Below are 54,615 nucleotides of genomic sequence, written 5' to 3'. Positions count from 1 at the left end.
TTCTTCTCGAGTTCCTTCAGCTTCGCTTTATCTGCCTTTTCCTCCACTGTTTGTTTTACCGTTTCCAAATCCTTATTCAAGCTGTCCAAACCCGTGGATAGTCCGCTTGTCGTAGACTCAAGCGTCGTTAGCTTCGCGAAAATTTCATAATGGCGGGTATGACTGGCAGCTTCAAGTCGATCAATTTTTTGAGCAAGAGCTTTCACCATTCGACTTATCTCAGCAATATCTTCCGCCGACATAGTGGTTTGATTAATCTTTTTTCCCTGAACGCAGAACTTTAGCCATTATTAAGAATTAAAGCCATTTTCAAAAATTTCTAGACCGAGCACGGAACGGTACGTCTTCACACGTTTGAAAGCATGCCCAGAACCTCGCCATGTCTTAATACCTGAGTAGACGAGACATCTTTGATAATTTGGCTACTCAAAGTTGAGGAAAAGTGTCATTAACTTAGCTTCAAGTGGTAAACCGCATAAGCCTCTAAAATTCGAGAAGTATTGAAGTCTTCCTGGAGGCTAAAGTGGTGATTTTTCGGCCCTTGTCCCCCCCCCCCCCCCCCGCATCTCCATTCGCTCGAGAAAGTTGAATATCTCGCCTTCCATAAAACATCTGTTCTCGTATGGCTTTTCTTATGTTGATGCTAACTTTGCTAAGCATGAAGTGAGACGTTTAAATGTCATACTTTGCGATACCAAAAGTCAACAAACAATCGTATAAAGTCGCATAAATATCGCGCAAAGCCTTGCTTTCAAGTCCTGATTCAACGCAAAATCGTTCGCATCAATAGCCAATCGGAGTGCAAGAATTCTCTTTGCTATGTGATTCTAAATATTAAAAAGAACATGACTTGGTTTCATTTGTCCAAAGGCAGAGAATCGTTCCTCTCCATTTTGTATTCCTTGTATGCGATTTAATGAATAACACACAATTAACACAATTGGATTCAGCTGTTCGGTATGCATTGAAACGTACATTCACTTACAGCCATTCCAGATTTTCCAGGCTCGCAAACACTCTGTCAGGTAGAGATGTAATAGCGTTTGAAGACAAATACCTGTGAAAATGTTTACCCAATAAGTGAAGTGTTTTTATTCTGGATAAAAACGCATGACTTGCTTTCAATTTTTATAATAAAAGTATAACATCGTTTCTTTCTCTTTATTATTGCTTGTATATAATTAAATTAATTACATACATACAATAAACACAATTGGATGCAACTTAATTTTTCCTGACAGCTAAGAGCACATGTGCACAAAAATCAAACAAAGTCGAACATTCTTGCTAAGTGTCGAAAAATGGATTTCTCTGATATTCTCACCACAGGTAGGCCTTGATATGAAACAAATCACTGTGTACTTTGCTTGCCTAAATATCGATTTGTTTTCGAGAAAATCGATAATACTCGAATACGGCAAAAATTACGGTTTCGGAAATCAAAATTTACGCCGAGTTTGTTTGGATAAGTGTAAGAATAAAAAAATATATAAAAGCGAAGTAAGTTCTAGCAACTCAACACAAGAACCTTCTAACCAGAAGAAGCTATGAGCGAAATCCATTCTTCGACTCTTGCCGTCTTATGTCTGACCGATGGTAACATTGGCTCTTACAACCGTTTGCATTGATACGCGACTTCAGAAATCAAAACACCCGCGGAAACGTTTCCAAGATTTCCGTCAATCAAATTCTGAAGGGGTTTCCGAGAACGTTTCTCGCGAGCGATCACGAAAGTGAACTGGCGATAAATATTTTTTATTCCGCGGCCAAAACTCTTTAAACTGTTTTTAACAGGTGCAAATTAAACCATTTTGTAGCTAAGCTGTCCAAAAGGGCTTTGTGTAAGGAGAGGAAAATTGATTATTTGACTTAATTTTACAATATTCGTTTTCGCTGTTAAAAACAAGGGAAAATTCAATTTAGAAATAATTGTTTTGGTTTGTAAGTTGTGAAATCGTTACTGAAGATAACTGTTAAAATGTAAATGCAACCTCAACAAAGCTGTAATCCACCTGCGTAGTTTTGAAAGTATTTTTTTTATGGCTAGGATTAACTTTATCCAATAGAACTTGTGAACGTTTGTTTATGTTTTCAAAAATAGCGTTTTCTCTTATGATGTAATCTGTATCGCGTCCTAGCTCGCTCTTAAATAGAACTGCACTGTAAAATATTGTTTGGTTGCATTCTTGAAAGTAAAGTCTACTGTTGGAACAAGATCTGTCTCTGGATATTTCAATAACTACAATAGATCCCGGCCTTCCCGTAGCAAGTGGTTCCCCCCAGAATTGGCGTTCTTTCTCAAGTTTCATGAAAGTCTTCCCCAGGCCAAAAAAAAATAACTGTTATCACATTTGTCTCGCTAAACCGTCGGAATAAACACCACAAAAATAAAAGTTACAGAACTTTTAAGTTCAGCGAGCCGTGAACGTATCGCGACATCCGTCTGCCACTGTCTGCTTTGTAAAAAATTAATTTTTCGTAAACCGTTTAGTTTCATTCGATTTCCGAGGCAAAAGCCTTGAAATTGAAGGTTAAGTCTCGAAAAAATCTTAAAATGTCTTTGCTGTGTAAAGGCCCGGCCAAACGCACGCAACCTTTGAACGCAACATATCCCAACATTACCGCACCCAGCATGTTGCAATCGTTTGGCCACCCTGTTGCAACATGTTGCAACATGTTGGATTATGTTGGACCAAGTTTGAGAATGGTCGAATGTTCCTCCAAACATCTCGCAGCAGTTTTGGATGTTGCATGATCTTGTACTCGTTTGGGCACGGTCGTGCAACATTGTTGCGCTGGAGCATGCGCATTAGTTCGATTTGCGCCATCCAACATACCGCAACATATCGCAACAGGGTGGTCAAACGCGTGAGACATGTTGTGCACAACAATGTTGGGATATGTTGCGTTGAAATGTTGCGTCCGTTTAGCCAGCTTCTTCACAACATCTCAAAACATGCCCAACAATGCTGGGATCAGTGTTGCGTTACAAGGTTACGTGCGTTTGGCCGGGCCTTAATAAAGTTGAATTTCACAAAGTTTCTGTAGTCTTCTGTCGGCGTAAAATTTATTGATCGCCGGTTGAACTTCATGATCGCTCGTGCGAAACGTCATTTCAAACTTTGATTGACGGAAACCTTGGAAACGTTTCCGCGGGCGTGTTTTCATCTTTGAAGTCGCGTATCAATGCAAACGGTGGTAACAATTATTGTATCAGGTTGAGCATGATAGCAGGAATTATCTTGGCCGAGGTTTGTGTTATCTGCCGAAGCCGAAGGCTGAAACGGATAAAATAAACAGAGGCCTTCATAATTTCTATCATGCAAAAACCGAATCCGATAATTGTTTTATTAAACATTATTAAGTGCCCAACAAAATGGTAGCTATACCCAGTTAAAGTCACGTTTATAAACAACTTCAATAACAATGATACACGGACTTGAGAACGTTTTAACAAAAAACTCATGAAAGTGGTGTATGAAAAGGTTTAGCACGTATTCAGAAAAAAACATCCGTTATCATTCCGTTACTGTGGTGCATCTGGATGATTCAACCATCGCCTAGCACTCTTTCCTTGACCATCAAGACAAACTCGCAAAGCGGGAAAAGGCGGCACGATTCCTGATGATGCTATTATCTGTACTTTGTTATTTGTAGAAATGACGTCAGCTCTGCATGTATAACTCTATTCTCTGTAGGTGTGTCAGCGTGAATTAGCTGTATGCTCTCACTCAATGCTGCCTAAAATATATAATATTATTATATGACTAGCTCCGTGAGCGGTCAAGATGAAACGAATCCCGTGCTCTGATTGGCTACCCGAGCGGTCAAGATGGAGCCATCTTGACCGCTCGGGATCGCCCGCTGTGTTCCCGCAAGCAAAAAAACTTTTTAGTTCGGTCGACGCTAATACGAAAAGCTTTTCCGTCGTAAACTTGAAAACTAATTAAACAACAAATGTTTACGAGTTTCGTGAAATTTATTTGCCACAACAACCAGCTATAAAAACAAAAATTAAAACGCAAAGCGACTTGAAGACATGATATCGGTTTTGTTCGGCCGAAAATGGAGAGAAGTCAGTGACATACCTGAAGAATAAAGAATTCGGCAAACTTGTCGTTTGTGTAAATCTTGATGGAAATCTTGATGGAAGAAAGCGGTCGGCACGGCGAACCAGGCACTGTAAGCCTTTAAAACATCTTTTCACGGAAGCCTCTAACGCTCACGTCCAATAAGTTCGGGTCGAACATTTCAACCAATGATGTAGGAAAGTTCAAGCTCTTCCCGTGAATTTTTTAAGTCCCCAACGCTTTCAACAATCACAATAATTATTTCAGTATTCAGCATGTGTCACCGGCAGGTTTGCACCACTAAAGCGCCAGAAGCGAGCAAATACTCTGCAAAACGTCCAATAATCAAAAGCTGGCGGCCAGATGGAATGGATATTCTTGTTTTAAGGCTTCAAACTCAACGTTGATTTGCAATTTTAGCCATTTCAATATCCTTTTGAGGGTTAAAAAGAGGTGAATTTCGCTGTTGTCGCGTCGTTTTACTTCGTCTCGATTCATTCAAGAATTTGACAGTCACTCATTAAACTTTTTAACCTATGAAATGATTTTAGCGTGCGCCATTGAATGTGCATGTAACTGGCTCCTTTTCAGTACTCGAAAAAAGTCACATAATAAATCATTTATTGACCAAGCTTGTTCGGTCAAGAAGGCAGGATATTGGCCTCGTTCTTTTTTTGCGTTTTTATGGACCGAGACGAAAAGAACTTGGCCAATATCCTGCCATCTTGACCGAACAAGCTTGGTCAATAACCCATATATATGCTTTGTATACAACTATTCACTTACAGCCGTCTTCTTTACGTACCCTTTTTTGTTTGTCTTTTTACTTACAGATATTTTAGTTTTGTCAGGTTCGCAAACACTCCGTCAGGTAGAAATGTAATAGCGTTTGAAGACAACTTCCTGTGAAAAATATTTAACAATTATTCGTCTTAGGCGAAGTGAACCTCGGCGAGTGTTTTACTTAAAGAATGTGAGAATTCATTCTTTTACCGAAAGATATGAGCATTTGTTGATTCCAGAAACCGCTTTCTGCATTGTGAATATCAGTTAAAAAATGTAAGAAGTCATTCTTTATCGAAAGTTTGGAGCTTTTCACTGCAAAGGAATTTCTATAAAGCTTTCTTTTGTTTTTATCGAGTTTACAGCGCGCAGTAATTGCTTTCTTTTGTTTCGTGTAGATTCTCTTGCACGAACACGGCATTACTGTCAAACTATCCATCCCTACAATAGTATTCCTTCAACAAAATAGAAATCTGTAGCCAGTGTACAGCCGTCCCGCTCCGCTCAAAAAAATCGCGGAGGGGACGTCTGTGTTATGGCGTTTTTAATCGTGTTCCGCTGCGGACGGTTTTCCCGGATTCATTAAACCGGTTGTAATTGCCTTTAATTTATGCGGGCGATAGCTTGTGGCGTTCCAAATTATTTCAGCGTGAGGCGAGCATTCGACCTTTACAGCCTTTTGCATCTCACTTGTTTCTGAAGGGCACACAATATGCAGTGTTATTTAAATCCAGGGCAAGCTGGAAAGAGCCGTAGTTTGGTGAAGACCGTGGTCTAGAAAATTTCTGCGCTGTAGTTTGAAACATTTCGATTTAAAATGTTTAGTTTGGAAGTAAACTTATCCGTGAAGGCGACTGACTACTTGGATTTAATAATTGTGATTCCGGGTCCAGCCGTTAACTAAAACTGTTGCACAATGTATTGTACGAATGACACATTTTAATATCTTTGTCTGGCTTCGCCGAGAACTGTAGTGGCTTTACTTGGAGAACGAAGAAGGTTGGTTAAAGAGATTTTGTGTTGTAAACGTTATGCTTCTTGCATTTTATCGATGTAGCGCTATGTCTTTGCGCTCGATGATGTTTTATCTCCCTTGTTTGTTGTGTTTTATTCGGAACCGCATGATTCAAATCTGGTCATCCGGATATCCGATATAATAATTTATGTGAAATTTAAATCGATAACAGCAGGATAATAGAAAAGGGTCTCAATGGGGTTAGCCGTTAGCCGTAAAACGGCCAAAAATTTAGCCGTTAGGCGTAAAAAATGGAAAATTTTAACCGTTAGCCGTAAAATGCGTTAACCGTAAAAATCGGTCAGTGATTATAAATAACCCAAACTAGTTCACTTCGTCGTCCCAAAAATAGTCCAAAGACCTAAAATACGTTTTTCAATAATTGAAATGGATTTTTAACTATTAAAAACAATGAAAATTAACTTTTAACTTCTGTTAACCGTAATGGAAATAAATTAACCGTTAACCGTAAAAAGGCCAAAATTTTAACCGTTAACCGTAAAAGCTCCCACCCCATTGAGACCCTCATAGAACACGATTAAGATCGCAGGGGACACCCTAAGCTCATCGTTATGCATTTATTTAAAGCGTATGCACGAAGTGCAACGACTGACATCGACAACTTTACGAGATATTCATGACTGGATAATAATATGGGTGCGTGCGCGTGATTTGAAAAAAAAAACCCTGTTTCTTTGATTTATTGACCAATTTAAAACAACACTCAGCTTTATACGTTTATTTAGGTTGTAGGAAGTCTATGAGCTTATTTTCATTCAAATTTGAACATTTCTGCACAATAATATTTGGCATAAACAATCGTGTCGTTTTTAAAAATGCATTTTTCAAACCATAAAAGCGTGGAATATAATTACCATAATTACATTTCTACATTTAAAATTTGATCGTGTTTTGGTCGGGACACCTTCGGAAATCTCAAAGTTTGGACTTTTCCGACAATTTTGTGGCAGAGAATACATTGCGGACACAGAACTTCATGACTTGCCACTGCAGATAGGTAAACTACTAATACTGTAGTGTGTCGTAACAGAGGCGGAATTTTAAAAGAGCGCTTTCAGAAAGAGGAAGAAGGCATTAAATTAAAATTTGCGCATGTAAACCGCCATAACTTGCTGGCAGATTTTAAATTAAAAAAATCCGCTTCTGTTATGACACTCTTTAGATATTGACTGATCAGTTTTTGACAAAATCACAGTGTGCTGTCTCGTACTCGTTCCGCAAACTCTGCCACAAAATCATGTTCTTCCCAATTTGGAACTAACAAGGCTATAACATCGCCGTTAAGTGCAATCTACCAATTAAATAAGACATACATAATCTTTCATCATTTCTTTATGTCTCTGTAAAATTTGAGCTTAATCACACCAGGGCGCTAAAAAGGAAGGGCGGTGAAACGCGCTCAGAGCTCTTGAGCGATGTGTGATGCGGAGGCGGACTGGGGCGAGCGCGCTCCACTGCAGCAAAGTGAAAAACATGGCGGCAAATGCGATCGTGTGGCTGGTGAAAAAAAGTGATTGCTACGCGGAACCAGTAAGAGATTTTCACTAAATTTCTTTGGGCATTAAATAATGATATGCTTCCCAATCAGTAAAAAGTTAGAAAGTGTTTGAATCTGTTACCGCAGAGTTGAATTATGGCAATTAAAATCATCTTGCTCGAACATCTTCGACCTTTTTTTCGAACGCTAGAAATCAAGCACCAATTTCGTAAAAAGTATGGTAGCAGGTGGCTCAATTTTCTAGCAATAAGTAAAGTATGTATTGCTTTTTCATCTGTGTAAATTTCGTTCTGGACTTTTTTGGACTTTTTGAGTTAGAGGGTTTGAAATTTTACACTTTTTTTCGACTGTGCGATCAGGGTGCTATTACTAGCTTTCTAGCAGTTTACTCGTTTCTCTGCGACCATGTTGTAGCTGTCTGTGACCGTGATAACAAGAGAGGTCTTTTTAAAGATTCTGAACTGTGAAATTCACAATTACACCCTGATTAGCTCAGTCATTTGAGTGAAAATTGCAGCTGAAGTCAAATTTGTTTTCATGACTGCATCAGGCAATGCCTTATGATGACTGCTTTACTTAATAATTTTCGCCCAAAAAAAATATCTATCAACCAGTATTTCTTTCTAAGTTGTCCAACAGGCACTAGTTTCTATCCTCAGGTGGTGACAGTTGTAGCCACAAAAGAACTGTCTCATACATTGGCAGAAGAAGATGCACTCAATGTCAGTGCAGTTGCACTCAATGAGTACAAACCATTCAAGACTTCCCTACACTGGATGCTAGCCAAGCAAATGTATGTCTTTACAACACAAACATTAACATCACAAACATCAACATCTCCCTCTTTTTAATTATTAAATGGCATTGTTTAAGACCTTTTTTGTTTTAATAATTTGCCTTTTGCAAAAAAAAAGCAAACCTTTTTTAATTTTTTGCAACAGTTGCTTGACCATGCTTGTTGTATAAAAACAAATTATTCTTAATATTTTCAGTGGAGAAAGAGGATAAAAGTATGTCAGAAAAGCAGCTGGGAATGCCTTAGAGTTCTTTTCATAAAATTATATTTCATTAGTTATGTGTATGGAGATCTAGATCTGGAAGGAAAATTACCAAGAAATTTATGTGTCAAGTGGTCTTCTGCATTAACAAATAGTGACATTTCTTTTTATAAATCAAATATGAAATCAGGGGCAGATCCAGGATTTTTTTAGGAGGGGGTGCTCCACAATTTTGTAAGGAATGGTACTAGAAAGAAGCAGGTCATCTCAGAGGTGAGGAGGTGTACCCCCTGCTCCCTTCCCCTAGATCAATCCTGGAAACAATACATTCCTTGGTACCTCATTGTCAACACATGATCATGATATAAATAAAGCTGACTGAAAGCAAGATATATCAAATAAATCAAAAAAGTAAATAAAGATCATTGGTCACACTATATTGATGGGCTACTTAGTGGTGTGTATAGATAAAGCGATCATAAATAAAAATTTTAGCATGCAGGCTAAAGATGAAACTCTATTTTTTTAGTAAAATAGTAACATATAATGAAAAAATGCCTGTTATTTTTTTTAACCTTATTATATGTGCTGCTCAGTGTATCTGTCAAAATCAAAACTAAAAGGAATATTCCGAGTCATGAGTGATTTAAATGTAATTACAGAAAGCATGTTTCACTTGCCCTGTTACACTAACTCTTTCTGGGAAGTTCATGGATACAAACCCCACACTTTCATCTTTATTTATTTTATTTACTTGACAGATATTTCTTGAGCTGCAGTTTTTAATCTCAATTTACTGAGGTTGTCAGGGTGAAAGTAAGATTTCAGTGATTTTCACAGGTCAGATTTTGGAAAAAGACTCCATCATAATTCATGATCATTCACGGTTAAAGACGACGCAATATGATCGCAGAGAAAAGAGTAAAATTGCTAAAAAGTTATTAATAGCACCCTGATCGCACAGTCGCAAAAAGTATAAACTTTCAAAACCTCTAACTCAAAAAGTTCAAAAAAGTTCAAAATGAAATTTACACAGATGAAAGAGCAATACATACTGTACTTATTGTTTGGAAACTGAGCCATCTCTGACCATATCTTTTACGTAATTGGTGCTTGATTGCTAGCGTCCGAAGAAAAGGTAAAAAGCCTTTCGAGCAAGTTGATTTTATTTGTGATAATGCAACACTGTGTTCACAGAATCGAGCACTTTTAACTTCTGACGGTTGAAGAAACATATCGTTATTCCATTCCCAAAAGAATTTCGTGGAAATCTATTACTGGTTCCGCGTAGCAATCACTTTTCTTCACCAGCCATCAAATCTCACTCGCCGCCATGTTTATCACTTTGCTGCAGTGGAGCGCGCTCGCCCCAGTCCGCCTCCGCATCACACATCGCTCAAGAGCTCTGAGCGCGTTTCGCCGCCCTTCCTTTTTAGCGCCCTGATCACACCCATAACAGCCGAGAAATACGCGTTTTTAAAGATGCAGGTCAAGCAAAATTTCGCTTCATGAATTTATTCATGCTGTAGGTATCCCCCGTGACCTTAAGAAAGCCATAACACAGACGTCCCCTCCGCGATATTTTTGAGCGGAGCCGGATGGCTGTACACAGGCTAGAAATCTGTAGTATTCCTTTCTTTAATCGAACGTTTCTACAGTGGTCGTGTAAGTTTAACTGCTATTTACTCGCGCGTTTTTCCATGCGGTACGGACATTTTTATTTTCCGTTTCACTCATACAGTGAAAGAAAATGTTAAATAACCACTGTTCGTAAGAAAGTCGTAATTGAAACTTTGGACTATACCGGGGTTTTGTTCGTCTGCAACGTAGGCTTACAGTCCAACAACAGCACGAACCTCACAAGAACACAATCTGCAAGATGTTGGAGACAACCTGCCTCCGTTTTCCCGAGACTATGTGATTATCGACTAATAAAGAACAAGACAATTTACTCAACTGAAAAATGCTACTCTCTTGTCAAGCTGGAGGACAGTTAACAAGAGTCAAGGCCTTCGTGAATGTCTTTCTTGCCTCGTTTAGCGCCTTCTTTCCCGCCGAAAGCAGTCAGTGACAATTTTGACAAGTGATCTCGCGGATTTCTCTAGAGGTTATCTTGGGCCAAGTGGAATCCAGGAGCTTGCTTTAAGCTAAATGTAAATATTTATAAGCTGATTCTATTAAACATTATCTTAGACCGGCGAGAAATGAGATTTTAATATGAAAAACAAACGAAACTTCGAGCAATTTGAAGTTTCCGTTTCCACTAGCCATCGTAAAGGGCAGGAAATTTTAATACAAGATCTCGGTGGAATTAGCTATTGTTATGTTCTGTAATGTTCAGGTCAAAATAGGACAAATCTCAAATCAAAAGCTACGAAAGTTTCTCAGCTTATAGAATATTTTATGAAGATTCTGAAAAACGTAAACAGTTTTTTTCATTTAATACAGAAAATGTGTGGAATTCAAGAGTGCCATTTTGATTGCCATTTTAGCAAAAATCCGTTATAACTGAAAGGGGATTTGAACAATAATTATTGTAGCAAGCATTTGATCCAAGACATAAAATACAATAACAGGACTTTCAATTTTAAAGCCTGCCGAGTTTAGTAGCACAAGGATAAATCCTGCAGGAGCTATTCTATCTACAATGAATGCACGTTTGTGTTGCAAGAGTCCAAATTGTTCAAAATAAGCCATATTTTTCAACTTCCTCCCTGATTGATTCTTGCGTGAATTTTTGCCTTGCTGCCATGTTACCCAAGTCAGCAATGTTTAATTCCAGTGGTAAATAACAAAATTTTACTCTATGTAAGGTCTTTCTTCCCTTATAAAGAGAGACCGTTTTCCCACTAAACCAATGGCACCTTTCCTTGGCAACCGATGTCCTGGAGCTCAAGGGTGACAGATTTATTTTATTCGTGTTGCTAATATCAGAAAATTTCTTCGAAATAGAAAGGAACCATGCATTGCTTTAAATAATGAGATACGTTGTAAAGCTTCCACAGATATTTTTGAACTCTGAGTTTAATTTGAAATGGACAAGATTACAATTAGGTGGCCTGTAAGAGGAAGTTGTTTTTTACATGTATAACCACAGACAATGGCTGGTATTTTGATGTCACGTAGCGAAGCTTGCATTGCTCCGTCTTCACGCAAAAATACATTTCAGTACGTATCTACCGCCAAAAAGACTATGGTCCTTAATGAGAGGAAGTTACCTGTAATCTTCCATTTAAACTACAATGTAGCAGAGTAAGACGCATTAAGCAAAAAGTCTATCGATGTAATTAATTATTTCGCAGTTGAAACTGGAGATTCTGAACTGTCAAAATTGCCTTCCAAGGAGAATGTTCTAGTCAACCGCAAAATTACAATTTGAACAGTTTTTTTAGGGTATTTGCGTTGGAGACGAAACTTCAGTTGCTAATATGGGTAATACACTTCGTGTTTTTGTGGGGATGAAGTGCTCCCTACAATTCGCCTTTTTGCCCCATAGCCTCACAGGGTCAGCTTTCCCCATATAGTGCCCCCCACCCAAGTGTTGCTGTTGTTGGTTGTTGAGTTTGTTCCCAAGGGCCCTGGAGATTAGGACCCCAGTTTCTTGGAAACCAGTGCAATTGGCTGTATTTGTTCCCAAGGGTCCTAGAGATTAGGACCCCAGTTTCTTGGGAACCAGGGCGTGTGGTTATGTTCGTTCCCAAGGTTCCTAGAGATTAGGACCCCAGTTTCTTGGGAACCAGGGCATGTGGTGGTGTTTGTTCCCAAGGGTCCTGGAGATTAGGACCCAAGTTGCTTGGGAACCAGGTTGATTATGTTGTTGGGATGAGTATCCCAGTGAGAGGATAAGGACCTCTCTGTAGCCCAGGAACTAAGGCTTCCTGAAAGGAAGCTATGCGATTCTAAATATAAAATAATATGACTTGGTTTTTATTTGTCCAATGGCAGAGAATCGTTCCTCTCTATTTCTGTTCCCTGTTGGCGATATAATGAATAACATACAATTAACACAATTGGATTCAGCTGTTTGGCAGCATTGAAATGTACATTCACTTACAGCAGTTCCAGTTTTTTCAGGTTTGCAAACACTCTGTCAGGTAGAGATGTAATAGCGTTTGTAGACAAATCCCTGTGAACATGTTTACCCAATAAGTGAAACAATACTTGTAAATCAACATTTTTTTTATTTTGGATAAAAGCGCATGGCTTGCTTTCATTTTTTATAATAAAAGTATAACATCGTTTCTTTCTCTTTAGTATTCCTTGTATATGATTAAATTAATTACATACATTGAACACAATTGGATGCAACCTAATTTTTCCTGACAGTTAAGAGCACATGTGCACAAAAATCAAACAAAGTTGAAAATTCTTGGTAAGTGTCGAAAAATGGATTTCGCTCATGTTCTCACCACAGGTAAGCCTTAATATGAAACAAATCACTGTGTACTTTGTTTGGCTAAATATCGATTTTTTTCGAGAAAATCGTGTTTGGATAAGTGTTAGAATAATATAAAAAGAAACATATATAAAAGCGAAGTAAGTTCTAGCAACTCAACAGAAGAACCCTCGACCAGGAAGTCATAAGCGTTGTAATGCAACCATTTAGCAACTTTCTCGAACGGTGGCTTACTGAAGTGAAAATTCTTTAACTGCTACCGTGAAACGAACAGTTGATAGTCATCGAAGTAAATCCTGTCGACCACTTGTTTTACTTTTCTTTTGTCGGCCCACACTAGCAATGTGGTTTGTTTGTTGAAAGAGGGCCAAATATTTCACGGCGTAAAAATCTCTTATGTTTTAACAAGAAATATTGTTTTTTATTCCCTCAATGTTGAAAGAAAGTTTTATTGCTTTCAAAAAACTCTAATGCAGCATTGTTTATTTTATTCGCAACATTTCTTCGTTGTAAACAAGTGTCTTCAAGCAGTTCACTGTCATCTGCCTTGCTTCCTTTTGTTTTCTTGCTTAATTTAAAATCTGTCCATTAAAAGAACAGACAGTCTTTATCTCTGCACACAAACTGAGTAGGGTAGGCCTGGATAAGTCTCGGTTTTGCTCACTTTCAGAGTAACTGGTTCTTCGCAGTTACAAATCAGGTTCTTATTACGCTTAGGGTAACTTTCGTGTAGTTTCCTGTAGACGTTACTCATGTAGTAATAGGCTGAGTCCTCATGCGTAAAGATAGGGCAGTGATTGACTTGGCATTTGATGTAAGTGTCACCATTTATCCTCGACTCAAAAGAGACCAGGTTACATTTGTGAAAGCGACATACATTTAGGTTTAAGCTTTACTCTTGCAGCACCTCTTCTGTTATGGGTTGACTGTTTATCGTCACCAAAGGAGTGACAGTAGGTGATGGTTGGGCTGTCAGGAGGCTATCCAGTGGGTTGGCCATGGCCTTATCTTCTTCGAGTTGTACTGGAGCAGGGAAATAAACAACGGTGGATGGTAGAGGTTGCGGTATCGGTTGAAGTGCTATCGCATCTTTTTTTTTTGGTTTCTTTTTTCTCGGTTTTTTGCTTGGGGCGGAACTGTGTTGTCCATTTCCTGAATGGCGTCCGGTGGTCTCTTTTCACTCATGTTGCTTGGCAAAAATGAAGACGAACTCTACAGTGTTTCAAATTTAATTCTTGGCGTTTCATTTCCGACGCTACTTGCGGAAAGCAAACTCTCTGATTGGTCATCCTTGATGGCGTAACTACTATCGAATCCTATCCATGGCTCATCTATACCTCCAGCTTGGATACTGCCGCTGACACGTGACCAGTTGAAGACTTTTTATCCCTGTGTCAACATGAAAGGCAACAAAATGGTATCCAGTCAGGTAGAAAGGAATACAACGACGAGATCCAAAGAACCAAAAGAACACGAATGCTCCAAGTGCGGGAAGCGTTACGCTTATTTGTTTAGCCAAAAGCGACACGAAAAACGCTGTGGATTGATAGAGAAAACAAAAGCTAAGTTTGAGAAGCCGAATGATGTTTCTTCAAACGTCAACATGGAAAGCAACCAAGCTGGAGACAGCAAGGAAGAAAAGAAAACAGGGGATGATTGAAAACATCAAAATGGAGCAAACGTTACGTTCGGGTATTTAGTAAAAATCACCAAGAAAAACGCCGTGGATCGTTCAAGAAAAGGAAAATTGAGATGAAGGGCGGCACACCACCCAAAGTAAAAAGCTTAAAACGAATGCTCTTAGAAGCAAAGCAAGTTAAGAGACACAGACCAAGAAGCCCGTTGTCCTGGCAAATGATCTTGCGGCTCCCTTGGATGGTGATGTTAAATCCTTTGGAGTGCCAGCAATGCATGGTTCCTTGTCAATCATTCTTTTATTGATATGTTCAAAATAAAATATAAAAGAGGAAAAAACAATTGTTCAGAAGATTAAAATGGGGATGATCGTAAAAGATTGGTTATGGAGGAAGGTTTGGAAGAACGAATCCAATTTTGCAAAGCAGAAAAATACAGTCATGTATGCGATTTGCTTTGTGTAAAATTGATTTTTCTTAAACATCTGTAAACCGTTTAATTTCATTCGGTTTCCGAAAACAAAAGCCTTGAAATTGAAGGTAAAGTCTCGAAAATCTTAAAATATCTTTGCTGTGTAATAAAGATGAATTTCACCAAGTTTCTGTAGTCTTCTGTCGGCGTAAAAGGTATTGATCGCTGGTTGAACTTCATGATTGCTCGTGCAAAAACGTCATTTAAAAAACTAGATTGACGGAATAGTCCGGGAGCTCGGAGCACAGAATGATGTTTTGCGTGTTCAAACCGTTTCATTACTCTGGAAGTGGATTTCAATAGATTAAAATCTCCTCTTTCGCACTAGGTAGTTTGTGGTTTCAAATTGTGGTATACGTTTTGAGTTATAGCTATGTTTTTGTCAGTCGGTACAGGTCAAACAGAGTGTGACATGAGAACGAGGCTGGAATTGCCACTCAAGTTTTTCCATAGAAACTTATTCAATATGAAAATAAATTCCATCCACGCAAAGATATCACATGATATTTGTTCCCGTTTTGTGTGACGTGTCACAGAATCTTTATTCTTTGTTACATAGGAACAGAAACGTTTTGCTCAAGATCACCTGCAAATCGTTTTCTTTTTCAATTTTCTCTTTCCACACTAAAGAAAGGCAATATGTTAAAAATTTATCACTTGTTGGCGTAAAAATCTTGGCGAAAGCCGTTAACGTGGCGCCTTTTTAATAGAGCCTCGCTTTGGCGTTAATAGGAAAAAGAACAGTGATAATAAACTTGGTAAAGAAAAAAAGCAATGTTTGATGAAATTTTCCCCAACAGAAAATATCTTAACGTGCAGGTGTTGTCGGTTTGCCGTTTGTCCGTAATGTTCATCACCGCAGTTTGCCTGTTATTTTTAGTTAAATTACGATGGCAAAAGAGAAAGAGTATTTACGATATCATTTATGTGCGGTATGGTCAAAAGACGTTGAAAACCGTCAGGGATTACGAAAAGGATCTATCCCAATTTAACAAAGTGTCATTGCATGGATATTAGGTTCTTGCAGAAGTGTAGGTTGTTTCACATTTACCCAAAATATCTGTACTTTGTTATCTGTAGAAATGACGTCAGCTCTGCAGGTATATCTCTATTCTCTGTAGATGTGTCAGCGTGAATTAGCTGTATGATCTCACCCAATGGTGCCTACAATGTATTATAATATGCTTTGTATGCGTGTATTCACTCACAGCATTCTCAGTTGTGTCAGGTTCGCAAACACTCCGTCAGGTAGAAATGCAATAGCGTTTGAAGTCAGATTCCTGTGAAAATTTTTTAACAATTATTCGTCTCAGGCGAAGTGAACCTCGGCGAAGTATTTCCCGAGACGAAGTCGCCGAGATTCACTGAGCCTGAGACGCAGCGAAAGGAAAAAGTTCTGACGGTCTCAAGTTTGGTTCAATTTTGACATCTTCGATTGTGTTTGATTGACAAATGTTCTTGTGAGTTCAATTATGTTTCATTATTTACTGAATTAAATCAAATCGATTCTTTCAGGGTTCATATTCTTATATAGTATATACGTAATTTATTTGCTCAATTATTATTTATTATCTTAGAATATACATAGTCTTCAATTAGCTGTAAAGCTTAACGAGTCGTCACGTTAATAAAGTTTTCATTCATTTTTTCATTCATATATCATTTCCCGTATTTGGAACCAGCTGCCATCAGTTGCAAAGAACGCAACCAATGCGTTTTTTAACAGACATTTAAATAAGTTGAATATTAGTGGCTTCGTTCATACAGACATTTTGTAGCTTTTGGAGCTTTTAACAAAACCTTTGAAAAGTATATAACACTGTAAAGCTAATAAAATGTAGAATCAAAAGAAATAATTATTTTAAATATTTCGTGTAATGGTAAGCTCGGGCAAGCCTAAAACTGCAACACTGACGATGTTTGCTAAATTGAATTACCTGCTTTCGTGTTCGCACGTACGATCAAACAAACCGCACAGTGTTAATCAGCGGAAAATGGAAAAGAGTGTGTGAGGCATTTTGGATATTCCTATTGGTTGCTGGGAATATCCATTGTAAACTCGGCGATTAGAATATTTGCCGATCTTCGTCACGTAGGAAGGCATAAAAGGCGGAATATTTAAAAGTATTAAAAAAAAGCCTCACTTTTTATTGAACAAGGAACTTTTTGTCCAAGTTTTGTAAAAGTCCGTCAAATCTACATACCCTATTAATTCACTTAAAGCAGTGGAATCATCGCAAAAATAAAGCCCAGGTTTTCGCCAAGCTTATCACACCTAATCAAAATGGTTGTCAACTCGGTCAAGTGCCGTCGACCAACGAAACACAAGCTTGCGTCTCCCAGAGACTCCTCGCTAAAACAGCCCATTGAATTCACTGTAAACATTATTTCGCACTCAAATCGCGGTCAAATATTGATTTGTGCAGTGGCCCAAGGGGACAAAACATTTCCCAGAAACCGTATATTTGGCCCAAATATTTGGAGTACTAGCAACACGGGGAAACAAAAGAAAAACGAGGCGCTAGCAAGCGAGGGGTGTCCAGAAAACGAAGACCGAAGACCGAAGACCCAAAACCGAAGACCCCCTCGAAAACGAAGACCCCTAGAAAACGAAGACACCCTCGAAAACGAAGACCCCTAGAAAACAAAGACCCCCTAAAAAACGGAGACCATAAAAGAAAGCCATGTTTGACGAAGGAGAGCTCGAACACGTCGCAACTAGCAAGAACTCACGTGATGAATTTTCCCGCCGAATTTTTGTAATCGCAGTTTATTCGATCCCAGGTTCATGACCTTTCGTTCCCAGTTTTCTGTCCAGGCCTGCTCCTTTCTATTCCGCAAGTCTGCCATACACGCGTTTGTTCTAATAACGTTAATTTTAAGGCTGGAGATTAGCCAGGACAGAAAGTTCAAATTCTTTGTGTGGTTTTGAGCCGTTTAATACTCAGGTCGTTAAAAAGTCTTGCGTCCTTTTAGCTTGAGAATCCGCGCCGTCCCCCTTCCCCCTCCCCCCTCCCCTCTTACTTTTCGGGAGACTTCCGGTTGAGGTAAAAAACGTGCTTCTGATATTTAACAATTATTCTATGAGCCCGCGTTGGATACAAGGCGCGAAGCATGTGCGAGTAATGACGACAATATAAGCGGAAATTTTGTTATTACTCGCACATGTGCTGATACACATGGTCATAACTTTTGAAATACTGAAAACGTACATTTGATTTTGCATATTTTAGCAGATAAAGGACTACCCTTCTCGGCTATGTAGAGTAGAGTTATCAGCTAGGTCCGAAATTGAAATATTCGCTTCTAAATCAAGGCCATTCTTCAACCTTTGTTCGGTGCTTATCAGAAGTGGTCATTATATCCTTGATTTTGCATTTCCAGATAAATCGAGGGAAAAGTTCCTACCTTCTTAGAAAACTAGAAATGTTTATGAGCAAATTGATAAAAATTGTCGATGTTCGATGCGAATGAAACTATTGACAGCGGCTCGAAAAATGCCTATTTTTCTAATTTTTCAGACGTTGCGGCGGGCCCGAAAGGGCAAAATATTTAATGGCTCCTAACGTGGCCAGAAAATCATTTTGATTCAAAACAAATCTGTTTTAGTTTTAGCCTCGCTAAAGTCTTTCAGTTGCCATAGTTTCAGGCAAAATGTTTTCTTTGACGTGAATTTAAGTGGGTGTTTTTAAGAAAGACAGCCTCTTAAGAAAACTGGACAAAATGCATATGTTTCCTTACAGTCTGCTTTGTATGTGTTTATTCACTTACAGTGCTAACAGTTTTGCCAGGTTCGCAAACACTCTGTCAGGTAGGAATGTAATAGCGTTATAAGACAATCTCCTGTGAGAGGAACCAGATAAGTGAAACAGTAAACCAAAGATTTTGAACTCTAGATAAAATCGTATAACTTGGTTTACGTCTTAAAAAGAGTGAACTACTTTAAAAAAATCAAGCAAACAAAAAGCAGAACTAAACAGAATGTTTCCTTGCAGTCTGCTTTGTATGTGTTTATTCACTCACAGCCTCCTCAGTTCTTTCAGGTTCACAAACACTCTGTCAGGTAGAAATGTAATAGCGTTTGAAGACAAATTCCTGTGGAAAATATCACCATAAAATTAAAGTGAAAAAGATAACCAAAAATTGTCGCATTCCAGATAAAATCGTATAACTTGGGTTCAGCCTTGATAAAACAAGCCGGACTCTAGAAACGCTTTGAGGTAAGAAACCTTTTTTGAGCGACAATCTGAAGACAAAACACTTCACTTCACTTTTGTTCTTTTTAAATCGAAATTAGAGGCGAATTTGAAAAACTTGCTGCGAAACGAACGCATGAAAATTTTTCGTTTGAATGAAATTGAAGAAGGCTTTATAACCATACTTGAATGCATAAATATATCGACTAGATTTGTCGGCTTTGTAAGAATCTTTTGGTAGTCGGAAAAAAGGACCATGTTAATAGGAAATATGTATGAAATGGTATCTTGGTTTATTTATAAAGAAGCCGCCAAAGAAAAGAATAAACTAAACTTTCACTTTACCGATGTTGCGTGCGTTTGTAAATGCCGTATTCTGTGCTCTTTTTACTGCTATATTCTAAACCAACTATAAGATGGTTTTCCTATGTCCTATAAGAAAATAATGCACTTTTGAGGTCTAGAAAAGCAGCTGAATGCCCTCGCCTAACGGCTCGGGTATCCACTAGCAGCTTTTCTAGACCTCAAGTGTGCATTATTTTCTTATAGAACATGGAAAACCATCTTATAGTAGGTAAATACAATAGGCGGAAATGCTAAGCCCAAGCCCAACAGATATATTTACCGACACAACCGCAAGTATCTGGCATATTGCGATAGCTATTGAGCAACCAACAACAACAAGACCGCAGTTAGCAACTGTATTTTTTTTAGAATTCGCGCGTTGGTCATTGCAATAAAGACCCGGAAACCCCCAATGAGTTGCTGTGTATTTAAAAAAGCAAAACTGGACAGCATGTTTCCTTGCAGTCTGCTTTGTATGTGTTTATTCACTCACAAACTCATCAGTTCTTTCAGGTTTGCAAACACTCTATCAGGTAGAAATGTAATAGCGTTTGAAGACAAATTCCTGTGGAAAATATCACCATAAAAGTAAAAAAGATAACCAAAATTGTCGCATTCCAGGTTAAATCGTATAACTTGGATTCAGCCTTGATAAAAATGATTTGCGTACAATATAAACACAATCATACAGTAACCAAACTGAACACAATATTTCTCTAAAGTTTGCATACTTTGTATATGTTTAGTCACTTACAGTACGAAAAGTTTAGTAAGGTTCTCAAACACTCTGTCAGGTAGAAATGTAATAGCGTTTAAAGACAAATCCCTATGAAAAAACATAACGGGATAATTTAATCTGCACCCAAAAGGAAGACTTTTTCTACTTTTCGTGAACAAAATCGATATTAAAATATATAGATATAGGCAGGCCTGAAAGCGGAGCTCCCCATTTATATGATTCATACTGGAGTATATAATGTTTCCATTCTGGTAAATAAGCGGCGAAAGAACTATACAGTTGCCAATAGATGCAAGACAAATGTAAATCGCTCACGGTTAAACTGTATCTTTTACTACACAACAAAATGTACTAACAGCAAACCGAATTACCTTGAGGCAGAGCAAAATAAGAATTTATTCTCTGCTTTCTGGCAATATAAGAGAGGTTCGTGATCCTCTTAAAGATTTTTTCTTACGAGAAAGACGTCAATATATTTCGTGGTTTGGTATTCTCGTCTTACTTTTCTGGCCGTACGCATCAAATTAACTTTTTAGGGATTAATCGGTGGTCATCTTTTATCTCGTTCCGTGTGCACGGTTTGAACAACATTTATTGCACACTAAATCATGTCTACAAATTATTCAGTGTTATAGCGTTTTAAGACAACTTCCTGTGAAAAGTATCACCAGATAAGTGAAGTAAACCAAAATTGTCTTACTCCAAATAAATACGTAAAACTTGGTTTCCGTCTTAAAAAGAGTGAATTACTTGCAAAAAAAATCAAGCATACAAAAAAAATTGGACACAATGCTGACTTACAGTCTGCTTTGTATGTGTTCATTCACTTACAGCTTCCCCAAGCTTTCCAGGTTCGCATTGAATACTCTGCCAGTTAGAAATGAAGTAGCGTTTGAAGACAAATTCCTTCTGAAAGTATCACCATAAAAGTGAAACAGTAAACCAAAATTGTCGCATTCCAGATAAAATCGTATAACTTGGATTTAGCCTTGATAAAAATGCATACAATAACCACACTGGACACGATGTTTTATCTTAAGTCTGCATACTTTGTATATGATATTTCACTTACAGTTCTAACAGGTTAGTCTGGTTCGCAAACACTCTGTCAGGTAGAAATGTAATAGCGCTTGAAGACAAATTTCTGTAAAAAGATAACGAGATAATTAAAACAGTGCACCCACAAAATTCTTATCCTAGATTAACCTTTGGACGTACGAGGGGTGGAGGTGGATGCCACCCCCCCCCCCCCCCGCCGGAAGTTTTTTTTCTAAACTTTGAAAAGAGGATTTACTCTACAATGCCGAGACTTTCAGTAGCTGTTCATTCTTCCCTTGCCGAAATTTTGATATGTCAACCATGTGACATATCATGATTATTACAAGTAGGTCTGGCCAAAAATCGTCATTTGTAAATTTTTCTTAATTTTTTCCAGGTTTTTGAAACAGAATTGAACTATTTGTTTATTTTTATATTCCATAAGCGTTCTGGTTTGATTTTGCATCAATGTCCGTTATTTTGCGACTTTCTAAGAAAATGATGAAATCCAAGATGGCGGAACCAAGATGGCGGCTCTAATGACGTCACGTGGCGTCATTAGAGCAGCCATTTTTAATGTGGTCTATACATGCTGTGCAGCCAGTTATAAAGCAGTAAGTAGTTTGATAGAAATGCTGGGGTTTGGTAAAGGTGAGAATTTATTTATTCTCACCTTCATCAAACCACTGCATTTTAACTGGCCATGCAGTATCATCAAACAAAAATAAAATACAAACAGCGGCAACAAACATAACACATGGACTACGCATGGTCTGAAAAAAGAATCTAAAATTTACTTGACGTTTCGCATGCTACAGCACGCATCTTCAGAAGTGACGGTTACAAAAAGCGAAAGATTTAAAACTTAAAAATACAAAGCGAGGTCAAATGGGACCATTTCCAGGTCTAAGTCAGTAGACGATGTGACTTACAGTGTAAAATAAAAGAAACACTGTTAATACGGGACTTAAAACCCACCCTCAATGACAACGTTGGCAGTGAAAAGCTGTGGCTTTATTAGCTCTCACCTATTGTTGTCACTGTTGTTAATTATTGTTTAGCTGTTACCAGTTCCTCGCTTTGTATTTTTAAGTTTTAAATCTTTCGCTTTTTGTAACCGTCACTTCTGAAGATGCGTGCTGTAGCATGCAAAACGTCGAAAAGTAAATTTTAGATTCTTTTTTCAGACCATGCGTAGTCCATGTGTTATGTTTGTTGCCGCTGTTTGTATTTTATTTCTGGTGAAATTGAAATGGCCAAGAAACAAGAGCGTTTATCATCAAACAAAATATCTTGGAGCTTCTTCAACGCTTCCAATAATCGTGGGTCCCAGTTTATGGATTTTTTTTTCGATGCCTTCCCCTTCCTATACCTTCTTTCATAGATATACCTTCATCTATATACCTCCTTTCTAGATAAACTTTGAACCCTCCTTCGCTATAAAATATTTTTGCCGGGCAAAACGTTATTCTAGGTTTATCTTTATTGCTACCTCGCACACGGTTTGGCCCTAGAAGAAACCGCCTTTTTGACTTGAAATATAGTAGTTCGGAAGTAGAAAACCACACGCGCCTGCATGGTACTTACGTACGGGCTCCAATTTTTCAAACATTTGATGTAAATCGCGGGTATGGCTAAATCGAGGTGTGGCTAAAGAAATAAAAGAGGTATACCAACCTGCGCCGAAAGGAACTACAACATTGAATGAACAACGTTTAATGAATGAAACAGAAATTTCGGCTGACATAGCAGCGTTTACGAGTCTAAGGTGGTTTATTCGTTTCTTCGTACCTTACTGGTTGGATAGCAGCAAAGTTCGCCTTTCCAGCTCGACCAATCGATAGTGAGGTCTCGCCTACGCTTGGAACATATTTTCATGGCCTGCATTTCCTCGTTGTTTACAGCACGCAGCAGACCAGCACAGTTTAAAATTACCTTAGTCTTATCTCGACCACGTTCCCCGCTGATTCCAAGACTAACGAGGTGAGAAGTCATATCTCGCTTGCACGCCAGTTATTTTATAATTTGAGAAAGGGGGGGGGAGGATAGCGATGAGGAGGGGGGGGGGGGGGGGGGGGGGGGAAAAAAAAAAAAAAAAAAAAAAAAAAGAGAAAAAAAAATTTTTTTTTTTTAAAAAAAAATAAAAAAAAAAAAAAATTTAAAAAAAAAAAAAAAAAAGGATAAAATTAATACCCACCCACCCAAAAAAATATTTTATAAAAAAAATAAAAAAAATTTACAATATATAGGGGGCGCGCGCATCTGTTGAAAAAAAAAAAGGAATAACTGAACCAAGTCCACCTACACTGCATGGCGAATCTTCTGATCCGAAAGAACAATTCATCATTTCAACGCCCAGACTTTCAAACAGAGCTTTGTCGTCTAACCTTACAATTCGTGACACGTCTCGAACTTCCCAAAGTCGGGGGAGAAAAGAGTGTAAACAAAATGTCTGCAAAGTCTATTTAATTAATTTAGGTGCTTCTCGATTGCCTTGCCATTATTCGTTTCCAATTTGCTTTTTGGCGACCGTCAAAAGACCAGCGAACTAAGGATGCAGTCCGGCTTCACCTTGCAACGTGACGAAGAACCAAAACAAAACTTTCGCGGGAAATTTTGCAACGTGTCTTAAAAATGTCGGGTACTTATTTGGAGATTTGAAATGTTTACACATGTTGTTAATGATATTACAGTTGCTATGTTCTATCCCGAAGTCAACGAAAATACTTCTAGGTCCTTGTAGTTAAATATGGACTACAATCAGAGGAAGTCAAAACATAGTGTGATATAAAATTTGGCGGGAAATTGCTAAACTGAACATTGTTATGGCAGTTTCAGACACCGGTAACTCGGTTTTACTTCTAGATACCAATTTAAACTAGCCTGGATTTTGATAACAGCTCAATAGACTATCGAGGGATGATTTTACTTTCCAAATAAACTGCCGCACTTTGCCGAAACAGTCGACTGAAAATGACTTAAACTTGGGTCAAGCTCGTTAACGATTCAGTGGCAATTTTTAACGCCGCGTAAAAAAAATTAGTATTAAAGCTCAGGAAGTTTAATTCATCTCAGTCAATATATAAGGGAATAAGTGTCATAGAAAAAATATAGGAAGTTTGAGGAGTCATACGAGGTGTTCTGTAGGCTCACCCAAAGTTGCAGAAATTTATGTTTTTTCAGGCCGCTGGAGGGCCCAAAATTATGGTAAAGTCATATCTCGAAGAAAAAAGAACGTCTACTGCTGCAAATGCCACCGTTGCTAATCTTTTCAGATAGCTTTTGTACTGTGAAAAGATGAAGGTAAATGGCCGATCTCGATGTTTTGCTCCTGCCCGGTTTTCTCTGACAATAACACTTAACAGCAGCCAAGACCCGATGATGAAGACACTGGGAATTTCGTGGAACAGCACTGAAGACGTGTTTACCGTTACCGCTTTTCCATTCGCCCTGGAATTTAAGACAACAAAGCGAAACGTCCTGCATAAAGTAGCAACGATTTTTGACCCGCTCGGTTTTGTCTGCCCGTACGTTATCGTTGCGAAGGTTCTACTCCAGGAGCTATGGATGCGAGGCTACGACTGGGACGACGAAGTACAAGATGAAATAGCAAACAAAATCGGAGCTTTGTTAGAGCAGCTAAAAAGTCTGAGAAAGGTGAAGATTTCTCGATGTCTACGAAGTTCAGAGCCTATCAAGTCGAAGCGCATTGTGACATTTGCTGATGCCTCTCAGCAAGCTTCCAGTGCAGCTTGCGGTGCGAATACCATAATGATGCCGTCACCAGTCGCCTGATTGCAGCTAAGAGTAAAGTGTCACCGCTGACCCCGATGAGAGTACCGTGACTGGAACTCATAGGCGCGATTCTAGGCCTTCGGTCTTAGAAGCACCAATGCAGAGAGTAACTTTTTACTCTGACAGTACAGATGTTTTTTGGGGGATTCGTGGGCGTGGTAAAGACTTCCGACAAACCGAATTGGAAAAAAACTGAGGATCATTGAACAGTCACAGTAGCAGCATGTCTCCACCGAGGGGAATCCAGCCGATTTGTGCATAAGAGGAGCCACACCTTCATAGTTAACCGAGTGTCTTTGTGGTGGAATGGTCCTGACTGGCTAACAAAGGATTTCAGTGAGTGGTCAAAGATGCAAGTCCCGAACAGGCCTAGCGAAATGCCAGAGATGAAAATCTCGAAGAGGAAAGAGGACACGATCTTCGTAACAAAAAAAGCCTTTTTGAATTCAAAAAAGCAGTTCGGGACAGTAACATTACTGATGTGTTGGACGGACATTGCAGATGTTACGCTTGCACAACATGATAATGTAACTAATTTTAGTAATCTTGTAATCATTTTTAACTTATTAGAATTTTAAAAACATATCTGTGTCATTTTAACTATCTATCGATATATCTATTTTTATAATATTAGTATTTTTATATTTTATATCTATTTATCTATTTATATAATATTAGTGTTTTTATATTTTATATTTTATATCTATTTATATAATATTAGTATTTTTATATTTTATATTTGTAATATTTATTTTAGTGTCCCCAATTAGCTCTTTAGCTAAATACCATTGACACTTAAATAAAGTTTATGTATGTATGTATGGATGGATGACGTATAACTTTCAGAAAGAAGCCGCACAGAAACAGAACAACACACGTGGAGTGAGAAGAGTGCTGCACAACATGCGCAGAACAAACAACAAAAATGCAAGCATGGAACTGTCGCCTGAAGAAATAAAGGAAGCCGAAGAGGAGTTTGTGCGCTTAACACAGCGCGAAGCATTCCGTGACGAGTACACAGCTTTGAGCTCAGGGAAACCGATACCAAAGAAAAGTCAGTTGATCAAGCTGAACCCGTGTTAAGATGAAGATGGAGTCTTCCGGTGTGACAGTCGATTAAAGTTCGCAGACTTCCTTCCATACAACACCAGATTTCCAATCATTTTGCCTCGCGGACACTGGGTGACAAAACTAATCGTGAAGCATTATCATGAGAGAGGAAATCATGCCACTGGAGTAAACTTCACTCTTTGTCAATTGAATGAGAGATTTTGGATCATCGCCGCACGTGAAGAGATCCGCGAGTGGGATCAAGAATGTTATAAATGTAAGAGAAGACGAAATAAGCCAACTTGTCAGATTATGGCGCCTCTACCGAAAACAAGGCTTCGTTTCACCTTCAGGCACTTCGCCCAAACAGCCGTTGATTTTGCAGTTCCTTTGAACACCATTCAAGGACGCGGACAACCACGACAGAAAAGGTGGCTGTGCCTTTTCACTTGCTTGGAAACACGAGCAGTGCATTTAGAGATGGCCTGGGGTTGGATACCAACACGTTCTTAATTGCCTTTTGTCACTTTACCAGTCGCCGTGGAGTTTCGAGGGAGGTGATAAGCGACAGAGGCTCGAATTTCGTAGGTGCAGTGGACAAGTTAGTTAGTTAGTTAGTTAGTTAGTTAGTTAGTTAGTTAGTTAGTTAGTTAGTTAGTTAGTTAGTTAGTTAGTTAGTTAGTTAGTTAGTTAGTTAGTTAGTTAGTTAGTTAGACCGACAACAACTTCAGAGTTAGACAGCCGAACTTAAAATCACATGTAGCCAGATTCAATCCACCAGCTGCCCCACATTTTCGAGGAGCACACGAAGTAAATGGTGAAAGCTGCCAAGAAAGCCATTTATGCCGTTGTAAGTGACCGAGATGTGACCGACGAGGAGCTGGTTACTGTGTTTGCCGGGACGGAGACGTTAATTTAATTCCGTCCGTGGACTTATCAGAGTTCGGATCCTCGAGAAGACGTTCCATTGACCCCTAACCATTTTTTGCATGGCCAAATAGGGGGGGGGGGGGGGACAGTTCGCGCCTGAGTCTATTGAAACCACAAATTTTCATCCACGTCAACGATGGCGAAAGGTCCATGATAACATTTCGCGAGTGCGCAGGAGATTGCTCAAAGAATGTGTTCCTGCCCTTATTAAACACCCGACCAAAGTGAACTTCAGAATTTCGAGACCTTAAAATTGGAGATGTTGTTATTGTGATTCAGCCCGATACTCCAAGAAGACGTTGGCCGCTAGGGCGAATTGTTGAAGTGTATCCTGGACGTGATTGCCACACCCGTGTAGCTAAAGTTACGTGTGGAGTCAAGACTGTCGTGACACCGATTACCAAACTGATTCCGCTTGAAATAGATTGTTAAAAGCACACCAGGGCTACCTCCCAGTGTGGAGAGGGGGTAAATGTTAAGAAGAAAAACTACCGAACTTGCGTGACTCGCGATTAGCGTGCGCGCGTGTGCGAGTTACAGTTTTTCGAAGTCGTTTGTTTCGAGGATTGTGTGCAGTTTTAGAGTTACCCGTGTTACCGTTTGGTGGTGTTTTATAGAAGATTAAACGTGTTTGTTGTATGAAGAGCTTTTAGTTACCGCTTACGAACAAATTAGCCACGATTTGCAAGCTTCTTAAAGGTGGCTTTACTCCTTTGTAAAATGTTCAGAAATGTTTTATTTTGTTCTTATTAGCTGTTTGTTCCTGTTTTGCGCAAAATCTGTCTTACAGACAGAAACGGGGGTCATGTTCGTGTTTTAAGCCAATCCTGAGGAATTTGACGACTTTTCTTATGTGAACGCTTCTTTTGGTTTCAATTCATTTGGATAGATGTCAGCCACGTGAGTGAATACGCTCTTTTGAGATTTCGCTTCCAGCAGAAACATCACAGACCCGTAACAGTGACACTTAATTTATTGATTTTAAACTGAAAAATACATTTTAAAAGGACTATGGACGCATATAAAATAACCCGCATTTATCAAGGGGCCGCTGAACCGAACTAGATGCGAGAACATCATCATTGTAAATTTTATAGAAAATTTAATACATGCATTTTTCTTAAGAGATTGCAAATGCCTACTCCAATGTCGATGAAAGTAAATTTTTCATTTATTATTTTTACATGAAAAATGAACTTGTACTCAAACTGATTTTTTTTTAATAAATATCTTCCGACTCGCGACCGCGGTAAAATGAAATATGATCTTCATTACGATACAAAGTGCTTGCGCTCGTCTGAAACATCAACACGTGAGCATAAATAAGCTGGCGATTCCAGTTGAATTCAAATACGATTTACTTTCTGTCTCATTTCTAAAAATAAAAAGCACCTTTGAAAAATTTTTGAATGCTTTAAACATGATTTGAGACTGGAAACTTTTCGGGAATAACCCATTTCAAGAAATGCAATCAAGATAGCTATAGGATGACAAGCAAGCTAAATTGTACTACATTGTTTCTCGGTAAAACAGCTAGCTACGACTGCCTGGGTACACACAGTCAATCTATCTATCTATCTATCTATCTATCTATCTATCTATCTATCTATCTATCTATCTATCTATCTATCTATCTATCTATCTATCTATCTATCTATCTATCTATCTATCTATCTATCTATCTATCTATCTATCTATCTATCATCTCCCCCACACACACACACACCACACACACCACACCTTTCTTCTTCTTCTTCTTCTTCTTCTTCTTCTTCTTCTCTCTCTCTCTCTCTCTCTCTCTCTCTCTCTCTCTCTCTCTCTCTCTTCTTCTTCTATCTATCTATCTATCTATCTATCTATCTTCTATCTATCTATCTATCTATCTATCTATCTATCTATCTTCTATCTATCTATCTATCTATCTATCTATCTATCTATCTATCTATCTATCTATCTATCTATCTATCTATCTATCTATCTATCTATCTATCTATCTATCTATCTATCTATCTATCTATCTATCTATCTATCTATCTATCTATCTATCTATCTATCTATCTATCTATCTATCTATCTATCTATCTATCTATCTATCTATCTATCTATCTATCTATCTATCTATCTATCTATCTATCTATCTATCTTCTTCTTCTTCTTCTTCTTCTTCTTCTTCTTCTTCTCTTTCTTCTATCTATCTATCTATCTATCTATCTATCTATCTATCTATCTATCTATCTATCTATCTATCTATCTATCTATCTATCTATCTATCTATCTATCTATCTATCTATCTATCTATCTATCTATCTATCTATCTATCTATCTATCTATCTATCTATCTATCTATCTATCTATCTATCTATCTATCTATCACTCATGGATCAGAAATGATTCCTCCGACATATTTTCTTACATAGTGTGAGTATCCATTGTAAGGCAATTCATAAATTCCAAAGCTGATGCTACTCTCGTACAAGAAATAGTGTTGCCAGAACCCGTCAACCAAGAATAAGAGCATTGAGGCCCACAATCTGAAAATAAGCAAAGTTGATATACCTGTGACATTCCTTGGTTAATTTATTTGCATACAAAATTATGTTTGAGTTATTTGTATTTCATAATAAAATACGATATATCATATAGAAGCAAAGTACACGATTTGGTACCGTAAGGTCAAAATGCTTGCAAGAGAATTTTTCTTTACAGGGACGTTTTCGTCAAGGACTCCAGATTAATATATTAAAAGTAAACAAAAAAAAAAAACAACCCATCGAAAAATGCAACTTTTTCTGCTTCTGTCATTTTACCCTTTAGTTGCCAAGTTTTATGCAAATTAGCCTTATCACGGATACGTTTTACAACAAAATTTGATTTTAAGTAGCATTAATCAACTGTAGTATTCCTGACTTAGATCCATCCTACCGGTATTTATTCAACCCTACTATTTCTAACTGATCAAGCAAGAAAACAGCATGTCTCACCTGTTAAGGCTTAGACTATCATTATAAATAAGCCACAAGACAGTCATTTAAAGTCGGTGTGTTACGAATTGGTGGTCTACAAACAGAAAATGAGCAACCTTGGCCGCATAGGTGATCTTATAAAGAATTGTGGTCTGTCTGAATCACTAGATGTAGTATATGGTAGTAATGCTGTGACGCACATACTATCTGGAAAGGCACTAGCGATAGCTTGCAGAGATTATTTTTTGGCTTTCATAGCACTCAGTTTTATTCTTATTGCAGACGCACTGAATGTTTCTCTGCCAAATTTTTCTCTGCCACAAACTGAAAAATTAGAAGTAGATCTTGAGGTAGACCATGATTCAGAACAAGAAGTTAAAGAAAAGTTGTCATGAAGTGTTAAGTGTAATACTCCATAATTTTCGAGCTTTTTTAAAAGTTCGCGGACACCGTACCTCACCGATTTCGCTGAAATTTAGCATGCAGTCTTGTTTTAGGGTCCTAACTACCAAATGGATATTAAAAAGTTTCAATTCTTTTTATTTTGGAAAATATCAAGAAGGCCGATTTGAAGCGTCCGTGACGGCTCACCAACATGGCGGATCGAAGGTGTTCTTGTTACTTCGACACTGAACCTGCCGTCACAGTTTCTCGATCATACTTGGTATAGTTATAAAGAACTATCTTTCTTCTTTCTATATATCAAAATAGATTCGGCAAATGTTGAGTTTGGATGATCAACGGCCAAGAAGTTCGAAGGTATGTTAACGATGTTTTGAACACTCTCAAATTTACTACAAAATGAAAGGCTTATAACTCTACTGTTATCTCGATTTAGAACTAGCCATTTACCATGAACAAAGCTTGTTCATTGGTTAATTGATTCCATTAATAAAAAAATTGGGGAAATGTAACCGTTAAGAATAACAAATTATGGAACCTCTAGTAAATTGGCCATTTCAGCGCCATTTCAGCGGATCAGCTCATTTAACAGCAAATAATCGGGAGAAACATGAAAGGGTTACAGTCGTTTATAATAAGCAGTTTTCAGGTATTCTTTGCTTATCTTAAACAAATACATAATCTTTGCCAAAGTTATGGCGATTTTTGAGCGTACGATCGTTTCTCCAAATTTTTATGTCGGCAACTTTATTTTATTTGTTGTCGAGATTATATTATACGCTGTTGTTATTCAGTATTCGTTTCACAAGAACTTCTGCTGCTCGCATTTTCCAAATCACTGTTTAAGAAATTGCCCATTCCGTAACAGGGTCATTCTTACTTTTTCTTTAAAAATTACTAGGAAAGCAAGAATGTCATAGAACGGTTTTATACTAGTGAAAATACCTGTCAGACATAACTTCAACTGTTTGTGTTATCTGGCTGTTTTCACAAATATGCAAATTAAGGAATTCTTTAAGTGCCTATCTTTAACTATTTCACGCTTAAAGATTCCTCTAAATCTTTTCGCCTACCTTTTGGCCAAACGAAGTTTTGTGTCTCCAGGCAGAATGCTCGCTATCAGCAATGAAAGTCGAAGAGATACAGAAGCTCGAGTAAAATTCTAACTGCTGTGAAATGAACATCGTTTGAGCTTGACGTGTATTTATAGATTGCTCATTTAACAGCAAATAATCGGGAGAAACATGAAAGGGTTACAGTCGTTTATAATAAGCAGTTTTCAGGTATTCTTTGCTTAGCTTAAACAAATACATAATCTTTGCCAAAGATATGGCGATTTTTGAGCGTACGATCGTTTCTCCAAATTTTTATGTCGGCAACTTTATTTTATTTGTTGTCGAGATTATACGCTGTTGTTATTCAATATTCGTTTCACAAGAACTTCTGTTGCTCGCATTTCCCAAATCACTGTTTAAGAAATTGCCCATTCCGTAACAGGGTCATTCTTACTTTTTCTTTAAAAATTACTAGGAAAGCAAGAATGTCATAGAACGGTTTTATACTAGTGAAAATACCTGTCAGACATAACTTCAACTGTTCGTGTTATCTGGCTGTTTTCACAAATATGCAAATTAAGGAATTCTTAAAGTGTCTATCTTTAACTATTTCACGCTTAAAGATTCCTCTAAATCTTTTCGCCTACCTTTTGGCCAAACGAAGTTTTGTGTCTCCAAGCAGAATGCTCGTTATCAGCAATGAAAGTCGAAGAGATACAGAAGCTCGAGTTAAATTCTAACTGCTGTGAAATGAACATCGTTTGAGCTTGACGTGTATTTATAGATTGCGCTCGAGCTCCGTTAATTAAGTTTATTCATTTGGCGATCAGATAAAAATCAATGAATGATCAGAGTTATTAAAGTCCATTTCTAAGCACGAGAGACACGGAAGTTTGTTTCAGAAGCATTTATGCATAGAAATACCGGGGATTTTTTTTAGCGGTAAGTCTGCATTTATAATAGCTGGGAGTTTGGGGTGTTTTTTGGTGTTTTTTTTTTTTGAGGGGGCTCGGGGGGGGGGGGGGGTAGCGGGGTGTGGAAGTGGTGCCTTCGTATCCTCTTTTGTTCTTTTACACATTGGCCTGAATTTGGAACAGTTCGGAGATTGGATTATCAATTACTCTTCGTTAATATGCCATGTCACCCCTTAATGTGGGAGCGCCGCGCCTCAATTCACGATAAAAAATTTATGGCCGCCCGGTCCATTTATGTAGTTCTCCGTCAGGTCTCTCAATAGGCAGGTTACGAGCCTAGTGGCCCTTCAGGCCGGAGCTCATACCGGTTTCCGCAACGTGAAGCGACAACGAGTATTTTTTACTCCACCCGGATGGGATGCTATTCCATCGCAGGGTTACCTCCCTTCCCGAAAAGCTAAAGATTGACTGGTAATCATTTTTACACCTGGCTAAGGAAAGGGACTCTGGGAGTTTAGAGGCTTTCCAAAGAACTTAATGCATTGTCCCCCAAAAGCTCTATCCAGGACTGTTTGGTCCAGAGTCCCACCACCCACCCCCCAAACCAGCGCAGTGACCATTATTAGGCCATCACGCTCCCCAACCGTGTAAGAAAGTGCAAAAATCTGCTTGTATAAGCCCTGGGGTTGTACAGTTTGGTACGAAATGTGGGCTTTTAAATGTGGTAGGTCTTATATCCGTGGTTGGGGTGCGGTGGCTTAAAGCGAAATTAAAAAACTTCTTGTTTTCTGAAAAACGTTTTTATAAACTGATTTGAATTACATTAATGAATTAAAGGGACAGTGTCACCAAGATTTAATAAAATTTAAAACTCTCAAGACGGTAACCTGGTAGGAAAAAAAGTGGCCTTAAACTTTGACAGTTGACTTGGAAGAAATATATGGGCCTTGAATTGGAAGGGCTTATGAGAGAAAAGGATAAAAAGGGGAATTTCACAGAATCTGCTCAACAGCGTACTCTCGAGCAGCTTTCATTTATCTGCCCACTGTCTTTTTCTCTCTCCAGGTTTTAGTAATGCCAGACCGCTATGAGTGGATTTACAATTCATATTAACACTTTTTTGAGATTTTTAAATCCCGGTTCGAGCTTTGGGGGGATATTGCGTTGAGTTCTTCGGAAAGCTTCTGTACTATCATACCGTATTTACTCGAATAAGCGCCGCCCCCGAATAAGCGCCGCATTTCGGACAAAAAAGTTAATAAGCGCCGCCCCCGGCGCCGCAGTCCCGATGCGGCGCTTATTCAAGGAAATCTGTTTAACTAGAAACAGAACTACAAAGCAACTCTTAAACAAACTTGGACATTTCTTTCCATCAAAAGCGACGTTTTGCAGTTCAAAGTGCTTGTTTTACCGCTCAGTTTTTCTATTGAACATTCTTCAGTACAATCTTCAGCAAGAGACGACTTTTGGACAATCAGGGGACCCTATTTTAATAAATGTAAAGGATTAGATTCTTTGTGGTGTCAAACGTTTTAATAAGCGCCGCCCTCAAATAAGCGCCGCCCTCGAATAAGCGCCGCACTGGAGGCGTAAAAAATTTAATAAGCGCCGCGGCGCTTATTCGAGTAATTACGGTAGTCCCTTTCTTCACCTAGGTCGGCGATAAGGACATACGTGATGTAAGTCATGACGCATCACGAGAGGTGTCCTTATGGAGAGGTTCGACTTTAATAAAAAAAAAAGTCCGAGATAACGAAAACAGCCAAGTTCTCACCTGCTTTTTTTTTCTAAAAATCTGGACGAAAAACATTTGTATCTTTTAACTTGCCCTAAAAAGAATTGATTCGAAATTCATTTCAAATCAATGAGGAAAATGTGTTAGCCTCACTGTTATTATGTTGTTCTTGCCGCGAGTAAGCCACGCCTTCTTCGAACACGATAATTACTGATGACACAAACGTAAAGTCATGTTCATTTCAAAATCAGCTCGCATTATGCTTATTAACAGATGAGCTCTTTTGTTCAACATTCAGACCACTGTGTCAGAGATCTAAAGAGGATTCGGAGGCACTACTTCCACCCCCCCCTCCCCCCGCCTTCCTACAACAACACCAAAAAAACCCCAAACTCCCAGCTATTATAAATGCAGATTTACCGCTAGAAGCCGAGTATTTTTTAACCGCGTCAGTCAATAATAAACCGGTATTTCTATGCATAAATGCTTCTGAAACAAACTTCCGTGTCTCTCGTGTTTAGAAATGGACTTTAATAACTCTGATCATTCATTGATTTTTATCTGATCGCCAAATGAATAAACTTAATTAACGGAGCTCGAGCGCAATCTATAAATAAACTTCAAGCTCAAACGATGTTCATTTCACAGCAGTTAGAATTTTACTCGAGCTTCTGTATCTCTTCGACTTTCATTGCTGATAACGAGCATTCTGCCTGGAGACACAAAACTTCGTTTGGCCAAAAGGTAGGCGAAAAGATTTAGAGGAATCTTTAAGCGTGAAATAGTTAAGGATAGGCACTTTAAGAATTCCTTAATTTGCATATTTGTGAAAACAGCCAGATAACACGAACAGTTGAAGTTATGTCTGACAGGTATTTTCACTAGTATAAAACCGTTCTATGACATTCTTGCTTTCCTAGTAATTTTTAAAGAAAAAGTAAGAATGACCCTGTTACGGAATGGGCAATTTCTTAAACAGTGATTTGGAAAATGCGAGCAACAGAAGTTCTTGTGAAACGAATATTGAATAACAACAGCGTATAATCTCGACAACAAATAAAATAAAGTTGCCGACATAAAAATTTGGAGAAACGATCGTACGCTCAAAAATCGCAATATCTTTGGCAAAGATTATGTATTTGTTTAAGATAAGCAAAGAATACATGGAAACTGCTTATTATAAACGACTGTAACCCTTTCATGTTTCTCCCGATTATTTGCTGTTAAATGAGCTGATCCGCTGAAATGGCGCTGAAATGGCCAATTTACTAGAGGTTCCATAATTTGTTATTCTTAACGGTTACATTTCCCCAATTTTTTTATTAATGGAATCAATTAACCAATGAACAAGCTTTGTTCATGGTAAATGGCTAGTTCTAAATCGAGATAACAGTGGAGTTATTAGCCTTTCATTTTGTAGTAAATTTGAGAGTGTTCAAAACATCGTTAACATACCTTCGAACTTCTTGGCCGTTGATCATCCAAACTCAACATTTGCCGAATCTATTTTGATATATAGAAAGAAGAAAGATAGTTCTTTATAACTATACCAAGTATGATCGAGAAACTGTGACGGCAGGTTCAGTGTCGAAGTAACAAGAACACCTTCGATCCGCCATGTTGGCGAGCCGTCACGGACGCTTCAAATCGGCCTTCTCGATATTTTCCAAAATAAAAAGAATTGAAACTTTTTAATATCCATTTGGTAGTTAGGACCCTAAAACAAGACTGCATGCCAAATTTCAGTGAAATCGGTGAGGTACGGTGTCCGGACAAAGTTCGAATCATATAGACTATGACAATTAAGTGCTACCGACTGGAATTTTCGAGAAAAAAAATTTCAAAACTCCTAATTCGCATTTCTTCATATTCAGTCAAAAAAACTCTTTGGTGAACTATTTACGAAAATGACATTTAAAATTTTCAAAGGGTTTTTATATTTGAGAAAATCGGCAAAAGGTTAAAAGGCCGTTTTCGCGTCCCCGCCGCCATAAAATTTTGTCGAATTTTTGTGGGTATTCAAAACACTCGTACGGAAAGAAGGTTGAACGTATGAAATTTATCTTTGGCAGGTATGCGGGGCATCCAATATACTACAAGAAACTAAAAATATTGCAAAACGATGCAATTAAAAGATTTTTTTTTAAAGCCCGAAATGGTATTTTGAGCACTTTGGTAAACACTTAAGGTATTGGTGGCACAATCGTCCTGTATCGAAATTTGGAATAAAAATAAATCGGCGTCAAGACTATTATATATAAAATAAAAAATCAGCCGGGCAATTGAAAAAATTGAGAGAAGAAAACGCATAGTGAAATTTCATGTATTGATACAAATTTTACGGTCACGAACATAAAAATTCATCTGATTTATTAATGTGTTTTAGTTTTGTATTTGTAAGTTTTTAAAAAGTCTACAATCTTATGTATATTTACTTTTTGTATTCATAAAAAATTAATTTTAGGATGGGACTGACGAAAAATAAAAGGTCAAGTTTCGTGTCATTTACACTTGCCGCTAACTTGTAACTCGCGCTGTGAAAGAAATAAAAAATTCAAAGCGAAATGTTCAAATTCTCGAAGCGTGTCATATTTTATCCTGGTGGTTCTGTTTCATTAAATTACTAACTATTTAACACTGGTAAAAGTTATTTTTAGTTCCGGCTGTATATTTGTAAAGTTTTTCGAATACCTATCTGTGTGTCAACAAATGAATTTTGCAAATACAGTATGTGTTCATAAACAAGATGATGATCTTATCGACAAACGTATCTAGGAGAACATCGAAAAATGAAGTTACTGTGTTCAACTGCTTGTATATTTTCCTTTTAAGAGTGCAGGTCCTCGACTTGATATTATACGCAGAACTGATACATGTACATGTTTACCAAGAACTGAAGAACTGGAATTAGATGTCTGTCTGATGTCTGTTGATTTCCTGTTTAAAAATAACAATAAAAAACACTTTGGCTATAAGAATATATACCACAGCAGCAGCTTACCATACATGTCCAAACATAACAAGTAACATTTGTTGGTTGAGCAAATACAAAACATTCAAAGGCGATTCACAGCCGTTGTCAGCCGTCGTCACCTCTCCACTTCCTCCACTTTCCCAACTGTCTGCCTTTCTCCCGTTTCATTTTACAAGGTTCTCTGACTTTTTACCGCATTCACAACAATCTGACTCCTCTTTTACCTCACTCTTAAAATCAAATTCCATCCTTTTGATAGCGGGGAAAGGGAAGGTTATATACGGGTGTTGGATGAGGGGGGGGGGGGTGGGGGGTCAAGGTCTATTTTGTCATTGATCTTATTGTCCCACAAAGTGACTGACCAGATTACCACAATTGCAGAAGTAATTGTTACCTTAAGGTTGCTATTTTTAGCGGCTACTTATTTAAGCCACTTTTCTGAGCAAGATTTAGTGACTATTTAATTTAGCGATTTCAGAATTTGTTTTTTTTTAACCAGGCCCTTGTGTGGGAAATGGTCTAGGCAAACTCTCTTCCGAAGAAAAAACTCTGGCAGCTACAATTCTTTTGCAATGAACTTGGACTAGCTGTTCCTGTTCCACAAGTGAGGAAAAGGGCTCTTTATGTGGTCCTGTTGCAAGAACTTGTCCAGGAATGTAGTTGCATGAATGCGGGACCAAGTTAAAATGCTCTGTGTTCTGTTGCGTCTGCAACTATTAAAAGCAGTGGCGGATCAAGGGGAGAAGCCATTGGGGCCTTGTCCCCATTATTTTTAGGCTAAACCGAGGCCCACGGGACCAAGAAAAATCATCTTCAAGAGCTAATTTCAGGTCAGGATGATTGGGGCCCCCACCTACCTAAAGGTCTGAATCCGCCACTGTTTAGTACACGTACATAAGGTAGCTCCTAATAAATTGTCCAATACTAAGTGTCGTCGTACTAGCCGTGCATTTAAATACTGTTTTATACCCTCGAGTGACTTCTAGTACACGCATCTCCAAGCTACGTGAGATCCGAAATTGTGCATCCTCCTAACGTTGTGTGGCCCTCTGCATTTATCGTCCCACATATCCTAAAATAAGGCAAGGGGCAAACCTTTAAATACTGAGAAGTGGAGACAGGAAATGATTTCCGACCAATTTTTTTCTGCAAGGTTGGTCCTTTTCTTCTCTCTACTACAAGGTTTTTTGGTCGCTGTTGCTTTTTTTTTTTTTTTAAGTTAAACCTCTCTTCCTGATTCCTGTCCACCTCAGTATCTGAGGGCTGAGGGCCAACCCTTAGCTAGTTCCCAGGCTGCTGTCAGTACAACATACCTCAAGAGTGCAATTTTTAACGGCTTCTAATTTTAGTGATTTGAGCGAGTAGCACGAAAATTGCTAATTAGTACTCGCTAAAATTAGTTTTCTTTATGTTATTTTAGTACCTCCCTCCCCCTCCCCAAAGGAAAATAAATTAATATAGTCGACATAAAATTCTTTTAAGAATGGATATCGAAACTTTGTTCTTTCTGAAATGCCGTCTAGTGATTCTTCTTTTACTGAACATTTATTTCCATCTTAGCTATTACATTATGAAATACTGGTTTACACTGGGTATTTTTTTTTCTAGGGCCTGCTGATTTTTTTAAAAAAAAATCTGAAAATCGCTACTTTCGCTATCTTGCTAAAAAAAATCGCTAAAATTATACATCTTAATTAAACCTTAAGGTAACTGATAAACAGGTAATTCTCACTTCGTGGGACAATAAGATCAATGAAAAAGAAACCTTGACCCCCTATCCCCCCCCCCCCCACCCAACACCCGTATAAAACCTTCCCTTTCCCCGCTATCCAAAGATGTGGAAATTGATTTTAAGAGTCTGGAGGTACAAAGAGTGAGTCGAGATTGGTTGTGAATGCGGTAAAAAGTCAGAGAACCTGTGTAAAAATTGCAAACGGGAGAAAGGCAGACAGCTTGGGAACAGTGGAGCGAAGTGGAGAGCGTGACGACGGCTGACAACGGCTGTGGAAATCGCCTTTTCGATGTGTTTGGTATTTGCTCAACCGCCGAGAATCGTTACTTGTTATGTTTGGACATGTATGGTAAGCTGCTGCTGGTGGTATAGTATCTTTTCTTTACCGTGTTTTTTATTGTTATTTAAAAGAAAATTCTCGTGATAAAGATCCTTCATGTCACGAAAATAAACACAGAAAACTGGACCTTTATCTTCCGTTGGCTCGGAACGTTATGGTTTCTAATTTGCGATATCAATAATATTTTTCTCTCTCGGTGGTTTTTTAAACTACCGCCGTATTTTACACGTACGGTTAATTTCGGGCTTAAAAAGATCTTATTGTCGGATATTTTATTCTTAGTGTGCCCCGACTCAAAATTTTGTTTATAAAAATTTATGCGGCGGGGACGCGAAAACGGCCTTTTAACCTTTTGCCGATTTTCTCAAATATAAAAACCTTTGAAAATTTTAATGTCATTTTCGTAAATAGTTCACAAAGAGTTTCTTTGACTGAGGAAATGCGAATTAGGAGTTTTGAAATTTTTTTCTCGAAAATTCCAGTCGGTAGCACTTAAGTGTCTCCAGAACTGTAAATCAGTCTGATCTGGATTTTTCGACAGTGGACACGCTGGATAGTACTGCCGCTCCAGGAAGCTGCACTGATAACGTGTCGTCTACTGATTTAAGTAGTTTATTAAAGAAAACAAGAGAAATATTAAACAAGCTGCTGTTTGATGGGAATATTGATGAAGAGTCAAGGACTAAATTAGAGGATGCTGATGCAAGACTTAAGAAAGAGAAGAAAAAGAAATGAAGCTAGCCGTATAGGGCGCCTTTGGCTTTAATAAATGAAAATGCTGGATATAAAGCGTTTTCTCTGAGCGGCAGGACAGACTAATTGTCTTCAGCGGGCTCCTTCTTGCGAGCTGGGCATTTGTTCCAAAAACTATCTAAGTGTACCTTCAGCAAATGGTTACAGTACATACTGACAATCCAGATATCTATTCCTTTTTTTGAATGGTATGCATGTTATTCACCGCACTGATAGATTGTGGGCTGGTCTCTCAACTGACTTAGTAAATGAACAGACGCTGATGCGCAGCATCAAATCAACTGGCAGCCTTACAAGAAGAAGTGGAATGAATAAGATGCAAAGATTAGTGTGGGACAAGTCTATGTCTTTCTGTTGCGACGTGAATAGGTATGTGTAAGATTTCACCGGCGTCGCTTACAACACTAGCGAGCAACACGTACAGGCCTCAGGTACTCGACAGAAGAGAGTCTGCAAGGCCGGATATAGAACAACTACTGCGCTTTCTACGCACAAGGCAACCCTTTTCCCAAGGATGGTACATCACTAAGAAACATTGTAGTCATTGTATTAGGATTTTAAGCACATGAATCTGTACAGTAAATATATCGTTTAAATGAAAGCAACAAGCTACTACCATTTATGCCGCAGGCGATGCTGAGAGCTGCTGAGAGATGCTGAGAGCGATGCTGAGATGCTGAGAGCTGAGATGCTGAGAGCGATGCTGAGAGCTCAATCTGCGGACTCTGTATCTCCTACCAGAGACACTGTCATCATTGCAGATGACAAAAACATTTAAATTGACTCTGCCACCAACGAAAGAACTGCAAGAAGAAAATTTCCTTCAAAGCAGAGCCGAAACGAGGGTCCGCGCAGGGCAAGGTTAAGGACATCCAGGCTACTTGTTCTGTGCCCGAGTCAAACCTCTGCAGACAACTGTTCGGGAATGTTCCACTCAGTAATAACGTACTCTTTCGTAGGATTGTATTTTCACTTTATTTCCAACAGTTCAGTACTCTCAACAACAAGTCGACAATCCACAATTCTGATAATGACAATCTGAACCTTGACTTTCTCTACTAGCTCGTAAGTACACCTGTATCAGTCTAAAATTACAGTTGCGCGATCTCCTTTCGGCTTTGCTTAAAGGCTTTTATCTCTTAATTGTCGATTCCATTTCTTTTTTATAACAATCAATTTCGCATCCGGTTCTTGTTTACAATACATTTGTTTTGGTTAATTTAATTGACGTGCACGGTATTTTAAAGGCTACATGTCACGGGTTGCGTTACTTGAACAGATAATATAAATGTTTTGGGACAACAACTCCTATTTCTACACGCGTTGCTGGGATGTGATACCACGTCACGTTTGTTTGATATTGGAAAGGCCGTCGGTTATATCAGCGTGCCGAAATATTTTGCAATGTCAATTCGTTGGAAGATGTAATCAATGCGGGAGAACGCGCATTGGTAGAGGTGTATGGCGGTAAGGTGAGCGACAGTTCGGAGGCATTTATATCGAAGATCAGTTTGCGAAAAGACAGCTAAAAGCACAAGCACTTGCCCCCGACGACGTCTGCAGCGAAATTTCATTCTCTTTGCCTGTACTAACAGGTGCAACTTTGTACTGGAAATATAAAGCTTTAACCGTATGACTGGGGATAAAAAGAAACAGATGTACTCTAATTCCGATAATGACCGATAAACCATCTGCACCAGAAACTCTCCTCCGAGTTATCAGATGCAAATGCAAAAGCACGGACTTGACTGTTCACCTGCCTGTTGGAGAGTGTTGTAGAAGTGCTTGTTTCAATTCACCAGCTCTGACAGATCTAGATAGCCATACAGAGTACGTCGGGGACGCAGGCGATGCCTTATGACTTAACTTCAGTACTGTTAGAAAGGTACCGATAGAGAAAATACGATGCAATATGTATGAGAAATCGATTTAGTCCAGTTACTGACAATGGTTGAGAAATTTCAATTTAAACACCTTTTTATTGAATATTTCGTTGGAAAACCATCACCGATATAACTTCAATGTACACTTCGCTAAAAATGCGTAAATGTCTTGATGGAACAGTTTACGCCAATTAGCGTAAAAATCATGACGTTCGTCAACACGTTGATTTTTTCATATTTCCCATGAGTTGATGTTTGTTAATTTGTAGTATGTATACTGCATGCTTCAAAAGCAAACGATGTAAAAAGAGAAATTATGTCGCACGCATTTTGACCGCCTGTCATAACTTAATTTGGCTAGCATTAAAGATGGGCTATAGGGCTTGTAAAGCCCAGAGCATTCTGGCCTTACGACTCGACTACACCGCCACAGCCCACAGTATTTAAAAGAGTTCCATGAGCCCAAATACCGTAAAAGAGTCGCAAGAGTGTATTATGTGGCGCGGAAAAGAACACACGAACAAGGGGCCGCCTTGGCAAGCCAAAGAGTTCTACAGTGCGAGAAACTCAAGACCTGTAATTCAAATCTGGGCCTGTTTAACTGCGAGGAGGGACAGAAAAACCGGTGGCGCATGCGTGTTTCCTTGGGACTTCCCACGAGCACAACAAAAGTGGTGTAGTAGAGTCCGTGTACGAAGAGCTGCCTCTTTTCGATGACATCACATGAATCTGTACAAGTGAAGACGAGCACGATATATTTATCACTCCAGTTCCCAGGCAGAGCGAGGCGAACGCCAAAACGAAAGTTGCAGCCTCCCCATTCCCCTAAGGTTGAAATTCAAATAGTATAGACACCGAATATTGCTAAAAGCAATTCATTTTGTGTTGTTTCAGTTGTTAGAATTTGAGTTAGCGAATCAAATCAGCGCTGTAAATTAGCTCGTAGAAAGCTCCATTAGTAGTTATAGATGTTCAATCATCGAGAGATTTGATATGTTCAGCGCTACATTGTTAAAAGATAACTCTGAGTGATATGAAGGGTTTAACGTTCAGGTTGACATGATACTACAGACTATGGATAAGACCGTAAGTTTCTTGTGCAAAACTCTGTTTTGTATTCCAGGTAAGGTGACATCTCAATGACGTCATCAACTGACTTGTACCCACACTTTAAAGCAACTTTCTGTCAAGATACAGCCAATTGAATTTTCCCTAATAAGGCTTAAAAGATACTGTAATGGGCTCTTAATTACGGGATTATCTTTAGCATACGGTCACGAACACTAACAGCATCATTCGATGAATAACAATCAGGCTATCTGTCAAGTTGACAAAGCCAATCTTCATGTATGGATCTGAAACCCGGAAGACAAATAAAAGTGGTGGCAAGCGGATTGAAGCCTTCCAGAGCAGTTGCCTCAGTGTAAATCTCAAGATACGCTGGCAGGAAAGTTGAAGTGTTGTAGATGGCTGAGATAAAACCTCAGCGATGACGTGCGAAGTAGGAAATTGAAGTTCGTCGGCAGAACATGAGGGAAAAACAAACAACGATTGCAGGAATGCATCACGATGAATACCAGATGGACAGTGAAAGCAGAGTAGACTGAAGACAAAGCAAAGAAATACAGTGTAGAAGGAGAGAAAAAGAACTAGATGGAGAGAATGGAGAAAACTATTCACCAAAGACTAATACTACGTAACTTAAGAAAGATATGACATCAGTGAACATTTACATTACATCTGTTTGTATTGCATTGACTCCCGATAAACCTGTTACCCAGTTAAAAAGAAGAAAGCAAGTTTAAAAAATACAATTAAAAGTTTGAAACTTCAAATGAACAGAGAACGCCCTGCACTTAAATTATTTTGAACTGTTTCTCAAGGTTTAGTTATAGTTCATTAATAAAAGCATTTTTGCATATTAAGCAAACTAGTTTGTTTTAAACTATCGTATCTGTAACTGATGGAACTGAAAGCTGGAACATGATCATTTTAGTAAACTAGTTTAAGCTAGTTTGAAAAACTATTTTTGTCTATATTTTGGCTAAATTCTTACCATTTAATATCACAGAGAAGTTTTTCACGTCAGTTCCATACTGGCTGATGGCTTCACAGGTGTAATTTCCTTCTTCTGAGAACGAAACGATTCCAGTGTTTGTTGTATTTGCCAATACTGTAGAGTTTCTTATTATCGCTATGTAGATGGGAGTAGTTCCATTCACTTGAAACTTCACTCTGTATCCTGGTAAGGTTCGTACAATAGCAGCTGGTGATGCTATGTTGGGTGGATCTAATGAAATAAACAACAATCCGATTCCACTAGATATATAGCAGTAATATAATCTTGAAAAATATTCATGCGTTTGTTCATTCATGTGCTTTTGCAGAATTTCAAAAATCGCGCATGCTATTTAAACCGTGTTCAAACGTGAGATGTACATCGCGTAAAATGCCTTTTGTTGAGTTTTTAAAATTAAATAGCCTTAATCAATCAATAAAACAAACACTTTGCACCGTCAAATCTTGAAATATCAGACATCTTCGTGACTCTGATTGCAATTGGGTGTCAATATAACAGCGATAGTCCGTGCAACATTTTCTTTATCCTTTACTACTACAACATCGACTCTTACAACAGTAACAACAATGTTTCCAGCTTAGTCCCGCAAAAAGTGCTTTTGTCGCAAGAACTTAATCCGATCTTGTGAAGTTTTCACTAATGTAGAGTATACGATTGACCATCTTATATTGAACGGCCAAGAAATACGGCTCGAGAGCCTCTTCATAAGTGAGTGCGAATGGATATAAATGATCTGCAGACAGATGAAATTCATTTTGTAGCTTCTTAGTTGCATTAGGAATTTGAGCTTTTTTCCTTATTATCAATGAATAGTAGTGCTTAGCTTTCGCTTTCTGTGACATCAAAAACATCATCGTTAATAGTAAAGGACGGCATAGTTGGGAATGAACTTTCGTTGTTGTTTTTTTCTTAAATTCCGTGGCACAGAGTGTCTAAGACCAGCAAAAACTAGGTTTTTTGTCTTATCAACACATCTTCTAATTACATCAAATGATTCTGTATTATTTAATAGCTATAGCGTGAAACCCTCGTTCAATAAGACGATTTTGTACACTATTGCTCTGTAGTGCTGAAGATTTTCAGTTTTCTTAACTCTATGGACTTGTACATTTACAATCAATCAATCGATTATAAAATATGCAATCTTCGTCCTCATTACAAATGTAGACCGCTGCCCCATAAGTCCTTTGGCTAACGTCACCAAATCCATGGAGTTGAACTTTGTCATTTGAATACAAATTTCGTAGCAACCACCTCGGAACTTTGATTTGATCCGCGTTTGCCAATTCATGTTTCAAGATCTCCCAAGACACTGCGTCTAGAGTGCTCCATGTCTGAGTCTAGTAAATGGGCTAATCTAGCTTTTCTTTCTCTTAGGATCTTCTTCTGCAAAGATACTGGAGCCATTTGTAAACATCAACACGTCATCCTGCGTAGTTCATGAAGTGCCCAGCGCCTTTAATGAATCTGACATCTCCTCGTAGCTCAGCGGTCGGCACGAGTGTTGGCGCTCTTTCATGAAGGGGCGTGGTTTCCATACCTTCTGGGAATTTGAAGCCCTTTTCGTTAATTGAAATCCCCTTTCGAAAGGAGATCAAAAAGTTCATCATTCAATTGCAGTACACTGTCATCCTCCGGGGCACCAGAAAGTACATCGTCCACGTACATGTTCTCCTTCACTTCCTAAGCAGCCATCGGATAATATTTTTTTGTGTTCTTTCGCGTGCTTTTGTATTGTAGCAATTGAAAGAAATGTAGAAGGTGTATCTCCGAATGTCACTCGGGTCATACAGTAAACGTCAGGCGCTCGATCAGATTGCAAATCTCTCCACAAAACTCTTGGACTGTTCTGATCCTGACGTCTAAGCTTGATTTGAAGAAACATCTTCTTAATGTCTGCCATAAGACCGATCTTATGGCACCTGAATCTAATGAAAACATTTTAGAGATCTGGCTGCAGCTTCGGACATGAAGAAGACATGAGTTGAGAGAAATATCACCAGGAGTTTTGTGACTGCTTTCGAATACAACACGCACTTCGTAGTGGCACTGTATTTTTGGAATATTCCATGATTAGAAATGTATCGTATCTTTTCTGCTTTGTAATCTTCTTCGTCTATTGCTCAGGCATGACCATCACCAACTTATAGTTTCACTGCCTCACAATACATTCTCGCCTTCCTTGGATTCTTTACTAGCCTTATTTCGATGAAGACAAGTCTTTAAAAGCTTGCTCGTATGCTCTTGTCAACGAGAGGTGGGTGATCTCTCTTCCAAGGAAGACCAACTTCATATCGTTCGCCATCCAAACGACAGAAACTGCTTAACTGCATCCTCCTCCTCGGCCGTTCTTTCATGTCTCTGATTATTTTGTAATTAATCATGTCGTCATCGTCTTCATCACAGTTAGCATGACTGCTGTCTCTTCACCCATTTTAGATCCTGAGAAAGGACCACTTACAAGCCAACCCAGTCTTGATTTTTTTCCGATTGGAGTTCCTGGTCGTCCTCTTTTAATGCTCCATTGTACTAATTTGTAATACTGGTCAAAGCAAACCAGAAAACCGAGCTTACAGGGACTGTGTCACGAATTTTGGCCAAGTTAATATGGATTATTATGCTGGGGAGTGCCATAATGGCACCCCCCCCCCCCCCCCTAGAAAAAAAAAAACAGTTGAGTTTCCTTTTGCGAACTGTCCATTGACAAACTCCGTTATCTTATATAATGTGGTCATTCGTTCATTCATTTTGGTCTGCTGATTCAATGGCTGCTTCTCTACAACTCGAACTGAATTGACCTCCTGCCAGCAGACAGACATCCTCTGATACCGGCTATAAAACGCTCCCACTGGCAACGTATTTCTTCTGCCTGCATAAGGTGTTGATACTTCACAAACTTCTTGCATTGGTTGCCAGAAATAGACAGTGCATTAGAATAGTTTATGGTTTTTTAAGACCTGTTTGTCATCGATGCGATTTATACGTGTAACAATACCGTCATTCATGAAACGGCTATCTATCCTTTGGCTTATTCCAACATATGTCATCATTAGCAACAAACAGAACCTAAAAAGTATAGACGCTACAAATATTTATACATTTTTTTTCAGTGATGGCTTATGATAAAAACGTGGAATCTCTGGTTATCCGTATTGTCATATCTGTACGTTCCCTTGAAGTGCCCTGTACAGGAACTGTTTACCTGTGCAAGAGCATTTCAAGCCTGCATTTTCATACCACGCTACATCAATGTTTTCCCGTCATTGGAAATGCGAAGTTGAATAGAAAATCTATCTTTTTAGACAGTTTTAAAAGTGTATTTAAGCACTTTGTATATTTTCTTCTTTTATTTTTCAACTCGGGCTCGTCAAATTTAATTGAATAAAACTGTAAAAAACTACAGCAATACTACTCACACATAAACCTAGTCTGTCTAATGCGTTATATGTGTCTTTTGATAACACTCACAGACTGGTAAGGCTTTTTGTAGGAAAGGTACCACGAATCCACTTTTCTGAACAGTCGAGTCTGAGTGGAATGTTATTACGGCGGCGTCTCCAGCTATTACCACCCACTGTCCAGTTTTATCACCACAATACTTGTGAAATTCTCGGTTACTGGAGATCGTTAAATAGTCATATCTGCCAAGGAGGACATGACATGACATGATATGATATCAGTGGTTTGCAATCCATATGTGGCCTTTTTGGCAAATATTAAAGTTATCATAATAAGTAACAGTAACGAATTGGTGTGAATTGCATGCGTGTTTCACTTTCAGTTTGAGGTGCAGTGTTTCCCCCCCCGGGGGGAGGGGGGATCCCAAAAAAGTTTTGTATAACATTTTGCCAGAAATTGTACCCCTTTCGTATACCTTTTGAAAAATGAAAAATGTTTCCAAGTTAAGTTATGTGTATCTTTGGAAATGTTGCAGTACTGTACTTGTTGTAACTGCATTGCTGGGAGTAAATGTCAATCAAATAAAAACAGCAGATGAGGATGAATCAAGTTGTATTTATTCTGCAGAGTTTGCATCGTTCCTAGAGGTGTAACTGGGTTTAAATGTGACAAGGAAGTGCAAAAGAAGCCATAAATAAAACGCACATGGGCCAAACTCAACCCAAGGAAATTTCACCAATTTTCTTTATACCATAACCGAAAGAATTCTCGCGCGCTGATTGGTCCAAAGTTATGGTCGATGAGAGTATAGACCATGAAAGTGACGTCAGATCACGCCACGCACACGCGCGGGCTAGAAATGTATAAGTTTGGTCTCCATGAATGAAAGCGAATTTCATCGTGTTTTGTTTGAATCAAGTACACATTTGTTTTCGGAATTCAGGATTGGACTTCTACTTAGGTGATCTGTCGAAAGAAAATTGACCAGGCTTTTGAATTTTTGGTCTAACTGAGAAGAACGGTGCTAGCGAACCGGCAGCGGACTGTCGATGTTTAGTGAACGAGCGCTAACAAGATCTTCAGAAAGAAAAACAATCTTGCTCGCTTCGAGCGATAGGCACACACTAAACGAGAGAGGAAAAGGTAATTAAAACTGTTATTCTTTGAATTCTTGTTCATCTTCTTTTGTATCATTGTCGTTTTTAAGTGTCGGACCGTAATCTTTACGTCCCACCGACAAAGTTTCTTCGCGGTCAGGCATCGCTTTTGGTAAATACCGGTACTTGTTCGAGTTTGTTATGGTATAAAAAAAATCGACCACATTTTTCCATGGTCTACACTCTTCAAAAAAAAAAAAAAAAAAAAACACAGGTTATAAAAAAAAAAAATTTATAAAAAAAAAAAAAAAAAAAAAAAATAAAAAAAAAAATCCAATACAATTTATTTTTTTTGCAAAACCCCCAAAAAAAAAAAAAAAAAAAAAAAAAAAAAAAAAAAAAAAAACAACACAAAAGCATTGCATAACTATATATAAAGAATGAGTAAAGCTTGTGGAAATATTTTCAATATAAATATTAGCAAAAGTAATATACGACGTTTCGACATCGTCGGATGTCATTGTCAAGTGAAATGTTTGGCGTTAGTTCTTGCATATAAATACGTATACAATTATGCAGATAAGGTGTCAAGTAGCTAAAGTGATAATTAGGAAATTAAACAAACAATTTTGCTCTGATTGAGTCTGATTGTGTGTTTAGTGTTGGCTGAAGTTCTCTGATATATAACATTTCATATATCAACTAACGCCAAACATTTCACTTGACAATGACATCCGGCGATGTCGAGGGGGACGGGGGATCCTACAGCGTACAGGATGGTGATTACTGAATTGATTCGAATCTCTGCAATCGGCGCGGGCAGTTACAACCTTTCCAACTCTTTTTGTCTGGGTATGCAGCTAGCTAGCTTGGTTGGTTGGTTGGTTGGATGAGTGGCTGGCTGGCTGGCTGGCTACAATCTTGGACTAAACTGGTAAAACACTTAGCAATTTTACACCAATTTAGCTAACAGAATTTAGTTTTGCAACCCCCCGTCCCCCATTCTAATGTTGTTAAGCTGTAGTGTTTTCAAAATAAAGCCTGTCTAACCGCAAACCTCAAGAAACGGCATTGAGTTGGGGAAGAGGGGGATACAAAAAATATTTTTTTTAACCCGCTTGCACGTCAAAACGTTTGTGAAAAATGCGTGAAATGCGTTTGTTTCAACTAGTTTTGTCCAAGATTGTAGTTAGTTAGTTAGTAAAATATAGTAGTAGTAGTAGTTAGTTAGTTAGTTAGTTAGTTAGTTAGTTAGTTAGTTAGTTAGTTTGAGCAGTTACAGTGTTATCACTTACTGGCATGAAGAACCGTCCTGTACTTCAAAAAATGAAAAATAAAAAAACATGGCCATTCCGTAAGGAATAGGAACTTTATAAACACAGTGCATATTCTTTGGGTATCTGTTTGGATATCCAGGACTTATTAATATCCAGTTGCGTAGCGGCGACAAACACCCTAAAAAACAAACCACACTCTTAACACGAAAGCCTATCTTAATGTTCGGCAGGTTTGATGTGACATAAAGCAGAGTCTGATTAGGATTAAAGAACACTATCCTCTTAAACTGATATGATGATATATGTATGATTAATATATGTTATTGCTGATTGCTGATTGATTGCTAGTGGAATTTTAGTTCTTTGCGACGTTTCCCCGATATACTTATTACGGCAAGCCTGACACACCAGCTCGTAAGTAATACTGGTACTGTGGCAAGATCCCTTTCAGTTAGTTCGGCAGATCGGTAGACGACCCTTAATTTGCCCATAATTTGTAAATTACATTGCTTTAAAGGGTCTGACCACTGCAGACTCTCTGTACCTGGGAGCGGAAAGTGCCCGCGCTGACTTTGAACGCTTATAACTCTCTTAAGGTTCAACCAAACCCTGCCAAACAGTATGAGTTTATCTAAAATGTATCTGGGAATTATTTGATAGGATAGGTTGTTGTGTCGGGAACGTGACGTTACTATGGCAATGGCATTTTGACAGACATGTTTCCCAAATGTGTAGTTTGAGTGTTTCTATTAATAAAAATTGACTTAAATGCAATTATTTTCACCTTTTTAGGTTTTCTTTGCACCGTTTAATTGATTTCGAGTACTTTTCAGTAATTTTGGGCGGTTTTCTGACGTTTTGGAAAAATTTTCAAAATTCAAGATGGCGGATACAAGATGGCGGCTGTTTTGACATCATGTTGTAATTGTCAACTGATGTGACGTCATCATTCCACGTGAGGTATATCAAAAGATAGATTTTTGGAGATACTATATATCCTCTAAGTTTCATTGGGATTGCTTAGATATTCTGGAAGTTACCGAGGGGGAAGCGAAATCCGCCCCCCCCCCCCCCGGTCTGAATAGGGTTAAACCCTGCCTTCTTGATCTCTTGCATTTACCGATGTTTTAAGCTGGGACCCTGGTTTTGCTGGCACGAAAATCACTGTGTCAAACCTTCCTTTCTTGTTCCAGTTTTATAAAGTTATCTTCAGAAAAGTGTTTACTGAGGCTAGGAAGAAAATCCTTTTGTTTTTCATGAAGAACGACATGTGCACGTTTGACAACCAGATAAAGCTACAGTCGACACTGAATCGAGGGACCATCCCATAAGCCTTGAGTTCACTGGGGTTCTGGCTCAGTTGTTTATGGTCTCCTGGGACGGGCAGTTCATAAAGAAGGTGGGAGATAATTTGTTAAAGTTACGGATTTACAAAATGTTATGTTGATGACATAAATGTCATTATGAACGCTCCCAGCTCTGCCCTCGGATTTGTTGAGGGTAAGGTGATTCAAGGTGAACGTGTCGCTGGAAACATCATTCACTCGTCGGTCCAGTTGGAAGTTGATTGCCCTTCATGACATGGGGGATGGAAAACTACCCATACTCGATTTGAAAGTCTGCTGTTACATGTGTCTTTTAATTACACTTTACAATAGGAACAGCAGTTAAAAATAGTAAAAATCCTCTTTCATGAACAGTCGAGTGTGAGTGAAATGCTCTTTCTACGTAGTCCGGCAGACATTTTGAAAGGCAGCAATAGCTGTCGTCTTTTATTCATGTGCGAACTTTCTGTTCTGGTGGAATTTAACCGTTCGCGTTTGCAATGAGACGTACAACAGCTTTTACTTGTGCGTGAAATAAAACCGTTTGTTTGTAATTTCTATACCATTTATATGCACTCAATTTCAGTTACATGAAGTACAGGTCATGTTTTGTACAAGCACAATGTCAACATGACTCGCCCGCAAAAACACCTAATGTACTACCGTTTGCTTCTTTTTTCGTTCTTTTTTTTTATTGTTCAAGTCAACTGAAGCGGATAACCTGCAAGATACTTGTTCAGTTCTTCTGAAGCTATTGTGCACTTTCGCTCGTCGTATTCTTTGCTTGTCAAAAATATTCATTCAACACTTTCACTTCAGCTTTGCTTTTATCTTGTGTATTTTTGTTTTCCTGACTTTTAGCGTATTCTTCTGCTAAAGAACTGTGGGCTTTTCACTTTTGTCTTTCTTTGGAATACCGAGAAGGTTTCAAGGTAAACGTTGGAATTATATTTGTAAAAAAAAATAGCTTTTTAGCTACGCCAAGAAATGGCTTGAGTGCGAAACGCCGCCAATCGGCCTTGAATGAAAACTTCAACTTGATACGTCTCACACGTCAAAAAAACATGATACGCGGCTTCTGATTAGACGTATCATTTTTTTCACACGTGAAAAAAGCGATACGCGCAATTTGATTGGTTAACCTCGTTTGCGAACGAAAATTTACTTTGCGGCTTTTCATTGAGTAAATCTCAGTACGTATATTATATAATAAAAGGTGAGGAGGGCCGATACAGCCAAATTTAGGGTTCAATATTGCCCTTGTCAGACCAATTTGCCTTTCAGGGCTCGGTGGAAACGATAGCAGTTATTTTTCTGCTTTGAAAGGGCTATTTATTAGCAGAAAAGAAGACACATATTTCTTAATTCTTCTTTTTGAATGAATTTGTGTGTACCTCTGGAAACATCCTGGCTACGTCCCCGTCAGTGTGTTGATTTGATCGCTTTCAGTACTTGTTTATATTTCGACTGGGGCTCCTCAAATGTGATTAAATATAGCTTACACACTACTTACACATTAAAATGTCTCGAATGCGTTGCATGTGTCTTATGATTGAACTTACCAACAAAGGTGAATGATAGCAAGAATCCTCTACCAGTAACACTTGAATCTGAGTAAAACGTAATGTTTGCGTAGTCTCCATTTATTTTAACTGCCTGTCCAGTCTTATTACCACAATACTTATGAAATGCATCGTCATTGGAGATCGATAAATAATCATACCTGCCAAAAAGGATATGATATCATATCTGAGGTTTCATTTATCCATATGCGGCCGTTTTGGGTCCACATGGGTAATATCAAATTTATCATAAGAACGAACAGCAACGAATCGTTATTGACAAATTATCAGTGTTATGACTTACCCGCATGAAGGATGGTACTCTACTTCAAAAAATTCAAAATTAACATTCATGGCCATTCCGTCTGGAATAGGAACGTCATAAACACAGTGTATATTCTTTGGGTATTTGATTGGATATCCAGGACTTTTCAATGTGTTGTTTAGCAGCAAACCACACCCTGAAAAAAAACAACACTCTTAACACGAAAGCCTATCTGAATATTCGGCAAGTTTGATGTACCATATAAAGCAGTCTGCAGCGGATTCAAGAACGCTATCCTCTTAAACAGATTACTATATAGCAATATATATTTGATTAATATATGATTATTTAAGGTATCAGCCCCCTCGCCGTCCGCGCCCGGTCGCTCCGCGCTTTTCCCCCCTTCCGCCGGCCGCCCGCGCGGCGTGTCGGCGGGGGGCTCGCGCCCCCCCCGTCTCTGGCTCGGGACTCCCCCGCCCCCTCGTTCGCTCCACGCGTCGCACGGCTCGGTCCTACGCCACGTCGCCGGGTCTCCTCCCGCGCCGCCCCCCTCGGCGTGCCTCCCCCCGCCCGCCCCGCCGACACGGGCCGGTCGGCCGAGGTGCTGGGTGGGGCCTCGTCGGTCCTTGGCGGCCGTCCACCGTCACTGTCGTCGTGTCTGTTTCCATCAGTCCTCTCCTTCAGGTCCTCTTCCCGGTTCTCTGCTCTTCTGGCGGCCGCTCCCCTCGGCCCGCTGTTCCATTGTTCCGCGGGGCGGAGGACATCTCGGCACACCTTGACTTCGCGCACCGCGGATTTGTGCTTTTGTGCGCCCGAGCTTCTACTCACATCTCAGCCACCGGTGCTGAACCTAAGAAGTAGAACGAGTTATGAGATTCGCTTTTATTTACGAAACGACGAGTAGAGCGGATACAGCCAAATTGAGGGTTTAATAATGCCCGTTTTGAATCAGCTTGCCTTTCAGGGCGCGGTGGAAACGATAGCAGTAATTTTTATGTTTTGAAAGGGCTATTTGTGAGCAGAAAAGGAGACACATTGCATATTTTATATCTTTTGAGGGAAAAATATATGCCTACCTTGTGTAGCTAATCCACCGTAGTTGTCATTCCACAATAACATGAGTAGCAAGAAACGCAATACCATGATGAAGGAACAGTCCATAACAACTGAAGTGGTTACTGTTTACTTTTTAAACATATTTCCTGCAGTTAGAGAGGAGAATGAAAAAAGTGGTCAACTCATGGGGATTACTTGACTGTTTGTTTGCTATTCTTTCACCGGGGCAAAAAAAGAGGCTGCGACAAAGTGTAACAAAACTTGGGCGTTAGCTCAAGAACGAAATGCGTTAACGCCAGGTCTCCAAATCCGGCCTTTAATTGAACCCAACCTTACATAAGTGATTGTCATCGATCAATAGGTTCACTAACTAACCAAGGGTTAGGAATTGCGGGCCTTGATAGACTGAAGAGTTGACTTGAGGAGATACTCGGCGAGTTTGCATGCTTTTACGATTGGACCAGAAGCAGGATCCACTAAATTGGCGATATCTCAAAATGGCGGACTTACAAATGGCTAAACTTTTCAAGAACATTCCCAGGTCAATGAAGGTCATTTACAGTGGATTATTTCTGAATTATCAGAAGTATCAAAAAACATGCAATTTCAATATACGTTCAACCGGTATAAACGTGTAACAAAAATACATCGCGCGTTCCAAACTTTGCTTATAAGTATTTCACTGTAGCCTGTAGGTAGCGTTTAATATTGTCAAACGAAACCGTCCATAAACACGCTAAAATCTTATGAAAGAAACGTATTTTCCTTTTTGTAAAATCACCGAACACTTTCATCATACACAGTTACACGCTCAGCACACATA

General features: G+C 38.7%; 1 protein-coding gene across 1 annotated transcript; it reads right to left on the bottom strand.

The window, feature by feature from the left end:
* Nucleotides 1-981: 981 nt before the first annotated feature.
* Nucleotides 982-53,948, bottom strand: LOC144636954 (uncharacterized). Its single transcript, XM_078496148.1, has 15 exons — nt 53,813-53,948; nt 52,776-52,932; nt 52,472-52,632; nt 43,788-44,138; nt 29,394-29,511; nt 21,240-21,311; nt 20,999-21,076; nt 20,183-20,254; nt 19,922-19,993; nt 18,911-18,982; nt 18,659-18,730; nt 16,096-16,167; nt 12,440-12,511; nt 4,902-4,973; nt 982-1,057 (listed from the first exon to the last, which is right to left on the bottom strand). The coding sequence occupies exons 1-15, from the start codon at nt 53,895-53,897 to the stop codon at nt 982-984; spliced, it is 1,602 nt and encodes a 533-aa protein (XP_078352274.1). The 5' UTR covers nt 53,898-53,948.
* Nucleotides 53,949-54,615: the final 667 nt, after the last annotated feature.

This window comes from Oculina patagonica, chromosome 13 (genome assembly GCF_052425735.1).
Source record: "Oculina patagonica isolate OP01 chromosome 13, crgOcupat, whole genome shotgun sequence".
NCBI lineage: Eukaryota > Metazoa > Cnidaria > Anthozoa > Scleractinia > Oculinidae > Oculina > Oculina patagonica.
The sequence above is the reverse complement of the archived record's forward strand: the minus strand, read 5'-3'. Positions and strand labels throughout refer to the sequence as shown.

What these genes read in the sequence shown, in the direction of transcription:
- LOC144636954 (XM_078496148.1), bottom strand. Translation starts at nt 53,897, where the DNA reads ATGGACTGTTCCTTCATCATGGTATTGCGTTTCTTGCTACTCATGTTA. An exon ending in ACAATGGATACTCACACTAT is followed by an intron (nt 21,312 to 29,393) that starts GTAAGAAAATAT and finishes ATCTTTTTACAG; the next exon opens with AAATTTGTCTTCAAGCGCTA. An exon ending in CTGACACAACTGAGAATGCT is followed by an intron (nt 12,512 to 16,095) that starts GTGAGTGAATAC and finishes ACATGTTCACAG; the next exon opens with GGATTTGTCTACAAACGCTA.